Genomic DNA, 71,422 nt, shown 5'->3' with positions numbered 1-71,422 from the left:
CTGATGATTAAATTTACAGGTGTCAATGCAAACATTGGAGCAACTGAAGTTGAGCAACTTTGCCCTGGGTTGTCTTGTTGGGATACAGGTGGGCAAGGAAAAAACAGGTTCATAAGGCTTGGATGCGATATGTTTCCAACCCCGCTAGTAACAGTGGCAAGACAAAAATGGCCATCCTTTTCACAAACTCTTGCCAGCCTCAACAATAGTGACCTGGAATTCTTAGCGCTTTGTGTATTGGAAGTCTGATCTTTTGCTACCCTGTACAGATCTAGCCTCAAAACTCCATTGTAACATTGCTGGTTACACTGAGACCACTGTCCCAGGTAGTTACAGACACAAGTTAAACCTTTGTATTGTATGAATGCCTCCTGTACTAGGTCCTGGGCCAGATGTGTATAGGGTAGTTATACTGCTATGTACAAAGGGAACAGTTAACTTGAGTACAGGGTCATATCAGCAACAGGTAGACATCCTCACAGGATTATTGGAGACAGGCTTCCCAATGACAATGTTGTGAAGAGAAGGCTTATTCCAGTTTCATGAGGCTAGCATGAGGTGTATAGATTTGCTCAGGCAAATTTATACTGGTGAAAAACTCATGCAGCAAATGCTGCGCATCTGTCAATAGTCCATTTAGAAGCATTTACGATGGACAATGGATGGGCCAGACTCGTCATACTCCTGCTTGCTGATCCACATCTGCTGGAAAGTAGACAGGGATGCAAGGATGGATCCACCAATCCAGACAGAGTATTTGCGCTCAGGGGGAGCAATGATCTGGAAGAAAACATATTAAAGTTAGAAAATATATGACTATACATGCATTCAACTTTTTACTTTCTTGATATCAGCCCTGTTTTAAAAAGAAAAGATTTATGGATCAGCTATCTTCCTAAGAGTCAACTCCTTTATTACACTACCAAGTTGTGATGTAAGCCATCCTTACCTTGATCTTCATTGTGCTGGGCGCCAATGCTGTGATCTCCTTCTGCATTCTGTCTGCAATTCCAGGATACATTGTGGTACCACCAGACAATACTGTGTTGGCATACAGGTCCTTTCGGATATCAACATCACACTTCATGATAGAGTTGAAAGTGGTCTCATGGATGCCGCATGACTCCATACCTTAAAATAAAAAAATCCTTAAGTATGCTAACATCCAAATAATACAGATTTACTTCCTAGGATTTAGAGCATGCTACATGTAATTTGACTTGCTACCATTGCCACTAAATGCTTACCAAGGAAAGATGGTTGGAAGAGGGCCTCTGGACACCTGAACCTCTCATTTCCAATGGTGATCACTTGACCATCAGGCAATTCATAGCTCTTCTCCAGAGAGGAAGAGGAAGCAGCTGTGGCCATCTCCTGCTCGAAGTCCAAGGCAACATAGCATAACTTCTCCTTTATGTCACGCACAATTTCCCTTTCAGCTGTGGTGGTGAAGCTGTAGCCTCTCTCTGTCAGAATCTTCATGAGGTAGTCTGTGAGGTCACGGCCAGCCAAATCAAGTCGCAGGATGGCATGAGGAAGGGCATAGCCCTCATAGATGGGCACAGTGTGTGTGACACCATCTCCAGAGTCCATTACAATACCAGTGGTACGACCAGAGGCATACAGGGACAGCACAGCCTGGATAGCCACATACATGGCAGGAGTGTTGAAGGTCTCAAACATGATCTAAATAAAGAGAAAAGAATGTTGTCTTAATAAGGGACCACTTTCATAGTTAACACACACACATGCTGACATGCAAGGTATTGGATGTAGGGGAGAAAAACCAAAAGAAAGTCAGGTAGAAATACAACAGAAACCTGAGAGACTTCAAGGAAGGAAATGCCAGGAGAGTACAGAACCCTGAAAATAATGAGAGAAGAGAAATTGTAACTTAGAGAAAAGGGGTGGTGAAATGGGAAAAAGTGACAAGATGTAAAAGCTGCACCAATGCTGTACCTGTGTCATCTTCTCTCTGTTGGCCTTGGGGTTCAAAGGAGCTTCTGTAAGCAAAACAGGGTGTTCCTCTGGGGCAACACGAAGCTCATTATAGAAAGTGTGATGCCATATTTTCTCCATATCATCCCAGTTGGTAACAATGCCATGTTCAATAGGGTACTTCAGAGTCAAGATACCTCTCTTGCTTTGAGCTTCATCACCTACATAGCTATCTTTTTGGCCCATACCAACCATGACACCCTATTAAGAGAAATAAACAGTCATGAGCAAATACAAAAATAAGCCATCTCATGTTAAACACAAAACAAATAGATCTCCTGCTTTGATGTTTACCTGGTGGCGTGGGCGCCCAACAATTGAGGGGAACACAGCACGAGGAGCATCATCTCCAGCAAAGCCTGCTTTGCACATACCGGAACCATTGTCAATGACAAGCGCTGCAATTTCTTCTTCCATTTTGTAGATCTGCTTTTCACAAAAAGAAAGCATTTATTAAGGAACATTGTAAAATACAGTGCTGCATTTTAGCATCATCAATGGACACCCTTCAAACACTACATACTTTGGCCACTAGAGGCTGCTCTGCCAACCTACCATCCAGACAAGAAACCCCACCCTCTTGTCTATATTTTAACCATGGTCCAGAGCTTTTTACTTAATTTTCCTTACTCTGTAGACCAGCTAAATGCGTGTTTGTATGTGACACCCACACCCACCCATCCACCCATCCCATAGCCGTAACAATCTAACATTAACACCACCATCTTACACTTTTCTACTCAAAAGTAAAGCTTACGGAATTGAACAGGGCATATTTTCTAGTCTACTACATACATGTACAATGCCCCAGAATTCTTCCTCTCATGCCCCCTAGACCTATGCTCACTTTCTGATGCAGTACTACTATGAATAGTCTTCCCTGAAACCACTGTAAAGTTTGGCTTTTAACACCTTAGCTCATTTCAATACGAAATATACAAAGTCAGAAACAGAAGGAAAGGCGTTTGAGCAGGGTGTATGCACATTAACCCCATCACCTTCAGGGATGCACCACTGGCACCAGCCCATTTTCTAAAAAGAATAACTCATCTTAGTCAACTACACTACTCGCATGAAGACTCCGTTGAACATTTAACGGGAGCCGAGCCAAACCAGGCCACAAAATTGCTCTTGCACCTCTGCGCATCTACTCAGAAGCAAATTCCAGTGTTGCAGTCACGGGCAGGAAGCCATATCCCTGCAGCCCACTCTATTCCGAGGCAAACCGAGCCACCCCAAAGACACGACGCACCGGGCTCCACCCTTCACGACGTCCTGCGCAGCCCTAACCCCGCCCTCTTCGAGAACCCACCCTCCTTTCACAGCCGGAGTGAGGGTGCCTTTGGCAGGAACCAGCCCCCACCCCAACCAACGCCCCACCCCCCCGCCATCAACCCCGGCGAAGTTAAAAAAAAAGCCCCTTTTCAGACGCTCCCGTCTTTCCCCTTCCAGCTTCAACCACCTTCCCCCACCTCCCCACGCCCAGAGTAAATTTTCTATGCGGAAAAAATGGGGGGAGGGAGGGCACCGCGCGCAGCAAGAAACCCAAGGTTCTCGTTTCCCGCTCCATTACGTCAAAGTTTCAGGCCGACCAATCACGCCCTCGGTGCCCTTCCCGAGCCAACAGCCCCTCCTCCCCCTTTCAAAAAGCCGTTACGGGCACGAGAAGGTCGCGCGCGCCAACCAAGACCGTTGCAAAGGAACCGACGCAAGATAAGCGGGGGGGGGGGGGAGTTGGTCGAGCCTTAAGGCACGACCGGACCAAAGAGGGATTGGGGGTGGGGAAGGAACCGAGAGAACCCCTTAACCGCCGCCAACTGAAGGAATTCCAAGGCGCTTTTTACTCCTAAGGGAAATTAAATATAGCAACCTCTACACCTTTCTCTCACCTAAGCGCGAAGAGAGAATACAAAGGAAAGTTTAGGGTGGGTGGGGGTTGGAAGAGAAGCACCCCTCCGTCAGAATAAACGGCTGCTGAAACCTACCTGAAAGGAGGCGGGAGCTTTCAAGAGAACGGGAAGAAAAGAGCTGCTACTGCCAGATCCGCTGCCGCCGGCTGAGTGAGACCGTCCCAACGCCAGCCCCGCCCCTTTTATACCCAGGGGGTGCCGGCCCCCGCCTCGCCGGCCGAGAACATCGCCATATATGGAGATCTTTCAGAAACAGGCGCTGCCATTGGCTGGCGCGGGCCGGGCCACGTGGGGCGGACGAGAGCAGCCTGGCGCCGCCTCCTCCTCCTCGCTCAACCCCGGAATCAGCATGAGCAACGAGGCCGGGGGCTGGCGGGGGGGGGGGAAGGGTCCGCAGCTTTTGCACCTTGGCCTCTCTCGTCCCGGTCCCATGTTATGTTCGCCCCCCAGGACTAAGGAGAAGGCACCGGCGTGGGATGCTCACGCCAACCAAAGCACACATCCTAGCTAGATTGCAGCTGATGGACAGCAAGGGGAATCGAGGGTTGCCACCATTGTCACAAGTCGTGCAATGGGTGGGACATGCGGGCGTCGAGGTCTGTTGCCCTACCTGCCCCATGGGCACTGGACTGCAGTCGAGGCCCTCAATCCATCTCGAGGCCTAGACTCTCGGGCTTCTGACTTGGCCACATAAGCCATGGTAGTGTTGCAGTGGCAAGCAGTCCCGGGGATTGGCACCCACACCAGGGTTGCAATTCCTAGTCCAGGATGGCCACAAGGTTACCTGAGCTGCGACTGCAGTGCCTTTGAACAAAGCGTGATAACTGTTCGGCTTCCATGGGGCCATTTACTCGGTGCATTGGCAAGGTGTCTGTGCAACGCCGTGTTTCTTTATGGCTTTTGTTCAGCTGATGCTGTAAGCCTGCCATGCTGCTGCCTCTGCTTGGAAGCGGCCACTGACTAGGCATCAATGGAAGCATCAACGGAATGACGGTGCATTGCAAGGGTATCCCCAGGGATTACCAGGTGCAAAGATGCCCACTTCCATTCCACTGACAACAGGCCCGGGACCATTGCCCCATTCCAGACATGATGTCACCTCGTCCTGGGAGCATCCTGTCCTAGTTTCCACATTAAAACAGCTATTGTTCAAGGCTCCCTTTGGGGGCAACATCAACACACTTTAACTATGCCACCATATCTGTGCCACTATATCCACAGTAGTGAGTGCCACACCTTAAGTAGCTGACCTGTTTATGTGAAGGCATTGGGATTATTATGTTGCTATAGTCACTAGTGCTTTCAATACTGAATGACACGAACTTGGCACACTTGGGTACAGGAAACTAGCTGAAAGCCGCACAAAATATTGTGACATTGTTTTCCAGGAGAAAGCAAATTCCAAAGAACTGCTTGTCAAAAGCAAGAAATGTTGGAAAAGTGAAGTAGGGATTTTTATGGGAAGTACAATTCTCAAACCATGTTTTGTGGAGCAGGTGGAATTAAGGAAAGTGGACTTTTCGTGTAGGTTAGAGGGAATGCTTTTTGCCTATAGAGATTAAGAGGCCAATGCTTTTTAGACTATATGCAAAACAAGGGGGCCAGTGTCACAGTAAATGTTGGCTCACAGTAAATGTTGAGACACAGCACATGTTCATCACTCAAACCTGAAGGATTTACATCCTCTAGGACCAGGCATGGCCAAACTTGGCCCGCCAGATGCTTTGGGACTACCAACTCCCATCATCCCTAGCTAACAGGATCAGTGGTCAGGAATGATGGGCATTATAGTCCCAAAACATCTGGAAGGCCAGGTTTGGCCATGCCTGCTCTAGGACTGAATCTGCATCTCTTGAGTCCAGGGAACTGAAATAGTCCAGGCTGTAGAGGTGACCACTAAGTCTGCAATCCTAACCATAGCTCAGACAGCAGCTCAGGGAAGGGCCATTGCTCAGCTGTAGAACATCTGCTTCACACGCAGGAGGTCCCAGGTTCAATCTCCTGGCATCTCCATGTAGGTCTGGGAAAGAGCTGCCAGTCAGTGTTGACCATACAGAGCGAAATAGACCAATGATCTGACTTGGTTGAACGTCCTACACTCTTGTTCACCTGAGAAGGAAATGCCACTGAATTCAATGGAGCTTACTTCAGTGTAAAACTATTGCAGTATGGACTCTAAAACACCCCATACCTCTTCACCTTTTTTGCATCTAAAGAGAAGTTGAGTCTAATGAATGGTGGCAGAACAGATCCAGGGTGAGCCCAGAAGACACAACAACAACATTATTTGTACCCCACACATCTGACTGGGTTGCTCCAGCCACTCTGGGCTGCTTCCACCAGAATATAACAGAAAACACAATACATTGGACATTAAAAGCTCCTTCTGAAACAAAAGAGAGGCTGTTGTGGTCCATAAGGCCCCAGTGTGGAAGCCTAGCTGATAATCTCCCAAATTTATGAAAAGTCTAGCCGTGCCCTTCCCTGTAAAGTCCCTTTTAAGTTCTACAGACTATCAGCAAACCTCACTGTACAGTATATGAATGGCTTCCTTGCTGAGTTCCATCTAACAATAGAATCATAGACCACAACGGTCATCTAGTCCAACCCCCTGCAATGGAGATATATTTTTGCCCAATGTGGGACTTGAACCCGCAACCCTGGGATCAATAGTCTCATGCTCTACTGACTGAGTTATCCCAGTGTATAAGCACTGAAGCATACTCTGCCACCATTACGTCTGGCCTGTGCTGTTGGGGATGGGCTCATCCTGTAGTTAAAGAGAAAACATCACCATTATTCATTTTTCTAACCAGAGGGTTTGGTCACTGATTCAAATCAGCTGAAAGAGGCTTGTCGAGAAAAGTGAAACTGTTCTTACAAATCCAAGCCCGCACAGAACTGTAAATGTTGCCTGGAAAAGTAACTTAACACTCTGCCACTAAACACAGGTGAAACAGCTGGTCTCTGCCCAACCCTGTTCCCTGCACACACCTAGAAAAATAACCAGACCTCGCCTATAAGCAGGTGACTAAGCTCTTCCTTTCCCACAGAAGCATAACCTACTTTGTCTTCCTAAACTGGAAAGCTTTGTCTGCCAACTCAACTGACAGCTAGGCTACCAATAGCAGAAGGCTTATGATATGAGTAACAGGCACTGAATCAATGGAAATCGGACACCTCATCAAATCGTAAGAAAGGGATAAGAAATTCTTTGAACTCCATCGCTCCATCAGGTTGCACAATTTTTATTCTATATTATTTATTGTTGGAAAATTATCACTTCCTGTTTTGCATTTGCAGTAATGGATGCTGATTAAATTAGAATCTCAGTTCCATACATTAGGACTCCCTGAAAAAGTGTGTGCATTGGTTCCAAAGGATGCTTGGTTCCAAAGACATTGATGTTTTCCAGTCTGATCATCTTATATTAAGTCTTCCACCAATACAGGAAGTTCCAGTAACCATATGAGTAACTCCTTCAACAGTCCCAGAGAAGGCAGAATAGTAGAAGCAGAGGCCTTCACACGCTGATTTATTTAAGCATCCCTATCCACTGCTTTTTGCTGACTTACTAATGCTTGAGTATATTTAAGCCTGGGGGATTCCCCTCTGAAACATTTGGAGAAGAGAAACGTTTAGAGCCTTTAAAGGAAATGAGAAATGGTGCCACACGTTTTTTAAACATGGCTGATCCAATCCCCACCATCTCTTTTAATTGGAGTTCCCAACATTTTTTTGCTGTAAATTTCCCATCCAAGTTACTTGCCAATAGGAAAACGCGTTCAGTGGTAAGGAATTTAGCAGTACTCCAGATTTAAAAAGGAGGAACTCGGAGGATGCAACATGCTGGACAATCATAGAAAACGGAGTGGCAAACTCAGTTACCATGTGGGTGCATTTATTGATTTCTAACATATACCCGTTACTGGCTCATAAAGTGAAGCAACTATTGCAGGAATGTGGAAGCCTGCAATCTTCCAGAGATTGCTGGCAATAAAGACATTCTGAAGTAAAATGGGTTCCAGTTCCCAGCTGGGTTCGAGATATGGCTGCTTTACCAAAGCTCTCACCATCCCCCAAAATCCACTTTCAAAGTCCCTTGCTTGTTTTCATTCTGGTTCATTTGCAACAGCTGATGCCACAGCTAGTGGTGACTTGAGGGACAAGTATATCAAGGCCAAGAGGCCTGCAATACGAGTACACAGGAAGACTGCTTCGTATGACACTTTTTAATTGTTTCTTACATTTGTCCTGGGCGGGGGAGGAAGGGAAAGAGTCCCGCAAAGTCAGGACCTCTGTCCTCCAAGCTCTTCCAGTTAGTCAGCAAGGCACCAGTAAGGGGACGAGAGAGGAACCAGGAGGCAGGAGCTGGGAAGGCTCCCTCGCTTCCTGCTGCAGGCCTGACTGAGGACAGCGCGGGGCTCTGTCTCCTTTCCAGGCATTTGCATGCCTTTCAGATTCTTTTGTGCTGAAGGGGAGGGCGTGTTCCCTTCGGCGGAGCCAAGGCTGCACACATGAGGCAGCCTTCTGCCGCTGCAGAGCCTCCCGAAAGGAGCAAACGAGAGCAGCTGCATGCGTGCAAACAGCAGCGACAGTCCCGAGCGCCTGTTCTCGTTCAACGCGGGCCTGGTGCAGAGATGCCCCACCCAAGGCAGACGGGGCGGGCATCGCAGATCGCCTGCGCAGCCCAATCCAAGGCGGCGGTGGCAAGCGTGCAGCACTACCAGGGTCTGCAGACAATGGCTTTGCAAGCTCGGAAGCGTGGAGGGCCGCAACCCGGAACTGTATGCGACATAACCTCCGGCGGCAGCAGCAGTTACCTGCTGAATTGCCCGCTTGCTGATGCTGCAGCCGGGCTGACATTTACCGGCGCGCGGAAGCCGCCAGGCCTTGCATGGGGGCGGCGCGAGGCCAAGTCTGAGCGCGGAGAGCAGCGAAAGCCTGGAAGCTCCGTCTGCCCATTGTCAGCACGCTTAAAAATTGGCATGTGCACCTGGGTCACGTCATTAAATGGCTGCAGCAGCAGCAGCAGGGAGGGGGCTGGTGCTCAGTGCATTTGAAGGCAAAACGGAGCAAGGCAACACCGCCTCCCAAAGTGCGATCATCAGGCACCCTGGCGCTAACAGAGCGGCTTGTCCGGGTTTGGCGCAGTTTGCCTGGAGAGAGCGAGTTTGCAGGCAGGCGTGCACGGGAGAGGCGCCTTTCTTTCAAGGAAGTTGCCTGTAACAGGCCGTCCCTCCGCTACAGAACGCGCCATCGAAACTTGCCGGGTTCCCCTTTATTTCGAAACCCCTGACGTATGTTCTCCAGCGGTGTTTCCCCCCCGCCCCGCCCCCTTCTTTTCGGTTTGGACATTTTGCTCTTAGCATCTCCAGGAAACGTGGGGCGTAAAGAGCCGAACTCTTAAGCCATCCCAAAAACACACACACACCGATCTGTGTTAAGATCGAAAAGCCCTCTGCACATGCCCAAGAGCACACTTCTTTCTTTATTGCATATGAGTCGCCTAGCACCGAGCTCCGGAAGCAAGTGCCGGCTGAAAAATCAAGCCACGCCGGGCACACATCTCCCTTCAATTAAATGAATGAAATCCCAACCCGACCCTCTCCTCCCCCCTCGACGCACATCCGCCCCAGCCCCACCCCCTTTGCACAAGGGCACAGAAGCAAGTCATCTCCCTCTCTCCCTGCTGGTGAATTTCCTTCTCGGCAACAGCGCCTTGCCCCTCCTCCCGCGTGTCATTCGTTACAGACGCAGCATGACGGGGAGGGAGCGGCGAACCGAAACCTCGTGGGTGTCTGCCGGAGCAAGGTGGTGCTGCTCGGTAGCCCAGGTGACACGGCCGACGGGGAGGGGAAAACAAAAGGCCTTTCTCCGCATGCCTATATTTGGAGATTTCTGGCCAGTGGCTCAAAGATCCGCCCTGACCCGGCATGCTCGATAAGGCTCGCGCACCTAGGACCTTTTTTAGCAAGCGGGAGGGGCGAGATCCTTCTTGCCGGTGGACCTTTAAGTCGCAGATCAGCGAGAGAGAATGCAGGGATGCCAACTTGAATAAAATATTGGGGGGGGGGTAGGTGAGCCCAGCCCCGCACAATTGATCATAAGACACAGTGCGTGCACACTATTTGAATGGCAATGCCCATCAACATTTGGGGAGGGGGGGCTGGGACCTCGGGCCCCTAGAAGTTGGCTCCTATAGCCAGCTCCATATTTTCACCCTCTAGGCATTATTCACAGTATGTACTATTGCAGAGGGACGTGGGTGGCACTGTGGTATAAACCACTGAGCCTCTTGGGCTTGCCAATCAGAAGGTCAGCGGTTCGAATCCCCGCAACGGCGTGAGCTCCCGTTGCTCAGTCCCTGCTCCTGCCAACCTAGCAGTTCGAAAGCACGTCAAAGTGCAAGTACATAAATAGGTACTGCTCCGGTGGGAAGGTAAATGGTGTTTCTGTGCGCAGCTCTGGTTCGCCAGAAGTGCTTTAGTCATGCTGGCACACATGACCCGGAAGCTGTACGCCGGCTCCCTCGGCCACTAAAACGACATGAGCGCCGCAACCCCAGAGTCATCCGCGACTGGACCTAACGGTCAGGGGTCCCTTTACCTTTACTATTGCAGAATCAGGTTCCAATCCTAGGCACACTTGCTTGGAACCTAAGCCATCGAGCACCTTCTGGATAAGCTTGCATTGTATTGGGCAGCTTTCATAATAATCAGAGGGTCTTTTCAAATGTTCTTATTTATGGGAAGGAATTAGCAGGCAATCTGCATGTAGGCCACATCCGTGTGTTCATTTGTGGAGTATGCACTTAACTTGAAAGTACTTTGTAAAGTCAGAAGGAACCTTCAACCATCAGTGATTCGCCCCGCTCTTTCGGATTAGGCCGGAAACTGCATAGCCTAGGATTCTGAATCGGAATCATGCACACTTTACTTGGACCCTGAACTCACACCAAACTCAGCAGGGCCTAGTTTAGAGTGGATTGCACTGTGAAATAATAATTTTCGATGGGCAGGAGCACTAGCCAGGTAGAGGAACCAGGTATATGGCAATGGCATGTTCTCCGCCCCAGTTTGCAAGGTCATGTGGCCCTTTCTGTTGTCCTTCCCTTAGATTGCATCTCCATAGGTTATGATACTCCAAACACACCTGTTTACTTTAACCCAGCCTGCTGAAACCAAGCAGAAGGAAGATAAAGGCAGCAACGATTTTAAGCACATCTGATTTTTGGGAAATGGACCTCGAATTTTCAGACGTATGGCAACCCTACCCAGAAGTGAAAAACATCCCACAAAGCAACTGGGCAGGGCGAAAAAGGGTGTTTGCAAGCCTTTTCAATGGGTGTTCCGATAATACACAATTTCACACAAGCACACAATAACCCGGAACATGACTCCCCCATGAAAACAGGGAGCTGCCTGTACATGGAGTAATATTTTGGGACTTTGCAGAATCAAATATATGATTAACAGATAGAAAGATGGTGTTGAGTCTTTGGGGAAAAGATGTGAGGACTTGGATGGCCCCATAAATTGGGTATCCTGGCCCTTCCATGCAGCAATGCACATACATGCACACACACACATCCTTTGTGCAAATATAACATTTGTAGTGCCAGATCATGACCCCTTGGCAATAGACAAGTGTCTTGCTGTGTGTTAGTACATAAACCTGCTGCACACAGTATGTGTGGTCTCCCAATTTTAATCAAGTGTTCTGAGATCCTCAGTACTGAACTGAAGAGAATGAGTCTACAGCCCACGTTAAAATGAAAGAAAACAATGGGAAGAGCCTGTTGAATGCTTGGGTAAGTCATGATCTTACTGATACTCATCAATGTGCTTTTAATTTTAAAAGGGCTGCATAATCAGTCTGCCAACCGAGGGTTACAGCAGAGGCGCATGCAACTCCTAATAAAAATAATTAAAATGGTAATGCAGAGAGAATGAGCTGGGATGTTCTCACAATCTAAATAACAGGCCCAAGTATAATAGATTGCAATGCGGAGGCAGGGAATGAATCAGGTATTACCAGAAGCTCAATATTGTGGCGTGATGGATGGTAATGTAGAGTTTCTGCACATGCACTATATACAGAGATGTCATCTGGACCCTGTGCATTATTTAGCAAACACAGGTCCTGTGCATTTAAAAAAAAATAGTTTGTAAGGTTTTTGAACCATAGAGGTTATGGTAATATGAAGATCTGTGGGATTACATGCTCTGAAGGAGCTGGTGAAATACAACGTTTGGGTTGGTGCTGCACCTTTAACAGAGATTTGCTGCTTCCAGTGGGCTTAGGTCCTGCAATAAGCAAACAAAAGTTCGTCTGAAAGGAAGGACACATTAAACAAACACTGTTGTGTGCCTGCCTGTGGTGCAGCCAGTGAACAACACAGTGTGATTAAATCCTGAGCAAACTCAGTCTCACACCCTCGGTCACCCAATCAGCATCTTATCCTGCCAGTTTGCTGATTCTGCACTTCAGATCATCCCTTCGATACCTCCATATAGGGTCAATTTGGGACTGGTTTTTATGCCTCAGGGTAAAGATTGTTTGTGCTTGGCTCCTCCTGTCTTTCCAGGGTTAAGCACGGTATTGTTTAACATTCTATATGCTAAAGGAGGCAGGAAGAGGAGGCAGATGGAAGGATTTCCTTGGGTGTACCGTACTTCTCATAGGCTTATGTAGGATTCCACAATCAGCTTCCTGACAGATTCAGGCCAATTTCTTTCCTTTCCAAGCCAGCTCCACTGCAGGGCATGCTATTGCATGACCCCTAAAGTGTTTCCGTAGCTGGAATTTCTTGCATGCTACATGCAGTTCAGTTTGAATCATTTTCTCAGAAATAAGTCTCACTGAGTTCAGTGTAACTTGTTACCTGGTAAGTTTAAGTGTGTGTGTGTGTGTTTAGAATTGTGGCCTTAAATTGATCCAGATAAACCAGATTCCCGCTGCTTCTCTTCACAGAACAGTTAGCTAAGTCTGCAGTCCTGACCAGGTCTACTTAGAAGTTAAGCCCTGTAGACTTTAATGAGGATTACTTCCAGTGGGTTAGGATTGGAGATGAGTGAATTGTCACAATTAATGGTTTAGGGTTAGGTAATTATTGTAACTAGAGCAGTGAACAGATAAATAATTTTAATTGCTCATGAATAAGCCTTTAAATAGACTCATTAATAAATTGGCAGTTTCCCCAAAAAGTCCACATAGGAGCTTTTTTGAAGGAAGTGCAAGCTAACTAATAATGGAACAAACAAAACTATTCAACATTTAGATTTTGTTTTTTTATATTGGTGTATTTCAGCATGTCTTTGTCATGGCCTTAGGCTACTACTACAAAAAAGCTGATGCAATTTAATAGGCAAAAGGTGCAACTCAATGTTATAAGAAAATGCAATTTAATCCCCCCCCATAGCCCACTACAGTAGCATGCCTGAACCAAGATGGTCTCAAAAATTAATATGCCTTTAATTCTCAATGCCACTGATTAAAATTTACCTGCACCAATAGTACCTGACCCCTTCCAATTAATCAAAGAAAGCTTTGGCTGATCAGTTGCGTGATTAAACTGATTTACAGCAAGCAGCCCTAATTCCTAACACATCCCATTTTCTTTTGGGGCCTTTGCCATTGGTATAAAGGGGATTCCCAACTGTAAAATCCCCCTTTTCGAGGCTGTAGAACGCCACAAACAGGAGCAGGAAACTGAATTATAAATCAAGCACCAAGATGCAGAGATTTATTTATTTCTTCATAACAGCTTTCCTGGGCAGACACTTAGCCACTGTTTTCTTTTCATTGCAGAGAAAGAGGCTGAAATTTATGAATAACATGGACTCTCAAAACCAGCCCCTGAATTGTGGTTCTCTATCCTGTATCTTGATGCCGCTGATAACTTGCATCCTAGCCGGACTGCAGGAAACCCTCCCATTAGCCAAGCAGAGGTCAGCTGGTTGCATAACTATTCTCGCCCTTGCATGTAAAATGCAGATATGCGTGCTTTAGCGCTTGCTCTGCCAGCTGTGCCAGTTCTCCTGAGGACACAGCCATTCTCCCAACAATTCTTTCTGTGGTTATCTCCCAACACCCACTCCCTTTGGGCGCATGCTCCAGCTAACTAACAAACACATAACTGCCTCTGTGCTTCGTAGCACAAACTAGGAAGTCAGGAAGAGATGAACGGGAGAAGCTGTGGTCGAGATGAAATCGGTCGACATACTGAAGAAATAAGCCGGTTTGGGTCTACGGGTGGGTGGGTGTATATTTGAACGCAGCCAAAGTGAATACAGCAAGCTTCCACACATTCAAAAGTTTCTAAGGACCGAGAGCAAGAATCAACAACAATAAAACCTTCAACTAAGTAATAATCAAGGAAGCAATCTGGAGTCTGTGCTTCCTAATATGTCTTCCTGCCCCAATTAGATGCAGATGGGTTTGTGGGACGTTGTCGTCATATATATTACAGACTCAGGTGGGTGGGTGGGTATGAAACTTATTTTGCAAGCCTGGGCAGGACCTAGACTTGAAAACAATATTTTAAGAGATTTGTCAATGTCTGCATGGAAGTAGTCAATCTTGAGCCCCAGCTTCATTTCTGTGCTTTTGTTTTGTTTTTACATCCTGATCTATTGGGCTATAATTATTAGTTGACACTGAAGACATTAGTCAACGTATATTTATAGTTGAACATGCACAGATTCCAAGTGAACAGGATGCTTTGCAGAACAGGTTAGCCTCAGTAGCCTGGACAGACAGTCCTGACGTGGCCTGGCTATGCTATTTGCAGTTAACCAAAACAAGTGAGTTAAGGGGCAGGGCACTAACCTTCTGCAGATAGGAGTATTTCCATTTTAGGCAGTAGCGTGCAGTTGTAAGCATTGTGCTTGTGAGCAAAGGTTGCAAAATAGTTGCTCCTCCGCAAAACGGGCAAGGTAAATGCACCCTGATTAAAAAACTATTACAGACTGTTGTCAAATTGGATGTGTGTGCATTTAGGCAGCGGCGTAGCGTGGGGGGTGCAGGGGGGGCCAGCCGCACCGGGCGCAACATCTGGGGGTTAGGGGGCGCAAATCCACGGGTTAGGGGGCGCAAATCCATGGGTTAGGGGGCACAAATTACTTGCCTTGCCCTGGGTGCTGACAACCCACGCTACGCCACTGCATTTAGGGACTCCACTATTATAAACCTAGAAAATTTGCTTTCATAATGATGTATAGGCATGATGGCAGAGATCATCTAGATCATCTTCAGAGGCATGTTTAGGTCACACCTTATGAAAACTAGGGTATGGTTCCTGGATGAAATGGTGAGGTCCCTCCCATTGCTCTCCTAACCTGTTGCTGTATCTTCTTTCCTGAATGGTGGGGTTTTTTTGGGTAGTTTCCTTGCTGGGACAGCATGGCATGAATTTTAGCTTATTTTTATAATTTGATTGTTTATCTTTTAATAATGTTTTATGGTATTTTGTGTAAAGGCATGGACCTCACAAATTTAATAAACTTGTTGTTGTAGGTCACACCTTACATTCTCTGCAAGGGCAGCACCTGATTCTTCTCCATCGCTAGAATCACGTTTCCCCTCCGATTCTTGCGTTTCATGTGCACGGTTTAAAAACACCAGAAAATGACTTCTCTCCGAAAGGAGCAGCTTGAACCATGGGGGATGGGAGAACGGATGATTGAGGATGAATATCTCCAGCTGTAAGAAAATCGAACACCTACCAATTCCCCATTGCAAACAGAGTCCCTCGGGTAGGACTAGAAGCAGTACTCTTCCTGCATTTTACTTCAGCAATCATCTCCCTGGACAGATTGCATTTCTCTTCCTAAAAGGAGGAAGCTTGCTGTCTGAAGTTCTTTTTTTCTTTTTTTGCCCTCTGCAGTTCCACACCCCCATCTGTTTCCTGTGGCTTCTTGCTGCAAATACAGATCTTCCTTTTTTATTCTGTTTCCCCATTCAATTCATCTGAAAATGGGAGGGTTCTCTGAAATCCAGTTGTCTGGAATCTCTGGAATATATGAGTTAGTGAATGATGGCAGTGGCTGGAAACATCTGGGGTGGGGGGTTGTGTGTGGTTCACCAGCAAGATAGCAAATTGTCATAAGAATATGGGGGGCTGCTTTATTTATCCATGTGTACTCTGATAGGCCCTGGAAAAGACCCTGATGCTGGGAAAGATTGAGGGCACAAGGAGAAGGGGACGACAGAGGACGAGATGGTTGGACAGTGTTCTCGAAGCTACCAGCATGAGTTTGACCAAACTGCAGGAGGCAGTGGAAGACAGGCGTGCCTGGCGTGCTCTGGTCCATGGGGTCACGAAGAGTCGGACACGACTAAACGACTAAACGGCAACAACTCTGATAGGTCGTGCCTCTCTCCACCTTCTCAGGCAGAGAGGTACAGTGGTACCTCGGGTTACATACACTTCAGGTTACATACGCTTCAGGTTACAGACTTCGCTAACCCAGAAATAGTACCTCGGGTTAAGAACTTTGCTTCAGGATGAAAACAGAAATCGTGCTCCAACAACCTCTGGATGGCCACAAGCTCCTCATCCCTGTTTTAGCTAGAGAGGCCAATGATTAAACCTAAACCACACAAAGCATGTGTTAAGAGCCCTACCCTGAGGCATGAATAATTCCCGTGGAGCAAGAATGGTAGGTATACCTCTCTGCTCCCCCTTGGCAATGGGAAACTCCTTTCTCTTAGGCAGCCATGCTTACCTTTTCTTACTTATCCATCCCGATGAGGCAAAGGCTCCTACCTAGACTGTACAGTTCCTCGCCTTTGGGCAAGGCAGGTGCAAGGAATCATCTGGCAAGAAATCAAAGTGGCAGCTTCAATTTTCTTTTCCCTGGTGAGGCAAACAGTAGGCTAAAAGAAGGACCATGGGGATTTCTGCATGTCCCTCTCTGTCAACAGAGAGCAATTTACCCGCGTTCATCATCATAAACACTCGCTGTAAATTGTTCAGCCGGAACTGTGATGCAGCAAAAAGGTGACTTGACACAGTACCAAGAACGTGCAGTTATTTTGCTTCAGAGTAGTTCTGCTGAACTGGTCTGCAAAACTGTTTCAGAGTAATTCTGGTAGTCACATCTGTAAGCAGTGGAGGACTCATGCGTTTTAAAGGGTGCAGGAGCTCATCCTGTCCCTCCCAGCTCCCAGAGAGAACCCAGTGCCTTGCCCCTAAGGAAGAGTCCAAAAATACAAGCAGTGCATTGATCACTCCTCTCTCCTTCTCTCGCTCATTATATTTATTTTAAAACATTTTATTTTATTTTTAAAAAATTAATATTTATTAAAAAATCATTTATTAAAAACCATTATGGTTACCCCACCTTTTTCTCCCCCCAAAATGCCCTGGGCAGCAAACAACGAGATAAAACAATAAAAAAAATGACAATGGAGATGCAGACTGGGAAAGATCTCAGCTTAAAAGGTTTGTTTCAAGAGGAAGGTTTGAGATGGAATGTTTTGTTTGCAAACTTGCAAACAAGTGTTGCTATTGAAACTGTTGGCACGAAGCAGGAACTCCATCAAAGTGGAGTCATCTGCTTACACCTAGTGCACCACCCAAAGTTAAGCTCTAGTTTTGCTCTTTTTAAGTGCTACCGTATTTTGTGTCTTTCACCTCCCAAGAGGCTTATAGGTGGAACTCAATGACTACTGGTTTTTTACAGCTTCAAAATGAGAGCAAACATGTGGGGCTATGTGGGGCTACCTTTAAAGGTGACCCAGAAACTACAACTAATCCAGAATGCGGCAGCTAGACTGGTGACTGGGAGCGGCCGCCAAGGCCACATAACACCGGTCTTGAAAGACCTACATTGGCTCCCAGTATGTTTCCAAGCACAATTCAAAGTGTTGGTCCTGACCTTTAAAGCCCTAAATGGCCTCAGTCCAGTATACCTGAAGGAGCATCTCCACCCCCATCGTTCTACCTGGACACTGAGGTCCAGCGCTGAGGGCCTTCTGGCGATCCCCTCACTGTGAGAAGCCAAGTTACAGGGAACCAGGCAGAGGGCCTTCTTGGTAGTTGCACCCGTCCTGTGGAACGCCCTCCCACCAGATGTCAAAGAGAACAACTACCAGACTTTGAGAAGACATCTGAAGGCAGCCCTGTTTAGGGATGTATTACTGTATTTTAATATTTTGTTGGAAGCCACCCAGAGTGGCTGGGGAAGCCCAGCCAGATGGGCAGGGTATAAATAATAAATTATTATTATTGTTATTGTTATTATTACTACTACTACTCCTCCTCTGTCCTGGCAGCGTTTGGTGCAACTAGAGATCTTTTTGCACCAAGCACTGCCTAATTTCATTCTTTGGTACACCTCTTTCCTTCCATTTGAAGACTCCCAGTCTGCAGACATGGGTTTGTATTTGCTTTTTAAACATCTTGTTCAGTGTCTATAACATTCCCTCCTACCTTCTCTTCTTTTTTGGGGTTTTCTTTATGTTTGACAGACAACCAGGTAAAAAGTCTTGATGTACTCAGAAGATTGCTTACTTCTTCAGGACCTTTGAATTAATGGAGGTATCAGCCTATTATTACTTTTTCATTTTTTTCCTAATGGGAAACCAGGATTGTTACCTGCAGTCCCCACCTGCCTGGTCTTTGGCAGCCTATTCCCAATTCGGTTAGGTGCAAGATGCAAATGAGCAAGGCTGGATTTAGGTTTGATGACGCCCTAAGCTACTGAGGGTAATGGGACCCTTTATACCGTATGTCCAGCTGTCCTTTGTCAACAACAAATTGTCACTGCTTTTTGTGTTGAATAGATGCTATACTGTAATTTATGGACCTAATAGGTATCTAAAGTCATTTGCACATGTTGCCATGCAACCAGTCCATGCAGAATGTAGGCACCCTAAATATATAGAAATGAGCAAACCAGTGATATTTTAGGGAGCAGGCTAGCAGGTGGGGCCCATTACTTACATCACAGGAGCCTACACAACACAAAACACTGTTGCTGTATGTAGGTGTTATTTTATTTGTTTTTTATCTTATATTTTGGAAATGTACATCCAGTTTTTTCCCCTTTAAATTTTTTTGGGGCCCCCAAGAGAGTGGGGCCCTAAGGTATAGCTTGTTTAGCTTATACATAAATCCGGCACTGCAAATGAGTTCAGGACTTTCTCATCTTGAGAAGTTCTGTAGAAGAGGGAATTTCAGCATACAAAGAGCTTTGCTGGACTGAGCCAAAGGTCCATTTAGTTCAGCATCCTGTTCTTACAGGGCCCAAGAAAGATATTGCTGGGAAACCTGGAAACAGGAGCTGAGAGCAACAGCTCTGTTCCCGTTTGTGGGTCTTAGTAACTGGCTCCAGCAGTGGAGGAAGTACATAGTCATCAAGGTTCTGTGAATTTGTCTTATCCTCTTTTAAAACCAAGTTCCATAGCTTCAGTGTGTGCTGTGCAAAGAAATGCTAAATTCGAGCCCAACCTTCATCAAATTAATAATCCCGGGGCGAGTTCACAATAAAAATACAGCCAACAACAAAACCATACAGCACATTAAATAAACATTTTAATACCGTAATGGAAACAACACAAATTTAATAGCAGGGCAGGTAGATTGATTAGTTTGGAGCTGGCCTCGTAAGCCAAGGTGAGGCCCAGAGACCTTTTGCAGAAAATCTAGAATCAAAACAGTTTGGGGTAGAGCAGGATGGGGAGCCTGCATTTTTCTTGCAACATGTGGGCAAGATGGTTATTGCTCTGGAAATAAAGACAGAAAGGGCAGTTGTGCATTAGCTAACAGCAGACAGTGAAGAACTGCTAGATTTACCTTTCTGGAAGGTGCCTGCCAAGTTGCTTTCATAGGCATACCTATGAATAATCTGGTTGGTGACTCAGAATAAGATGCTGGATTTGATGGGCCATTGGCCTCATCCGGCAAGCTCTTTTTACATTTGTGTAGGGCAGTTCGAAAGCATGTCTAAGTGCAAGTAGATAAATAGGTACCGCTCTGGCGGGAAGGTAAACGGCGTTTCCGTGCGCTGCTCTGGTTCGCCAGAAGCGGCTTAGTCATGCTGGCCACATGACCCGGAAGCTGTACGCTGGCTCCCTCGGCCAGTAAAGCGAGATGAGCATCGCAACCCCAGAGTCGGTCACGACTGGACCTAATGGACAGGGGTCCCTTTATCTTTACCTTAGGGCAGTTGTACATCAAGGCTTGAATTGAAGTTTGCCAAGTTCTGCACAGGCAGGGGCTATGATTTCAGGTGCAATCGCAGCTATGTTCTCCAAGAGCAGTAAATCGCTTCACTTTTGTGCTGTCTGCACTGCGGACTCTGGGGAGGGTACTGAAGTACAGCTGTTTTAAGAGCACAAGTGCAAAAAAGCAAGCCCTAAAAAGTGTGTTTCTGGCGGGTGGGGAGCGAGGAAATGACACCGCGAGCCTTGCAGTGACCGATAGTGTCCATACAGAAATGCATCATCTGAGTGGCAAGCTTACTGTGAAATTGCACTTGCCTTGCTTTACTCAAGTGTTTTCTCCGCTCCCAGATGGAATTCAGGAGGAACGGGTTCTGCGTGCTTGCAGCAGAAACCAGGTGTTCACACAACTCCGATTAGCTGGAAACAGTGACGTCACAAAAGCACCCACTCCTTTCGGGAGCACTTTTCCAACTATTTAAAAATGTAACATACTTTTTAAAAAGAAAAGTTTTAACAAATGTATAATAATAATAATAATAATAATAATAATAATAATAATAGCAGCAGCAGCAAAAGACAGCCTGCCTGGAGCATGGGGAGAGGGGCAAGACAATTGATTCAGTGCTCAGTGTGCAGATTAACAATCTGCGCTTTTCATTCCAATCTTGACAGCAAGCTGTCTTTGGCCTTAGGGGAGGGAAATGTGCTGCAAGTCTTGGGCTATGTCTCTATGCGCCCTTATATGGAGTCGCATGGTTCTGAAAGAAGGGGTATCGATTATGCTCTACGAAATATTGTGAATGAAGGGACACTTCAATAGTGTCTGGCAGCTTTACTGAGTATTCTAACCATTGCACGCTCTCTCTCCCCACCCCCACCCCCTCACCAGATCTGTTTTGGGCTGCCATCATAAGAACAGTAGTATGTTCAGGTCTACATCACCCCTGACAAATTCACCCAGCTTTCTGCAGACTTTCCTTGGTGCAGATGGACATGAATATTGTATTAGCAGCCTTCATTCTGTACCTATTTAAAGATAAGAAAATGTCCTCGCTGCGACGCATTGTGCTACAAGGAAGTTCTGGGATGGAACACTTTCATGTCACAAATCATGGCTGTGTCCTGTGGGTGGTGATGACTGTGTCCTTGTTCTCTTCCTGGAGTCTAATTGTCCTTGTTGTTGGTGTGTGTGTGTGTGTGTGTGTGCGCGCGCTTTAAATGCTTGTCCTTTGTACAGTTGCATTGTTCTGATACGACATCATTTTGCAAAGATTTTAAAAATGAAGCAAATTTAGGAGGGTGGCAGACAAGCAAGACCTTCCCAGTCCTCCCCAGGGAGAGGCACTTTGAGGAATGTCAAATGTGACACGCACGCCCACGCTTGTGTTTTTAATGACACGCAGAGGCCTGGCTTAGAGGCAGAAAAGTGACATTGCACATCACTTCATGGTAGGGCCAGCCACGACAGGGCCAGTTTGAGGTCACTGAAGTCAGGCTGGCCTTTTGACTCAAATTTGGCTTGAGTCTCTACTCCCTTGCTCTTCATCCCATCAGACCCTCCATCAGAAGCTCCATAGGCAGTGAGACCATCACCACCTACCTCCCCTAACAAATAGCTACCCCTCTCCCCTCCTCGCTGGGTTTCTTTGATGCTTGGTTGCCATATATCAAGATGCAAAGATCAGGACACAAAAGTTGTTGGGGCAATATTACCCAATTAATCTCCAAGTTGTTGAGCTTTCTTGGGAATTTGCCCCCAAAAGAAAGAGTGGTACTCAAGCACACACTTCCTGGTTCTGTTGCGAAAACCAAGAGATATTTTTGATTTTCCATTATTCCCCCGGACGCTAATTTTGCCCGTTGAATTGGGAAATTCTGGACATATGGTAATCTTACAATGTGCTTCTTCCATTGAGTAGATAAAGAAGAGAATGAGGTTTCGTTTCTCATGATCAGGTGCTATTAAGTTTGGGCCTCCCAAGGTCTCCTAGTCAAGGACCTACACTTGCTTTAATCCAGGCCTGCATGTAGGACATGTGGGAACATTCCTTCCTGTTTGGTGGTACCTTTCCCCCTTTCCTTTTTCAACTGAGGAGTTTTAATAGGCAAGCAGAGGCTTTCCCCATGATCTTCCCTTGATCGATGGGGCCGCGACCGGGGACAGCTTTACGATCCGCATCAATCACCTACAGCGGTTTATAACGGGTCCGGCACACTTCTTCACAGCTGCGCCACTGTTGCTCCCTTCAGGTCACGGCTTAGCAGAGTTGAACACAGCGTGTAAAGCAGTCTTGCTTCTTGTAAGCACACATAGACAGCTCCGTCTATTTACAGCTCTTTATTCAAACATTACAGCATTAAAGTCCATCACTCTTGGCCGCCATTACTCTCTCTCAGATACACAGAGAGTACGTCTTTCTCCCCTCAGGATCACAGGGGAACTGAACAATACAGGGATTGTCCCGCCCAGCTTCTGTCTCCGCCCAGCTGTAAGCTGACGTTAGCAGGTGACACACACCAGGGGAATTTAACCAGATAAATTCTGAACCATCACACCCCCCCTTGTGTCCCTGCGTGATACCTGTGCAACATCTTCAGTAACACCTTGTGAGATCGATCCCTTCCCCAATGCCTTGTGCCCTCCCTTGGCAAACCTGTTTGGCATTTGTGGAACCACCTCACAGCTCTCAGAATCGCACTGTGCGAAACTTACCCACGCACCTGTGGCCTGATACCTCTCTGGTGGGATACCTTTCGTTGTGCGACTGGACCTCCTAGGCACAAACTCAGGTGTTCCCCCTGACTCACTTTGATCAGCAGGTGTATCCTCTGCATCATGGGATTCACTCTCTGACTTAAAGCGTCTTCGAATCCTCTCCATTACACTCACAGGAGAACTAGGCTGACTCTTGGGCTGTCTCTTAACAGCTTGTGGAGATGCCCTATCCTGCTCCTGACCCTGGTCAGTGACCTGGTCGTCATCAGCAGCCTCAGCCTCTTCTTCCTCTGCCTCATCAGAACTGTCTTCTGGGTCAGAGAGACAATCTGAGAGAACATCATGCCTGACAGGAGTCTTTGACTTTACCTCCTCCTCTAAGAACTCAGCGTGTTTACTGATCAGCACCTTACTCTGATCACCTGACGGGTAGGCAAACCGCCATGCACGGGCTTCTGGCTCATACCCACAGAAGATCATTTTCTGGACTTTGGCTCCATCTGGCCCTTGCAAAGCCTTAGGCAAAGCGACAAGCGCAGGAGTCCCAAAAGTCCGCAGAAAGTGAACCTGGGGTTTGCGGCCATTTAACAAAGAGAACGGTGTGTCACCTACCAGTGAGTTGTAGACACGATTCCAGGTAAATGACACAGCCCTAGTAGCCTCCACCCAAAACTCAGGAGGCAACCTGGCTTCTTTCAGCATCACCTGTGCAGCCTTAACCAGAGCTCCACTCCTCAGCTCTGCCCCCCCCCTTGCTGGGGTGAATTAACTGTGTGGCGTATCCCTCTCTTCTGCAAGAACTTCTGCAACGCAGAACCAGTGTACTCAGCATTTCTGTCACTGATGATCTCTTGAACCCTGGTGGAGAACCTCTGTTCCACCCCCTCAATCCAGCTCTTGATCAGCTGTGCTGCATCCTCCCTGGATTTGAGACCATGAGCCCAGGAAGGAACTCTGCGAGAAATTATCCAAAAAAGTTAGGAGAAACCTGGCCCCCCCTAGACTTGGTTCCTTGACAGGACCGGCCAAATCTATGTGTACCAACTCAAAAGGTTTAGTGGCCACACGTTCCACCTTTGGGTAACTGCACCCTCTCACCTTTGCCTGCTTGCAAGTGTCACAATCAATGACACTTCCACAATTTTGAATCCTACACCCCGTGGCAACCTCGGGCAGAGTCTGCAAGTCCTCTACCGACCCATGAATTGTTCTCTGATGCCATACGCATGCACATGTAACATTATGAGCGGGAATTGTAGCACATTGGTTGGAAACTGTAGCACGCAACGCTTGTGCTTTCTCAACCTTCCCCTCACCTCCAAGAGACGTTTTAAGAATGAAAAGATCATTCTGTCCCTTCTGCACTTTGGCTAGTAACCTCCCCCCTCTGGAGATTGTGCAGACATCATTTTCAAAACAAACTTTGAACCCCTTATTCAACAAATAAGGCACAGATAGCAAACAGTGATGAATCTCTGGAACAATACAAAAATCCACCGTCTCCTGTAAAATAGAAAGATAGACATTAGTGCATTTGCGAACTCTAGTTTTCTGTCCATTCGCGAACTTAATAGTTTGTCCCTTCGGAACTGCTGTGCAATTCCACCTCTCGACTGCAGGGGTCTCTGGAACCATGTTGCGGTTAGCTGCAGAGTCTATTACAAGGCTGAGCTGGAAATTTTCCACTCGGCCGTCTTCAAACACTGCCATATTCGCAGAAACCTGATAAGACTCTTCCTGTTGTTTACCACGACCACCTGGCTCAGTTCCACGCCTGCCTGTCTTCCCAGGCCTGTTGCCATGGAAACCTGCCTGATTCCCATGGGAAAAGTCCTTCACAACATCCTGCCTCGGCTCTCTGCTCCGGTGGGGGCAACTGCCACGCCGACGTTGAACTCCAGTGGAAAAACACTGCCCGGGGCTCCTCCCAGCTGGCCTGGCCTTCCTCCTTCTGGAACCGTGCCTTCCACCAGCTTGGCCCCCCCTGAAGCTCCTTTCTGCTTCAGCACAAAGGGAAAGTTGTTTAAACTCGCCTTTGGAACTCTTCGCCCCCCCGATCTGCTCACTAGCGCTCCTAGAGGCTAAGACATCGGGAACAGGGCCTGCCAGTCCAGCCTCTCCAGGACTCAGTCCATCACACAGACGTGTAGAAGCATTGCAACAGCTCCCCAACACTGTCCCAGCCCCCATTGGGCTTTCTGGGCATCCTTCTGCCTCTCCAGGGCTTCCTCCAGGACTCTGGCCTTTCGCTGACGCCTCACACAAGCCCTTCAGCAAATTCCAGGCAGCCCACGCTGTCATTACGCCCTCCAAATGAGGCCTCAGTGATGCATCAACGCATGCTCTGAGCATCTCTAGCTCTTGCAGCCTCTGGCTATCTTCAGCCAACACAGCCCCACAGCTTGCAACGCCTGCTCCAGCTGCTGGCCGGCTAAGGGGTGATTTTGGCTCCCATTGGGTGGCTTTCCAGAGCCCTTCAACCAAGAACCATCCCCTTATCTGTCTGGACCACGTTGCCCAACTCCTTAGAGTGAGCTTTTCCAGCGGTATATTCTGGCTTTCAGCCATCTTCTCCCGTTCTCCCAAGGTGCCCCAAGCTGTACTTACTCCGTACCAGCTTCCTCCGGCCTTCCCTTCCGTGGAGAAACGATATTTCAGCTGCGTCTCAGCTCCCAGCTTTTAGCTGCTTGTGTATCAGAAGCTCTCACTGTCTCTCGGAAGCAGGCAATCAATCATTCTTGCTCTCCGGCACCCAGTCAGCTCCCGTTGCGCTCCTCAGCCACAGACCGCTGACTTCAAAGCATTCCTGAGGCTCACACCGACTGCTTTACGAGCGTTTTCTGACCCCATAACCTGTGGAGAGATATCGATCTTCCCTTGATCGATGGGGCCGCGACCGGGGACAGCTTTACGATCCGCATCAATCACCTACAGCGGTTTATAACGGGTCCGGCACACTTCTTCACAGCTGCGCCACTGTTGCTCCCTTCAGGTCACGGCTTAGCAGAGTTGAACACAGCGTGTAAAGCAGTCTTGCTTCTTGTAAGCACACATAGACAGCTCCGTCTATTTACAGCTCTTTATTCAAACATTACAGCATTAAAGTCCATCACTCTTGGCCGCCATTACTCTCTCTCAGATACACAGAGAGTACGTCTTTCTCCCCTCAGGATCACAGGGGAACTGAACAATACAGGGATTGTCCCGCCCAGCTTCTGTCTCCGCCCAGCTGTAAGCTGACGTTAGCAGGTGACACACACCAGGGGAATTTAACCAGATAAATTCTGAACCATCACACTGTACACCAAGGATGCAGAGTCTGTAGCCCTATAGATGTTATTGGACTAGAACACCCATTGTTATGTACTGAGTTGAATAGGATCCAAAAGGCAGCAGTCTGATTGGTCTTAGAACAATAGGATTCAGAATGCAGCAGTCTGATTGGTTCACAGGAGCCACCCAATCCAGCTCCAGGTGGAAGTGAATCTCCAACCTGATTGGCCTACAGGTGAATCTTGGAATTAGCCAATCACGTGGGGCCCATTGTGTAAATAATGTATATAAAGCAGACATTCTGGGGGAACTTCCATTCCTCCTTGCCATTATGACCTGAATAAAGAGCATGAAATCCACTCCCGACTCTGAGTATATTTCACCCATCATTCCTGACCATTGACCATGCTGGCAGGGGCTGATGGGAGTTGGAGTCCAACAATCTCTTTGAGGCTATATTTCCACCACCCCTGGTCTATATTGTACACCTCTTTTGCAACAAATGTGTAGGTCAAAGGTTTATAATTGTTTTGAGTCCACGGCTCTCTTGACCAACTACATTCTTTCTGTGGCACCCCTGTGGGACTCAGGAGCCCAGTTGTGTCACCCCTTGCCTGCAGAGCTGGCAGCCTCTCACCCTTTTCCAAACATCCTCCCTTCTGGAGTGTTCCCTCAGCCTCCTCTCTTCTCCCCTCTCCTTGGGAGTCCTCTGGGCAGCTGCCGCTGCTGCTCCTGGTCTCTGAGCTGCCCCAAAGAGAGGTGCCTCCTCACACTGCCCCACAGGAGCCTGGGAAGCACCCCCTGGCCAGCCCCAGAGGCACCATTTGCCTGAGGAGCTTGTAGCCAGGGCTGCTGCAACAAACAGCTTTGCAAGCCCTTGGCAAGCAGAGACGTGAAAGGGCATCAGAGGAGGGAATGAAGGAAGGAAAGAGGGACAGAGGCTGGTGTTGCCTGCAGCACCCCTGACCATCATTCAAGGCACCCCAGGGTGCCACAGCACACTGGTTGAAAACCACTGGTGTAGGTGATGGAAAACCACCTACACCGGTGGTTTTCGTGATGGAGGTATTCAAGTTGAAGATTGCATGGTGGAGGCATCAAAGGGAAATTGGTGGACGAATGTTTTATTTGTTGTTGTTTAGACGTTTAGTCGTGTCCGACTCTTCGTGACCCCATGGACCAGAGCACATCAGGCCCTCCTGTCTTTCACTGCCTCCCGCAGTTTGGTCAAAGAATGTTTTATAGATTTATTTTATTTAGACTTGCCTGGAGTCTTTCACTTTTTTTTTTTCTTAACTCTTGGGGAGCTCCCCCTACTGGATTGTGGAATATTTAGTCTCTGGGAACTGCAGGTTGTTTTTGTAAAGCTTCTACCTGGATGTTTTCCTTTCGGATTGTCTTTCCCATGGGATTTACAATTTGACCTTGCCACATGGACAGCTGTGGAATGAGTGGTGCCGCAAAAACAAGAGCTGCCAAAAAAGCAAAACAATCTGAGCTAGTACAAACAACTTTGCCGGTGCAGCCTCGCAGATCATCAGTTCCAATAGTTACAGGTCTGCAAGAAGGAGAAACTAAACAGCCAGCTTTTCGGGACATGGCTGCAGGAGGACTAGATCCTGTATCTAAGGAAATTTTGGAACAGCTGGCAGCGTTAAATAAAAAGGCAGATGAGCAGGCCTCTAAGTTTGATCAGGTGACAGCCACAATTAACAAACTGACTGACCAAGTTTCTAAAAATTTAGAGGCCATTGGAAATTTGCAATCAACAACAGCAGAAAATCGTAAATTAGCTGAAGAAGCAAATTTAAAGGCAGACCAAAACAAAAAGAGGATAGAGGAAGTAAGAGGAGAAGTAAGACCACTGAGCAGACAGCTTAATGAACAGCAAGCCTACCTGTCCATGGCAGAACTGAAAAATCGGGAAAGCAACCTTAGGATCAGGAATATACCAGAACTTGAGAAAGAAGATTTGATCAGCTACTTGACGGCAGAAATATCAAAGTTCTGGGGTATTGCAGAAGACAAGGACTTTAAAATTGTCACCGCTTTCAGGCTGGGAAGAGTAGCAAAGAAGGACAAACCAAGAGATTGCTTGGTCATTTTGAGATCTAAGCAAGAAAAAGATAATATACTCGGCCTTCATTTTAAAAACACATTGGTGATTCAGGGAAGGACTGCAGAAATCTTCAGAGACATACCGAAACAGCTGTTGGATTTAAGAATTGTATATAAAGACCTCGCAAGCCTACTGAGAAACAACACAATCCCTTATAGGTGGGAATTCCCTCAAGGACTATCTTTCAGCATCAAAGGGAAAAAAGTGAGAATTAGATCAGCAGAAGACCAAGAAAAATTTTTGAACGACTACGGGGAGGACCTTCGGAAAGGAGTAGCAGGTGCTTGGCCACCACCTCCGCCTGGTGCAATACCTCCAGATCTTGACGGCAAGAAAGACACTCCTACTGGCTAACAATTTGATTCAAGATGTCTCTGCAGCTATTTAGCTGGAACATTCATGGTGCAAATTCCCCTGAGAAAAGGAAAAAGATTTTTCACATATTGAGAAAGGAACAATTGGACATCATATGCCTACAAGAAACACATGTGACTAGGCTCCATAGGAGAGTTTTAATTAACAAAAGATTAGGCCAAGAATTTGTTTCCTCAGACAAAGTTAAGAAAAGAGGAGTAGTGATTTATGCAAAAGAGAACCTAGCACCAAAGTTGATATTCAAAGATGAACAAGGAAGAATTTTGGCGATTGAAATCCAAACACAAGGAGAAAAATTTCTGATAGTAGGAGTATATGCACCAAATGAGGGGAAATCGGAATTTTATAAAAAGCTGCATGAGATAATGTTGGATCATATAGACTACACCAACATCATTTTGATGGGAGATATGAATGGAGTCGTCTCTACACATATGGACAAGTCACAAAACCAAAATCTGACTAAAGATGGCAGACTACCTAAATCTTTTTTTGAACTGACAGACAATATGGACTTGATCGACATTTGGAGGACCAAAAACCCACTAGGTAAAGAAGGGACTTTCTTTTCTGAGGCTCACCTATCATGGACAAGAATTGACCAAATTTGGATAACTAGAGGGCTGGCCCCTAAGACAAAAAAAATAGAGATCTGCCCTAAAACTTGCTCCGACCATAACGCATTGAAAATGGATCTGAGACTTGTGCCAGCTGGATCCTTCAGATGGAGAATGAATGACACTTTGTTTAGAGATCAGGAGATTGTGAAGAAGGCCCAAAAAACGTTGAAGGATTATTTTGAAATCAATATGAATACCCCGGTGGACAAGAGAACAATCTGGGACGCAAGCAAAGCTGTAATGAGGGGGTTTCTGATTCAACAAAATTCTATTAAGAAAAAACTCTGGAATGGGAAAAGAGATAAGATTTTAGAGAAGATACGAGAGGGTGAAAAAAGACTTAGACTTAACCCAAAGTCAAAAGAAGTGTTAAGAGAAATTAAGTTCCATCAAGCACAATACGCCAAATTGATAAATCAAGAAGTAGAATGGAAAATTAAACAAATGAAACAAAGATCTTTTGAATCAGCAAACAAATGTGGAAAACTATTAGCATGGCAGCTGAAAAAGAGACACAAATTGAATTCTATTACCAACTTGGAGGTTGATGGAGAAAGTATTCAGAAACCAGAAGAAATTAGAAAGTGTTTCCAGAGATATTTCAAAAAACTGTTTACTCAAGGTCCACAGGCGGAGGAGGAGATTATTCAATTTTTAAAAAGTAATGGATTGAAAAAATTATCCCAAGACAAACAAACAACCCTGAATTACAGAATAACACAGCAGGAAATAGAAAGTGCCATTCAGAACATGCAATTGGGGAAATCCCCAGGCCCAGATGGACTCACCTCCAAATATTATAAGGTTTTAAAAGATTATTTGATTCAACCATTAGTGGAGGTGTGTAACCAAATTATGGAGGGGAAGGGGGCTCCGGAATCGTGGAAAGAAGCATTCATCACTTTGATACCAAAATTGGAATCTGAAAAGACTCAACTCAAGAATTATCGTCCTATTTCACTCCTGAATGTGGATTACAAAATTTTTGCTGACATTCTGGCAAGTAGATTTAAAAAAGTTCTGAATGAAGTAATTCATAAAGACCAAGCAGGCTTTCTCCCTGGTAGACATTTGTCTGACAACACTAGGAACATTATAGATGTTTTGGAGCTATTGCAGACAAATATGAACACAAGAGCTGTATTAATTTTTATAGATGCAGAGAAGGCCTTTGACAATATATCTTGGAAATTTATGAAGAGAAATTTGGAAGGGATGGGAGTGGGAGGGGCGTTTCAAAATGGTATAGAAGCAATCTATTCAGAGCAAAAAGCTAAATTGATAGTGAATAATGTGGTGACAGAAGAGTTCAGAATTGAAAAAGGAACACGACAGGGGTGCCCCCTATCACCCCTGCTATTTATTTCGGTCCTGGAGGTACTGCTGAACTTGATTAGGAAGGATCGGGAGGTACAAGGAATACAGGTCGGAGGTAAACAATACAAGTTGAAGGCCTTTGCAGATGATTTGGTTTTAACACTACAGGAGCCAGAATCTAGTACTAAAAGAGCTTTAGAATTAATTTATGAGTTTGGTCAGGTGGCAGGATTCAAGTTGAACAAACAAAAAACAAAGGTTTTGGCGAAAAATCTGACTTCTTTAGAAATAGATGAGTTTCAGAAAGAAACGGAGTTAACGGTGGCTAAAAAAGTGAAATACCTGGGGGTGAACTTGACGGGGAAAAATTTGAACTTATTTAAAGATAATTATGAAAAATGCTGGATTGAAATTAAAAAGGATTTAGAAATCTGGTCAAGATTAAAACTTACCTTGTTGGGAAGAATTGCAGCTGTAAAGATGAATGTATTGCCAAAGATGTTATTCTTGTTCCAAACCCTGCAGATCGTGGATAGAGTGGAGTGTTTTGGAAAGTGGCAGAAGGACATTACAAAATTTGTCTGGCAGGGCAAAAGGCCCCGGATAAAACTTAAAATACTAACAGATGCTAAAGAAAGAGGGGGGTTTGCCCTGCCGGACTTAAGGTTATACTATGAGGCAGCATCCTTCTGCTGGCTGAAGGATTGGTTTCTACTAGAAAACACTGATGTCCTAGATCTGGAAGGGTTTAACAATGCTTTTGGATGGCATGCATATTTGTGGTACGACAAGGTAAAGGTACATAAATTATTCAAGAGCCATATTGTCAGGAAAGCTTTGTTTAATGTCTGGACTAAATACAAGGACTTACTTGAAAATAAGACGCCGAGGTGGTTGTCACCAACGGAGGCGAAGACCACCAAAGGACTTAACACGGAGAGTGGTTGGGCTAAATATTGTGAGATAATAGAAAAAGTTGGAGATAATTGGAAGCTGCAGAGTTTAGAAAAAATAAAGGACAAGGTGCGAGACTGGTTTCTCTATGCCCAAATTCAAGAGATGTTTAAAAAAGATAAAAAGATTGGTTTCCAGGTGGAAAAATCAAAATTAGAGACAGAACTACTTGAACCTAAGACGAAAGTGCTCTCAAGAATGTATAACTTGCTGCTTAAATGGAACACACAAGATGAGTTAGTTAAATCAGCTATGATTAAATGGGCTCAAGACATTGGTTACAACATCATGTTTGAAGACTGGGAAAGGTTATGGAACACAGATATGAAATTCACGGCATGTAGTGCCTTGAAAGAAAACATTATGAAAATGATATATAGGTGGTACATGACCCCAGTCAAACTAGCAAAGATTTATCATTTGTCTGATAAAAGGTGTTGGAAGTGTAAGGAAGCTGAAGGAACGTTCTTTCACCTCTGGTGGACATGCCCGAAGGTGAAGGCATTCTGGGAAATGGTTTATAACGAGTTGAAAAAGGTATTTAAGTATACCTTTACTAAGAAACCAGAGGCCTTCCTCCTGGGCATTGTGGGCCAGAGAGTGACAAAGAAGGATAGAACCTTCTTTTTATATGCAACTACAGCAGCAAGAATTCTTTTAGCTAAATATTGGAAGGTACAGGAGCTACCCACGCTGGAAGAGTGGCATACGCAGCTGATGGACTATATGGAACTGGCCGAAATGACTGGCAGAATCCGAGACCTGGGAGAAGAGGCAGTGGAAGAGGACTGGAAAAAATTTAAGGACTATTTACAAAAACATTATAAGTTATGTGAATGTTGAGAATTTGTTAAGTTTTTAGACAACAAGCCTCAGATTCCAAATTTTTGATATTGCTGGAATTTAAGTTCTGATTGTGAAATGACTAAAGTCTAGGGTAAAGTTTCTATATTGAGGACTGTTGGAATTGTGAACTAATAATATTTCCCCTAAACCTAATATACAATTGAGGAAAGTACAAAAACACAGGAAACAAGGTATTAATTTGCTGTAACTTTATTTTATTGAAAAAGATGCAGGGGATGGAAGATGTGGGGAAGTCCAGTAGATCATGAAAAATTGTTTTGCAAAGTACGATTTCTTTTTTGCTTATAACCTTTTTTCTTTTCTTTCTGTAAAACTGCCTTTGTTGAATAACTGACGATGTATTTGACCTTGGAAAAAAGCAAATAAAAACATTATTATAAAAAAAAAAAATAGACTTGCCTGGAGTCTTGATGGGTGGGACAAAGCTTCCCCACCACAACCGATAGACTTGGCTCCCACTGTCTCTCTTCCTGCTTCGCCATATATATTTTTCTGGTGCCACCACCAAGTTGACCCAAACTCGAGGGGTGTTTGCAGTGTCGAGGGCTGCAATAGCTATTAGTGCAAGCCATACAGGATTAAGGAAAAGTACTTTGCACACACAACCAAACAGCACTGGTGTTATCTCATCTCTCCTATTAATTACTCTAAAAGGAGAGTGGCCATAATAATCTGTGTCTGTGATTACCAGTAGTGATAAACTTACTTCATTGAGGCAGGTGGAGTTAACCCTTTCTGCATTCACTTCTTTAGGAGTTTTGACACTGCCACTGCCCCATGGCAGCTTTGGTTATCTAACAAGGCTCTGATTCATGGTTTGTTTTGTTTTTCTGTTAGAGCCAGAAGCAGAGCCTCTACATCAGCTTCCACCAACCTGGTTGCCCTCCAACTGTTGTGGACCACAGCTCCCAGCAGGTGGCTGGCTGGGGCTGATGGGAATTGTAGTCCGCAACAGCTGGATGGCATCTGGTTGGTGCAAGTTGGTTTGCATAGATGGCCCTCCAGGACCATAGAATGATCTCCTCCTAAACGTGTATAGCAGCTTATCCTCCTTGCTGACCTTTTGAAACATAACCAAGGCACAACTTTTTCACAGGAGAGCCAGTGTGGTGTAGTGGTTAAGAGCGGTAGACTCGTATCTGGGGAACCACGTTCGCGTCTCCGCTCCTCCACATGCAGCTGCTGGGTGACCTTGGGCTAGTCACACTTCTTTGAAGTCTCTCAGCCCCATTCACCTCACAGAGTGTTTGTTGTGGGGAAGAAAGTGAAGGGAGAATGTTAGCCGCTTTGAGACTCCTTCGGGTAGTGATAAAGCAGGATATCAAATCCAAACTCTTCTTCTTCTACTTGGCCTTGGTTTGGTCAGCTAGTTTGGAACTAGCTGTAGAAAGGAGCTGCAAAATGCTTCAAAATAAATAACAAAACCCAGCGCTGCATGTGTGGCCTGTGTCCTCAGATTCCAACACGAGAACTAGTAAAAAATATTTTTAAAAGGACAACACTCTCTGTTAAGGTTGCAAACTGTTCAGCCCTAGATTGGAGCTGTGCCTTTTAGAACAGCTTGATCTGCAGGCGTTGGCGTCTTACAATTTTGTCTCCATGCTGCGAAAGTCGTCAGTTGTTAATGTTCTGCAGATCAAGCCACTCCTCAGTGCACGAGAGTTCCCACACCCCCTCTGCTGTATCCTGGTCGATTTTCAAGTCTGCTCTTTGTATTCCAGGGATATTTTTAAAAAATAAAAACCAGTTCTTTGAAAAAGAAAATCATTTGTTCTGGAACTGATTTGTTCTGGGAGAAGTGAGAATGAAGTTATAAAAATAAATAATATGTTTAACACCCACATACCCCAAGGAAAATTATTTTTAAAAACCACATAGCCATGTCATCATCATCATAAAATAATTTTATTTATACCCCGCCCTCCCCAGCCAAGACCGGGCTCAGGGCGGCTAACACCAGATATAGAATGATTGAAATACAACTTAAAAAACAAGATTAAAATACAACATTAAAATGCAGCCTCATTTCAGCAGAAACTCAAAAACATTTGGGGGGATGAAAGCATCAAGTCTTCGCCAAGGCTAACTATCCAGACTGGTCCTACATGGGCCAGAAAAAAGCCAGGGAAGTCCCCAAGTCAGGAGGGAACTTCCACTCTATGCACAGATGCACGTTAGAACAATGGATCCTGTTTTTGAAAGTTGGCTCTCTTGTGACTGGGGAAGCTAATGAGAGGAGATGGGGAGAAAGGGGGCATTTATTAACCCCCTGTTTGCTATTTCCCTACGTCAAATCAAACCACCTTAAGCAGCCCACTCCCCCACAGCATTTCAAACATGTTGTCATGGCTGCAAGGGGTTTATTTTTCTTTTTTTAAAGAACCTCTTGACTTGTGGTACCTTGAGTTTAAACTATTTTTTTTCTGGCAACCTCTGTCCTGGATTACAGGACTCACACGCTGATTTCATACCCACTGTTGGCCAGATTCCCTCCAGGCTTGCTTCCTTCTGATGGTCTCTGTCCCTTTCCTGGAAAATGGAACACATTTTAACAGTGTGTGTTGTCCTCTCAAGCTATTAGCCACACACACACTCTGAGCTGTACATCTGCAAGTCCTAGGGGTCAACGCTGATTCTCTCCTTGTGAGCAAAGCTTCCAGGAACGCTGTAAACAAGCCTGCTTCTGAGAATATTGATGCAGTTCCTCAGATGGTAAATCCCCTTTTTTATTATGTGCATTTCTGTTAAATTAATAGCCATGGCTGGAGTGAAGCAGCAGCATGGATTGCTCCTATCGCCAACATAATGCTGGCAGTACATTTGAATCCTGTTCTCTTCCCCTGCCCCTCCAGAAATATCCAACCCCCGGTCAGATCTGACAGTGCTTCTCAATCCTAGTCCATGTACAGTGGTACCTCGGGTTACATATGCTTCTTGTTACATACGCTTCAGGTTGCAGACTCTGCTAACCCAGAAATAGTACCTCGGGTTAAGAACTTTGCTTCAGGATGAGAACAGTAATCGGGCTCCGGCAGCGCGGCGGCAGCGGGAGGCCCCATTAGCTAAAGTGGTGCTTCAGGTTAAGAACAGTTTCAGGTTAAGAATGGGCCTCCGGCTGAAGGAAGTTCAAAACAGACATAATTTGTTGTATTCGGATTAAAATGTATAACTGGTTGAAAATTAATAAAAAAATATTTTTTTAAAAAAAGAATGGGCCTCCGGAACGAATTAAGTACTTAACCCGAGGTACCACTGTATTTGCAAAATGTTAGAACAACCCCCCACCCTGCCCCATGCCTAGATGCTATGCCTTTCTTCCCACAGACAACTGAAACAGCCCTTCGCAGTACAGTGGTACCTCGGGTTAAGTACTTAATTCGTTCCAGAGGTCTGTTCTTAACCTGAGGTACCACTGTACTACTATGGAATGATTCAGAAGAACCACAGAAAAAGATTGGGCTGCACAGCAAACCTGGCTGTATTCTGCAGTGTTCTTCCTGCACATTTTTATTCAATCCTAAATAAGCAAGTCCCTTTGAAATCACTGGGGTATACTGTCAAATATGACCCCGCCGAAAAACAACACCACCACTCTCTGAGGGTATCCTTTCAGAAAGCAAAAACACGTTTCAGTTACATTGCATGACACAATATAATCATTTTCTGCCTTATACGAAGGCTGTGGTTATTCTGGCCTGCCCGGTGTATTTTTATTGAAGCTCTGTAGGGAAGTAGGTGTGGAAAAAGAGCTTCATGGGGGATCCTTGTCTTACAGCCTAGCAACACATTTCATCTTCAGCAACGAGTTTTGCCTCCCTGTACCTAGCATAAAGGGAATTCTAAGTGGCAGGATCAGACACATACTTAGTGTCTGGAATCCCCGGGTTCATAGCCCTCGTTCGCACTGGATGGCAAGGGGCAAAGCCCACATCTTCAGCCTCATCTGTATAATGGGAATAAATACTTACGTTGCAGAGTTATTGTGAAATGAAACAAGGGCACAGAACCATTTGCACGTGAAAGTTGCAATGTATGTGATTAGCTAATGATGATAAGGGTTTCCTCTTTTTCCAGGACACGCCCATCTGTTTCGGGGGTAAAATTTCTGACTGGGAGGATTTTATTCTTAATTTGCCAAAATGTCTCTGACTATACTTTCTGGATGAGACATAGACATAACTGGCGGTTGACCTGAACTTCCTTTCCTCTTCTCTTCCCCTGCCCCACCTCAGCAATATACAGTCATACCTCGGGTTACTGATGCATCAGGTTGCGTTTTTTCGGGTTACGGACACACCGAAACCTGGAAGTACCAGAATGGGTTACTTCCAGGTTTCAGTGGTCACGCATGTGCAGAAGTGCTGAATCGCAACCCGTGCATGCACAGACATGGCGCTGCGGGTAGCGAACACTCTGGGTTGCGAACGTGCCTCCCGCACGGATCACGTTCGCAACCCAAGCGTCCACTGTAATCACAGCTTCTATAGCCTACATATAGTAGGAGTATATAAAACGAGAGTTGCCATAGTGTTCTCCCTTTTGCTCTTCAAAATATGGCAACCATCATCATCGTCGTCGTCAAAATAATAATAATAATATCTGCTGCTGTTCTTTGTCTCAGCTTGGGAATCCCTATGCAGATTTGACAGCAACCTCCTGCTTGCTTGGCGATCAGGTGGTGCAATTTCTTATCCAATCCACCAGGTGGGTCCATGGGCTGACACAGCTCAGAATCTGCCCCCACGGCAGGGTGGCAGCCTGACTTGACCTTCTTACCACAAGGCTAAGAGGGGAGAAGAAATGCAGGTTTGCTTTCCGCCTCTGCAAAGGAAACCTCTATGACCCTGGACTGGAAGGGAGAAGGGGAAGAAAACGGGACAAAAAGGCAAAGACATGTGGAGCAGAGCGGGAAAAAAGACAACGCTGTGCAACCACTTTTTTGTTGTTGTTGCAAAGAGTGTTCTTGAGCTATGCTGTGAACAAGCTGGGGAAGGAACAATGGATTTTCAGCTCAGTCCTGCACATGCTGACTGAGAAGTAAGGCCCATGGAAGTCAGTGGGACTTATTCCTGAATAGGCATGTATAGGATTGCACTGTAAATGTATGGAGAAGCTAAATTGACATCTGAGCCCTCTCTCTCTCTCTCTGAAGCTGCTCCATACACTCCAGAAACACAGCCACTTCAGGGTGAAAACCACCAGCCTGCCAGTAACATCGCGAAGGACCAAAGCTGATATCTTTGCTATAGCACAGGGAGCTGGCAAAAGATGTGAGGCCCTAACCTCACCCCTGCCAGAAACTCATTAGGCAAGCTATTGTTTTCTCCAGGCTTCCCATCAGCAACATGGGCAGGTAAGTAAAGAAAAGGCAAGGTATAAACCAGAGAGACAGAGATGGAAGTGTAGGATAGTAATCGGAGGCAGTAATGCTTCTGCATGCCAGTTACTGGAAACCGCAAGAGAGGAGATTGCTCTTGGGTTCAGAACCTGTGTGAGGGTTTCCCATTGGGGCATCTGGTGAGAACAGGGTTGGGCCATTGGTCCAAACCAGCAGGCTCTTCTTAGTTTTTATAGGACAGTACCAGCCTGCCTTGCAGTGCTATTGTAGATAGAGAATCATAGATTCGTAGAGTTGGAAAAGACCCTAAGGACCATCTAGTCCAGGGGTCAGCAACCTTTTTCAGCCGTGGGCCGGTCCACCGTCCTTCAGACCTTGGGGGAGGGGCGGACTATACAGACATACCTCATGTTACGGATGCTTCAGGTCACATGTTTTTGGGTTGCAGACCACGGGAAACCCGAAAGAGCCAGAACGGGTTGCTTCCGGGTTTCGCCGCTCGCGCATGCGCAGAAGTGCCAAATTGTGCTTTGCACATGCGCAGAAGCGCCAAATCATTCCAACACCTGCGCGGACGCGGCACTTCAGGATGTGAATGCTGCGGGTTGCGGACGTGCCTCCGTCAGAGATTACGTCCGCATCCCGAAGTTCCACTGTATTTTGAAAAAAAAAAAAATGAACGAATTCCTGTGCCCCACAAATAACCCAGAGATGCATTTTAAATAAAAGCACACATTCCACTCATGTAAAAATACTAGGCAGGCTCACAAATAACCCAGAGTTGCATTTTAAATAAAAGGACACATTCTACTCATGTAAAAACAGCTGATTCCCGGACCATCCGCGAGCTGGATTGAGAAAGCGATTGGGCCGCATCCAGCCCCTGGGCCTTAGGTTGCCTACCCCTGATCTAGTCTAACCGCCTGCAAAGTGGGAATGAAAATGCAGCTGTCTCATATGGGGATTGAACCTGCAATCTTGGCCTTATCAACACCATGCTCTAACCAGATCTGTTAGGCTACTAACAGATCACACATATATATATATATATGTACAGGCAGTTCTTTGAACATTTGAAATATGTTATATAAGTTGTAAGCATTCATATTATTTTAAAAGGTTTTTTTTTAAAAAAAATGCAAGAACGTACTGTCATATTTTCTTCCAATGATACATACATGCAGAGGTATTTTAATTCAACCATGGACCTAGGGGATAGCAAAAAAGAAAAGAGTCAATTGCCCAGGGTGAATCGTGTGTGTGTGTGTGTGTGTGTGTGTGTGTCTCAGAGCTGAACTGCCTCCATGTACCCATTACTAAATGAACAGGGCCTTTTATGGTGGGTTGTGCTGTGAAGTTACACATTTTAAAATTAAATGGGGGCTTTGAGGAGAAAGGAAAGAGATAGGTGACTGTGTACTGGACCTTTCTTCTTCCGCTTTTATTCATTCTCATGACTTGCAAACGCTTTAACACGCTGCTGTTTGGAGGAAGAGAGAGAGAGAGAGAGAGAGCGTCATGCCCAAGGGTAAAGCAACAGTTCAGTGGCACACAGACACAGGAGCTCAGTTCCTTTATTTCCCCAGCTCTTTAATCTCCAGGACCACACGGCCGCTGCAAAATGGGGATTCAAAAGTGACACCAAACCCAGTCCTTCCTTTCTGCGTCCCTGGAAAAACAATCCTCCAGCTGTGTATCTGTTACAGTGCTCACTTAGCTGCATTAAGTGTTACAAGAGGCTGTTACACAAAACCATCGCTGTGGTGCCCAGGTAACCTACACCTGCCTAGAGGGAGGAGATCAGCCAGTCTCAGGCGACTGTAAGTGGAGCCTGTGGAGAAAGAGAACGCTCTCAAGCATGAAAAAATTATTAGGCAACCAATCCTCTGGCCCTATTTTCAGCAACAATGCCTGCCACTTGGTGCCAATGAAACCTGAGCCACCCCATCAGGGAGAAATCAGAGCCTCGGCCTCTCCAAATGCCCACCTCAGGAGACGGCCTCCACAGGAAGCAGCGGGCCGTAAGCCCCACCATGTCATCGTTTATTAGACTCTGGGGAGTGAAAGCCTTTGCATTCAGGGCCTGCTCTTCGTTTTTTTTTTTTTTGGGCACTGGCAAAATTGCCTCACAAATTGGTGAAAAACCAAAAGTATGCACAAGCTACATCACCAGGAGAAGCCTCAATGTCTTGGCTGCGTTTTCCACAGCACACAAACAAACAGAACACATTTTGCTAGTTTAGCGTGTTGTAGGGGGACATCGCACGGCTCATATTTGAAAACCTCCCATAGAAATAGAACTGCAGAAAATCATAACACACCACACTGGATTTCCCCACTTTCTTTCACAGGAAGCTGCTTCGTACCAGATCAGACCATTTGTCCATTTGGCACAATATTGTTGGCACTGACCGGCAACAGCTATCTAGGGTTTTAGACGGGAGTTTTCTGCAGCCCTGCCTGGAAATGCTTCAGTATGAATCTGGGAACTTTTGGGTTGCTGTTTTTTAAAATTATTATTAGATACTTATTCAAAGATGTACAAAAATACATACACATTACAAAGTACCTTTTTATAATATACTGAGATAAAACAGCTACAGTAGAACCTCGGTTTTTGAGCGTCTGGGAAGCCAAACATTTCGGTTTTCGTATGCCGAAAACCTGGAAGAAATGGCTTGATTTCGAACGTGCCTCGGAAGTCGAACGGCTTCCAAGGAGTGTTTCTCTGTTTTCTCAATGGAATTTGCCAGCCGTCCATTGAGCCTCGGTTGTCAAACGTTTCAGAAGTCAAACGGTCTTCCGGAATGCAAGGTTCCACTGTACGTAAGTCTAACAGAAACAAAGTAAGAACATGGGAACTTTTGCACGTGCTCTACCCCTGCATTACAGCCTCTTACATATTGCGTTTAGATATACAATACAACTTTAAATTTACAATATGAAACTGAATACACAACATGTAAATCACCCTTCATCTCCAGATACTGTCAGGAACTGAATGGATGAAGAGGAGTGGTTAGAGATACCAGCCAGGGAACCCCAAGGCAGTGCCATAGCTACAGGGGGAGCGCTAGGCGGTTTTTTTTGGAGATGAAGCCTCCCGAGGGGTGCCATTGAGGCTCCCAGCCCGTTTGTTTGTGTATGCAAATGTGCATGGGGGTGTCTTTGACCCAGGTGAAAAAAAGCCTAGTTTTGCCCCGGCCCAAGCGTAACCCTAGAGGAGGAAGGCTCAAAGCAAGGGGATTGGTGGTGGAGCACTAAGGAGAGGTCAGAGGGAGAAGAGGGGGGGGGGAGGAGGTGCTGGATGCTCGAGGGGCAGCAGGGTTTAGTGAGCAGGAAGAGCATGTGACAGGGAGCAGTTCAGACTCCGAGGCTGAAGCAGAGGAGGGGTTCAAGGGACTGCTGTCTCCCTCTCCTGCTGTGACAAGCTCCACAGCCCATCTCCAGGAACAGAATAATGAGGAGAGTAGAACAGAGGCTAGAGGTGTGCAGACATTGTTTGAAACTGCTTGGGAAACATCCAGGAGAGGAGGAGCCTTAGAGAAGGCAGAAGGGAGGGACCTTCAGTTCCGGCAACTGCTCCATAGGGGCAAGACCTACTGGGAAGTGTTGCTGAGACCACTAGGCCGAGCTATTCATTTGTTTCCTTGAATAAAGAGTTAACTTCACTGACTACTGAGATCTGCTTCCTTTGCTGACCTGCGTCTGACTCCAGCCCCGACAAATGCCAGGAATAAAAAGTATGATATAAACTAACTATGCGCCCGAATACAATAAAACAATATCATCCTAAACAAACAAATGGAGGAAATGAAAACAACCAGAGCAGAATACACAATAAAGGCATGTGCACACTGCATGATACATACCCTCCAAGTGTCCCTATTTCCAGGGACAGTCCCGGAATTACAGAAGCTGTCCCGGTTTCTGATTTGATCCCGGAATGTCCCGGTTTTCCTTCTTCCTCCCTTTCACGTCTTGGAGAACAATTTAAAGTGTGTGTGTGTGTGTGTGTGTGTGTACTGGTGCAAAAATGGAGTCCCATTTATCCTGAAAATGCTTACACCAAATAAAGGAAATGGTGAATCTGGCATACAAAGCCCTTCCTATAATTTTGAAGGTGTGCCTCCTTTAGGAAAGTGTTCCACAAATGTTGAGTCCCCACAGAAAAGATCTGTTCTCATGTCCCGCCCCCCTCCACACCTCCCTCAGAGGTAGAAGGGTCAGAGATGACTAATGCAGGGTCTGGGTTGGTTCACATGGAGAGAATTTTTGTGTTTGTGGGAGGGGGTTTATTGGCTTGTTTCTGTTGTGCGTTTTGTGTTCTAATTTTGTATTTTCTATGTTGCAAACTGCCCTTCAATCTTCGGATGCAGGGCAGTATACGAATTTGATAAATAATAATAAAGAGAGGCAGTTGTCAATCTGGACTGAAGCAGAGGGAAGTTCTGAGGCCCAGAGTGCCTTACTAAGTATGAAACATTATAAATACAAGAGTTCAGAGGAGGAAAGATGCTCTTTCTTGAATCAAAGGCTGTTCAGATTCCTTTGACCTTGCACTCATTAGCTTAAAGGAAAGGGCTGTTAGCACATAGGCCTGGGGGGTGGGGTGAAATCATTCTCATTTTTCTTTTTTTTTCTTTTTGAACCACTATTAAAACAAAACAAAACAGAGAGACATAACAGAACATGTGGCAGCTTTTTACATATTTTGACTTCGCTGGATGGGAGAGAAAGATATCCTATTAAGAGACGGAAACAGGCTGTGCTGGCGGAAATATCTGTGGTTTCCTTCAAGCAGAAGTGAAGGAACTCTCCACTCATCGAAAACAAAGGGCTTCCCAGCTACAGCTGGGAGGTTGATTCTGTGGACACCAGGTTCACACGTGCAGGGCAAGTTTCCTGTTTGTTCCAGCACAAAAGGGAGAAATCAATACCCTCGCAGGCTACTGCAGACAATAACTGACTTCCTCCATCCAGCAGCCAGGAGGTGGAATGAAGACTCAGATTGTAAGACACTTCAAAGCTAGGATGGGTAGAGAGGAATAAGGCAAACTTGATGGAGGAGATGAGCAAATTAACAGGAAGGTATTGGGCCTTATGGGAATGAAGGAGGTCTCTCCATGCCATCTCTAGCATTGATGTATCAGGTAGGGTTGAGCCAAAATTGGGAGTCCCCTTTTAACAAATGTTTGTTAAACCCATTCTGGTGAATTTTGGGGGGCAATTGACCAATGGCAAAAATGTTTACCTCATGAGCTGCATTATATCTGCAGTCCCCAATAGTATGGTGAGTGCAGTCTGTTCTCCTAGGTTTCATGTGGGCAGGGCCATCTTACCCATAGGGGCTAGGGGTGTGGGCTCTCAGGGGCACCAGGCCAAGAGTCCGGGGCCCAAGAGTTGAATCTGGGGAAGAGCCCGCCCGTTGGTTGGAGCACCGCAGTGGGCTCTTCTGCTCTGCAGCACGAGTTCGGGGGCGACCGAGCCAGTGAGACGCTGAGGCTACGCCCTCCTGCACACCTGGGACTGGGCAACCGGGGGGCCACCGGGCAGATCTTTGCACCCTGGTGTTGCATATGCTTAAGACAGCCCAGCATGTGGGTGTTTTTTCCTGACCTGCTTCCTCCCACCTTCACAAAGCCTCTGTAGCGAATTTCCCCCTTTCACCTTCTCTCTTCCCCATGGCTAAGGAAAGTTGTCTTGGGCCTTACCCTGCGTCACATATGTACCTGATCAAACATTTCTTCAGCACATAATTTTTAACTAGGGATAGGGAACCTGTATTGGACGTTAACCGCTGACTATGCTGGCTGGTGTTGATGGCAGCTGGAGTAACAACAATTCGCCTCCACTGAATTCTGCCCTATAGAAAAGGTTGTCTACATCTGAACAAAATGCTGTAAAAGTGCAGACTTCCGCAGCAGGCTGACAACTAAAAATATGTAACTTGTGGCTGCCATTTTAACAGTGACAACACCATCCCAGTGATACTGGCTGTATGATCCTCCCCACTGTTTTCCATGCATCGCTGCTGATTTCCTTTCTTACGGTTGCTGTGGCAGCTTCTTTCGGAGGCAAACCACAGTGCTGTGAAGAGGCTGGCAGGATCCACTAAAATGTTACATTTTGCTGTGAAAAACTAAGTTGCTGCAAATTTGACTCGGGATGAAGATATGGGAAGAGGATGGCTTTCAACCAGACCAGATCCTTGTAATTAGAAAGGGAATGTTGATTATATTCAGAGCATATATTGCAACTTTGTAGGGCGACCGGATGCAATGAATGAAAAGGTTCCTATTGCTTTAATACTTGCATCAGGCATGTTTCCTGAGAGATGGGGTATCGTAGAACAACGTCAAAAGCTCTCCATTATTTAATTTATTTGAGAAAGTTGTAGCCTGCTATTTAATAGAAAAGATTTTCACAATGGAGTTGGTTGAAGAGAGCCCCCCACATACCACTCATGTTCCCCTAATCCCATTGTTTGGGACCTGAGCATCTTCTTTTTTGGTGGACTAGAGACATATTGGGCAGGATATATTTGCAAAGCATGAGCTGCGCACTCAAACAGCTAGTGGAAGAGCCCCCATGCCAGGATGCAGTTCTTAGACTTCTCATTCAAACAAGGAACCTGTTAGGCTTCCCTTGGGCAAATCTCTCTTGCCTCCATGCAATGATGGAGGTGATGTCTGCAGCCTCCTTCATCTGCAGCACCCCCATACTATATCCCACAACATTCTCAATAAGGGTAGCTGAATGCAAAAGCAGGCAGGACTTCTGCACCTTTAATAGCTGTGTAATGCAAGCTGCCCCTGCTAAAATCCCCTCTTCAACACAACTATTAAAATTGCAGGCGCCCTGGCCACGTTTGCATCCAGACACCATGCCCCTCAGTGTCACTTAAAATCCCAGAGGCAGATTTTCAAGGGACTGCAGAGCGAAGATGGAGTCGGGAAAGCCATTGACAGAAGGAAAGTCAGCGGATCCAAACAAGTTGTTCCCTTGCACAGCGTGACTTGCATGTTTACTCAGACATATGTGTTAAATGGGGCTCAGTGAACATAGGACAGCAGCCTTAGTCGGGGACACAGAGAGCAGTGGTGCATTTTGTGGGTCAGATCTATTCTGATCATTTGGGATCTCGCTGCTGCCTGTTTCATAAGAACCACTGGGCCTTCGCCATCTGCCGACATGTTTTCCCCAACCCTATTTTTGCTAACTGTCAACTGTGGTATTGTCAACCCAACCCTCCCATATGTTAGCAACTCTCTCTCTCTCTCTGGCTAAATGGAAGGATCTTAAAAATTATCTGTTCTGAAGTCATGGCAGCGGCGGGTGGAGGAGGAGAGCAGAGCAGGCCTTGCTGTTGTCTACAGAGGCAGCTAGGACAGCCAAGCTATTCTGGGTGGCTTTCACCTCTGTCATTCAACAACTTCTGCTTCAGCAGATTCCAACTTGCTGGGTCTAAATCCATCCCCATTCTTTCAAGTTGCATTTATCTGAGCTGCAGTGCAGCCCCGGACGGCCCAGCCTCCCTTCTTCCCACCCTGGTTCGATTCTGAGCTAGGCCGCCCCATCGGTTTCCTAGGGGGGCCAGGCCACTATTATCCTTTTGACAGAGCTGTGGATTTGGGGTTACAGAACAGATGGAGGCAAAGGGGCCAAAGGAGGATGAAAGGTTTACACTAATAGAAATGCCCAGCTAATTGTTAAGGAGATTAGAGGCTGGGCCAGGCAGGCACTCTCGGCTTGGAGGTGACCTGCCGCATGGAATCAGAGAGCCCACGGTAACGTTAACCAAAGCGGTGCTAAGAAAAATAAATCCTCCACCAGGGAGAGGCGGCAGATTGAGTTGCCGCTTGAGCATTTTGGCCTTAGCGGTGGGATAGAAAGGCGTTTGGGGTGGATCAAGCCTTAGAAGAAGGGAGACGACGCAAACAAGAGACACAGATACAGTGCAGAGCACTACAAGCGCAGAGAGCAGGCCGGAGCGGAAGAATAGGTCTCATCAAAAGGCCATTGTGTAGCCTGTCAAAGCCCCCCTCCCTTCTTTGTGGCTTCTGTAGAAGCCCCACTATTGGTTACAGGAGGCCGGCAGCTCATTGAAATCTTTGTAATCCTAGCTGCGCTAATTAAGCAAGGCTGCGGGTGCTTAAGCATGTACATTTTTTTTCTGAGCATTCTCTCCTCTCCATCCGCACCCCACCCCCTCGCCACGCTGGAGAAGATGAGGAGGAGGAAGAGGTCAGTGTGAGCCACGCAGGAGGCAGCAGCACTGCCAGCAGGGGGGACGAGGCAGCCAAACGAGATTGGCTTTACGGGCAGAAGATTAAATGTAGGAAGAGCTGGTGCACACACATACAGAGAGAAAGAGACTGGGAACTGGGGCAGGTGCACGTCATTGGGTCTTTGACTGAGGTGTAAGGTTCATTTGCACTAATCCAGATCGCTCGGCTCGCTCGGCTGTGCCTATGTGAGCGTGTACGTTTCCGTACCCCCGAGGAAGGACTGGGAAGACCTTAGGCGCCCACCCCAGTCCTTGGGACTATATCCGCTATCCGGACAGAAGATGCCAACGAATGGGATCCACCAGCTTCTGAAGATCCAGTTTGGCTTGATTAACTCTGACAACAGGTACCTGACGGCAGAGAGCTTTGGCTACAAGGTCAACGCCTCAGCGCCCAGCCTGAAAAGGAAGCAGATATGGACCCTGGAGCAGGACGGAGACAGCTCCGTGGTCTTCCTGAAGAGCCACCTAGGTAGGTACTTATCTGCCGACAAGGACGGCAAAGTCTCATGTGAAGCCGAGAAGCCGGGAGGTGATGGGCGTTTTGTCATTGTCACCCAGTCGGATGGGCGCTGGGCGCTCCAGTCGGAACCCTACAAGCGTTTCTTTGGCGGTTCCGAAGACAGGTTGTCCTGCTTTGCCCAGACCATCACAGAAACAGAGCTCTGGGCTGTGCACTTGGCTATCCACCCCCAGGCCAACCTCTTGAGCGTGAGCAGGAGAAGGTATGCGCACCTCAGCGCTCAGGAGGACGAGATCTCCACCGACAGCAACATCCCTTGGGGTGTGGACTCGCTCATCACCCTCACCTTCCAGAACAAGAAGTACTGCCTGAGAACCTGCGACAACCGCTACCTGCGCAACGATGGCACTCTGGTCAAGGAGCCTGACCCCCGTGCAGGGTACACCCTGGAATTCAAGGCAGGCAAGCTGGCCTTCAAGGATTGCGATGGGAAATACCTGGCGCCCATGGGACCTACCGGCACTCTAAAATCTGGCAGGAGCTCCAAGCCGGGCAAAGATGAACTCTTTGATCTGGAAGAGAGCCACCCGCAAGTCGTTTTCGTGGCCTCCAATGGCAGATATGTCTCCATCCGGCAAGGTAAATCCATTGCCTTTCTGCTCTGTGGGACTAGACTACGCATAGCCAGGGAATACTCCTCTCCCCTCCTAGCTCCATAGCCATAATATGGGTGACTTGTTTTTTCGTCCACTTTGTACAATGGTAATATGCTTGTTCTTATCCACAGGTGACTCACTATTCGAATGCATATAGTGGGGGGTGTTGATGATGGTAGTTGCCACCATCAGTTTCCTGATGCTTCTTTGCTTCAGGAGCTGCCTTCCTAATCCTCATGCTTGGATAGGGAAGGAAAGATGTGTCTCATGGCGTCTATTATGGTTCCTTGCTGGTCTCCATCAAGTCAATATCCGTTTCTAGTACAGGGCAGGTGCGTTGTGCTCATTTGCACAGATGAGGATCTAGGAAGATGTTGTGGGGAAGAGATGAGTGCAGGGTCTGAAAGCCAAGGACAAGTGCAGTGGCGCCGGTGGAGAAGAGGAAAGTCTGCTTTGCTCTGTATGTTTTGCTCCTGCTTCTATGGCAGCGTGTCAGATTGGAAGTACTTCTAGTCCACACGATAATCAGTATGTCAGGAGGCATCCCTGCTGCTTAAGAAACAAGAACAGTTCAGGCTCTGTCTTATATTCAAAGGATGGGGCACAGGGACAGATGCAGAACCCACTCTCCTGTGATTTTGCTAATACTGGCATGGTGGCTCCATAGATAAGCCAGTGGGTCTGGCGGCTGTTTAGCAAGAATGACACTCATGTGAATTTACAGGCCTCTGATCCTGTGCATGCACACCAGAGAGTGGCCCTGCTGGAATGGATTGAGATTTTTACAAGCTCTCTCCAGCAACAACTATTAATCTGAGTGGCGTGTGGACAGATGATGTGCTCGTTACATTTAACTCCCTTCAACACAATTAGGCAATGGCACTTGGATTCCATCATCTACTGCTGTCCTTGGTATTAAAAAAATATAATCAATTTTATAACCTTCTTCCTATCAGTCGGTGCAGCCAGCTCTCCTTCATTCTTCCTAGGTTGCTTTCAGTGCCGTCCATCAAACATCTGCCCAGTGTCCCTGAAGGGGCTGTTCACATGCACAGCTGTAGTTGCCCATTCCTATGATTCCCATGTCCTACCCCAGCATTTCTAGGAAATGCTCTTCAGTGGACCATTCTAGGCGACTTCCCCCTGCCCGGAGATCAATGGCATTCCGAAAGGCCTTATGGGTAAAGAATGAAAGGCAACTCCAACCTTACATCTTTCCCATATGGCTCCAGAACTGGCCCTTAAGGACCACATTTCAATCAGCTCCCAAACAAAAGAGCAGCAGCAATCCCCAGCAAAGCTATGTCCCAAATGTCTGAAGCTGCTACAGAGTGATGGTTTCATGTTGAGAAAATAGTCCTTTCCCCAAGGTTTGTTTGTCCCCCTCTGTTGTTAAATTCTTTCCAGAGGGAGAAGGCTATTCCCCCATAACTACTTCTTCCCATGCATCTAAGAGAAAACTAACTGTAGTCTCCTGTTTATTTTCATTTATTTATTGCAATTATATACCACCTTGACCTTCCAAGGATATTGAGGTGGTGTTCATGGTTCTCTTCCTCCATCATTTCATCCTCTGTGAGGTAGGTTAGGTTAAGAGATGGCGGCTGGCCCAAGGTGACCCTATGAGTTTCATGGCTGAGTGGGGATTTCAACCCAGGTCTTCCAGGTCCTAGTCCACCACTCTAACCATTACGCCATGCTTTTTTCTTGACCTGTGGCACCTTTGGGTGATTATAGTGGCCACGGACTATAGCTTTTAACACAGGGGGGCAACCTTTCCGGGGTTGAGGGCCTTGTTCAATTGGGGCTGGAGTATGCCTATTGCAGGTGGCAGGTGAGGCCAATGTAAAAATTGGGTGGGACAGCCCTTCTCTCTCCCTCCCTCCCTCTCCCTCTCCTTTATTCATCCACCATCCTTTCATTTTCTCTCTTTCCCCCTCTACCACAGGTGTACACAAGCACCCACATCTCTTCCCTTTATCCATCCATTCTCTTCCTTCATTTCCTCTCTCCTTCTTCAAGCGCCACCACAGGATTTGGAAGGCCACATGCAAACCTTGACACTACACCTAATGATAACCAAAGAATCACCCTCCCAACCCATCTGCCTAATTGCAACACCAACTGTCTGTTGAAAACAGAAAAGGCTGTGCTAACCCAGCTCCCCTGCCTCCAACAGGGTTCTCACACAAACTTAAGCAAGTCAAGCTTTCCTCATCACTATCTTCACGACAGGGAAAGTTTTACTGGCTTCGTGTACCAGGCTGTGAGCCAGTAAGAAGAGGGATAAAAAGATGGAAGACAAATGAATCAGGTGAAGCAAATCAATTTGGAGTAATCACACTCTGCTTCTGTACTCTGAAACTAGGGTTGTGTTCTTTTGAAGAAAAGCTGGCCCTGATCCTGTGCCTTCAAAGCAGCCTGGCAGGAAGAAATTAAATACCTGAAACTTTTTTGTGACATGAAGACAAACTGATGGGCAGGTCTCCATCGGCTTCATTTCCGAAGCACCAACGTTGTTTAGAATTCGCAGCCCACATGTTCATTTATTTTCATTTAAAGGGTTTTAGGCTGCCTTGCAGGGCTATGTCCTCTCCAGGTGGCATGCAAATATATACCAGATAAAAAGGCAATTCCAATAAAATAACATATATAACACAAATTTTGACCAGCACAATAGCAGACAACTAGCATTCAGTTACTATAAATTAATCTTTAAAATAATACACGGCCCAACATAGAAAGAGTTAAAATCTCCAATAACTAACAGCCTAAAACCAACACTCTGAGAGAGCAGCTACCTTAATAAAATAATCTTAATTAAAAGCCAATCAGAACAGATGGTTCTTCAAAGGTTTTTTCAAGGTTGGCCCTGACAGGGCCAGTTACAAATCCCTTGGAAGATAGTTCCGGTAAGCCACCACTGAAAAGGCCCTATATCTGGTGCACCCCTGCTTATATACCATTCATTTAAAACACCCCCCCCCCAAGTATCCTGGGAACTGTAGTTTGTTAAGCGTGCTGGGAATTGTAGCTCAGCATAGGGCAAACTGTATTTCCCATTATTCTTTTTGTGTGTGTGCATATGCTTTAAATGTATGGTGTGTACACAACCTATCTGATCTTTATTTGTGTAAAATATTTATATACTTCCTTATGGGGCCATCTCCAGGCAGTGTTGGCAGTGCCCAGACTGTTACATGGTCCTTCACATAACTGGGTCCTGGGCTATTTAAGACATAGTTTGCCAACATTTGGGGGCCCTTTGGGCACATACATAGGCAAACGAGAGAAACCTGTTGTGGGCCTCACATACACACTGCAACTAAGCACATATTGCAGCCTAGCTTATGGGCTACAATATCCTGCTTCTTCCAAGTCTAATTTCAGCAGAGGGAGGGGAAACACCATGGAAGGTGTTTGTGAGTTCCATGTTTCCTTGTGGGCACCACGTTAGTGACCCCACCTGGTTTGCGGCTCTAGAACTCGAAGCTAACATTTTGAATCTGGCCTGGAAATGCTCCGGCAAGCTGGCACAGTATTGGTCTAAATGTCTACCCTCAGAAGACACCCTGAATACCAGCAGAGGTTTCTGGGTTGTCTTCCAGGGCAGCACCCCATAGAACACACTGCAGTAGTCCAGTCTGGATGTTTGATGGAGACAAGGTCTGCTTTCTCTAAATAAGAGTGCATTAGGTAAAAACCAACCACAGTCATTTGTGCTTCCATAGACAGCACCAAGCACAGGCTGCACACTTGGTCTTTACAGGGGACTGCACAACACCCACCCCACCCCAATCACTTGTAGCCCCATGTCCAAATCAGCTTTCCTATCTACACAACAGCTTGTCTGGATTACCTATGCATTAAAAGAGTGGGGAAGCTGCACCTTTGGCCATTGTTTAATATACCCCCTTTGTCCTGTTTTACAAAAGTGTGTCTAAACTGTGTTAGGTGGGCAGCTAATCCACTGTATTCCTGCCCTTAGTTGCTTATCTGGCCTTCATTACTGTAATGCAGTATGGGCCTCTTCTCTCACAGTGATTAGCGTAATTATTTTCTTAGCTTCCCCGCGGAGTTACCAGATGTTTGCATGTTAATTCATTTAAATAAATGCAAATTTAAAATTCACATTGCCTGGCATTGATAATTAGCCTTTTAAAAAATAATAATAATAATCAAAAATCCCCAACCAGAGGAAAAAAGACTAATTTAAGCATACTCATCCAGAAGCCACTCCTCTTGCCCCAGAGAAAAGTGATCAGATATGGACCCTTCTTCTTTTCAATGCTGTTTTTAAGAGTCCAAGCTCTTGGATGATTCTAGTCCATCACTCTTCTGAGATTCTGGCGGCTATTAAATGCCCCAATTCAGAAGCAGGTTAAGGCTGTCAACTTTTGAATTGGCTCCTGTAGGGGCCCCTTTAACAATAGTGATTGTCAGCTCTGACAATGGAGTGCAATTTGATTTTATATCTATATAAAGTACCTTTGCATTTTCTTCCGGTTACCTTTTTTGAATTTGGAACGTGAGCGGGAAAATGTGGAGGGGATTAAGCACAGTGTAAATTTATTCATATCTACTCAGAGATATGGATTCTGTGGAACTTACTCACATGTAAGTGCTTATGGGATTTCAAATATGGACCTAAATATGGAAAAACAAGGAATAGGGGGCCTCTAGGGTGTACAGATGCAAAAGAGAACAGTGCTTCTGTACCCTTTATTAACAGCTTAGTAGAAGAAGGAATTTCGCCTGGTCATCCTAGGGCTGTGAAATGTATGTCCTGAAATTTTTCATTTTCATCTGTCCTGATATGATCTCCAAAACTATGACAAATACCATCCTCATTTTACATTTTTCTCTGTGTGGAATCATGAGGGTCATGAGGACGGAACCTTAATTTAAAATCAAATAGAAACCCATATTCTGAAAAGGGAACTGTACTAGAAATTTAAAATTTGCATTGTGTGGTAAGACTCTAGATACCTTGTTCTGTAGCTCAAAGGTGGCTGTTTCTGGAAAAACAACAACATGTTGAGCTCTTCCTTTTCTTTCTTTGGGCATTGTGGAGGCAAATATTCAGGAGATTGCTTTGTTTCTGAGGTGAAGGAGGGGATTTGGTGTGTATTGCATGTTTTTCCTCAACTTTAAAATTTGGTTAAATACGTTTTGCCAGCAAAAAGTTTGCAGTTGTGTGTGTTTCAATCCTTAATGAATTAAATGATCTGAAGAAGACACCAGTGGTCAGTGGTCATCAACTGGAGAAAAATTGCTTTATTTAAAGCTTAAGAAGGAAGATCTTCAGCTTCTACAACAGCCAACGAGCGCTTTTGAAATGAACTGTACATGTATTTGCATGTTGTATGAAAATCAGATGATGCAGTCTGATTTCCTCAAGATGACCCACTTCATTGTATTCTTCCTCAGCTAGCTTAGGAGTCATGCGATGGGCAAACAAACCCTAGCGGTACATAAACCAACCAGATGGGAGCTGAGTGAGTAACAGGTGGCAACAGGAAATGCCACGCTGCCAAATGGCTTGTGTCCGTTACTATAGCAACCTGGCCTATGCCAATTTCTGGGGGAAAGGGGAGCTACCCAGTCTCCCATGAACTAAAAGTCCCAAAGATCACTGTATAACTTGATCTTCCGGTCAAGCTTGAAAGGCCATTCCGTCCGTAACCCAACGAAAGAAGGGGGAAGGGGGAAATCAAAGTCCTGTGAGGGAAGGGAACTTTTTTACTTTGTGGCCCAAAGTGTCATACATCAAACTGCAAAAATAGGGCTTATCGCTCCGCAGAAATTAATAAGGTTCTTTCCCACCTGTTATCTTGAGGGAGGGGGAAATTTCACTGTAAGCTGTTAGTCAGGAAGTTGTCATTTCCAACCTCTCCACACTAATGAATTTACCACTAGGCTCTATGTTTTTTGGTAAGCCGCTCTTTCTAAGCCTCAGCTACTCATCTGCAATATGGACATAACACCCCTGCGGACACGCCTTAGCTTTGAAGGGTAGCTGTGAAGTGTTGAGAAGGATCTGAGATAACGTGTGTGGAGAAGCTGAAACAAGTGTATGCCCCCAATCAGTCAATCAATCAATCCCACCATGATCATCAAAATAAACTTTATTATTTCCCCTCCTCCCTAGGTCATTTAACAGGCTGTTTACAGTACAGTATAGCCATGCTTTCTTGAACCAACCATCCTTTCCACTTTAGCCTAAAAATGTCTTCTAGTTCATGGGTGTGTGTGAACACAGGTGTAGCTGACCCTACGTAGAAGTTGCTGTGGTGTGTATTCCTCTTAAAACTGAACGTGCACACAGTTGTATATAAAGCAATGGGCCTCACCAGAACATCTGCTTATGGCGAAACAAAAGTAGAGCATACTTGTTATTCATTCATAGCATGGAACCCAAGTGGCTTTTGCTTTTCTTCAGCTCCTAAAATGCAGCTTTTTGTCTCTGGGAAAGCAGTCGTCTTCCTATGGCCAACATGCCCACTTCTAATCTTGCATGCTTTCCGCGGTGTGTCTTCTTGCGTGTCCTAGGCCACATTCGCTGCCACACTATGTGTCAACGAGCACTAGTTTAGACAGCTTTGCAAAGAGGATTAGGCAAATGCATGGAAGGCAGTTCTAAAAATAGCAGAGAGTATTGTGGCACTTTAAAAAAACGGAACACATTTCAGGAGCCACAGACCATTTCATCAGATGCATGAAGTATCACCCTGCATTGGTAAACATGGTAGGGGTGATGGGGAATGTAGAGTTGTGAGGTCAGAGGGAGATGAGAGACAAAAGGAACAGAAAGTGACCTGAAAGAAAATTGATATTGTAAGCTGCAGCAGTGTCTGTGTCAATTCTGCCCCGCCAAAGTGGCTGCCACAGATACTAGTTGGTCTGAACTGTCTGGGGAGTGAGAAACAAGTGGCAGAGGATGTTTTCTTCATAGTCTGCTTGTGGACTTCCTAGAAGCATCTGACTGGCTACTGTGGACAATGAAAGGTCGGACCAGATAGTCTCTTGCATTGATCAAGCAGGTATCCTCTTGCAGATACCTTCTGAATAGGGACCGTGACGTTGCTGGTGATGAGTGAGGCCAATTATTCTCTGCTGTTTTGTGCTTTTTTTTTAATTCACTGGCAACTCCCCTAGTAGGCTGCTGCAGCATTCAACTCTTCAGCATATTGGTGTTTCGTTTTTAGTCCATTGTCACCGTCAGTGACCTCTTATTTCAGAAACTCTAATATGTTCAATTAAAAACAAAACAAAACTCCTGTACTTGCAAAACCAACATATGGGTCCTTGTTGTAGTGGCTAACCTCCATAGATTATATGGAGGGGGTTGGGTTTATTGTTGTGTTGTGTCCCCATTTCAGAAGCTTTGTCGCTCATATGAGTAGGCCAATTACAAGAGCAGCTACTTACGGGGATTAATCAACTGCACTTTGGTCTGCACTGGCTCTTCAACTTGAATGATTTGAAGCTACCCACAGGATGTGCTTGTGAATTCCTAAATGGTTCCCTCTGTATCTCCTTAATCCCAGCCTCCGATCCCCTTTGCCCCAGTCTCCCCCCGCCAGCTGTTCCAACCAGCCACTTCATCTCTTTGAATAGGATTATCCCACATTTAAGTTCAGTCATAACCTGTCTTATGCGGATGAAACGCAGCCATGTTTATCACTGCCCTCCTGCGGGAAGAGCTTGGATGTGGCTGACAGGCCTAGAAGCTAGTCTCTTCTGCTAGGGTTAATATTATATTGTCAAACTATTACAATCTCATCCCGCTTGGCCCTATAGATACTAGCCACAGCCTTCCCTCTGCATTTTTGCCAGGTCTGGTCATACCCATTGGGATGGTGGGATGCCAGAGATATCAGTATGTTGGCAAGAGACTTGCTTTGTTGGCAATGAGCAACAGCCAACACAGAGGCTCACAGACCTCCTTTGCCTCTTCCAAGCCACTTAGGAGCTGGTGACATTGGCTGGCAAGTTATTAATAGGGGGCTTGTGTGTCAGCCAGATGGAAACAACAGCAATCAGATTAATGAGGATAATTAAAGTGATTGTTGGAGGATTTGCTAGCAACGCAGGAGTGTGAGAAGGGGGTGCCTATGGCTCAGTGAGGTGGGCATCATTTTAGCAGGGATCGTTAATGCCCCTTCAGCTTGGAGGGTTAGCCAACTTCCTTGTCAATTGTAACCTGTTTGACAAGAGTTTGTGTGGAGATTCTGATGAATACCTTCCCTCCAGGTATATGGTTCCTTGCACTAAGGAATCTAATCAAAAGCAGTTTGCCTGGAGGGGTCCACCACACCAGCCTTCCCCAATCTGGAACCCTCCCAGATGTTGTTGGACTACAACTCCCATCATCCCTGACCACTGGCCGCACTGGCTGGTGATTATGGAAGATGTACTCCCAAGCATTTGGAGAGCATCAGGATGGAGAAAGCTATACAGTGGACTTGACCATGGCTGGTGCTTATGGGATGCATCGAGGAAATGTAGCTTGCCCACTAAGGATGGCTGTGGAGTCTGTTGGTAAATGAAACCCTGCAGACAAAGGCAGTAACAATGCGAAGCAGCAAAACTGACTCAGGCAGAGGATTCCAAGGAAGATGTTATGATCAGCCCAGTATGTTTTTCTGCCTGCGGCGAAGGATGAGACAGTGCTACCCTCTTCTGTGTACGAAAGCTGGTTGTGTGTCAAAGCTGAATAGACGGGCATTTGAATCCTGCTTCAACTCAGGGGCAGAGGCCTCTACTGCACTTGAAAGCAGCAAGCTAGTCTAGGCGATACTCACTGGGTATGCCACATGGCACACAGTTTTGCTCCCTCAGCATTTGATGTCTGAGGCGGCCACCTCAGAGTGCCTTATGGTGAGGCTGGCCCTGGGAAGTCCCATCTTCCTGTCTCTATGTGAGTGACATTCGTTTTAAAAACTGATAAGATTGTGGATCCCACAGTCACCACATACGTACAAGTTACCTTTGACTCTCTGTGTGTCATATCAGTAGACACACACACACAATGAGTAATCATGACCTTTCCCTTCCCCAAGGCAACATTCCCAAGGCAATCAGGAGAAAATATAATTATCAAACTGCGAGGTTTTCAAACTGTGATCCATGGACCACTGGTGGTCTGCAAGCTCCATTTAGGTGGTCCACGGAAAAGGGTTTACAGACTCTCCAAGTGTCCCTATTTTCCAAGGACATTCCCAATTTAGAGAAGCAGTCCCAGTTTCTGATTTGATCCCAGAATGTCCCACTTTTCCTTAGGATGCCCCTATTTTCATTGGAGAAATGTTGGAGAGCATGGAGTTATCCAACCCTCATGCCATCTGAAGGCAATCCTGTATAGGGAAGTTTTTTATGTTTAATGTTTTATTATGTTTCTATATATGTTGGTAGCTGCCCAGAGTGGCTGGGGCAACCCAGTAGGATGTATGGGGTATAAATAGTAAAATTATCATTATGGAATGAGACATCCCTATTTTCATCAGAGAAATGTTGGAGGGTATAGGTTTATGCATGGTCCTGCACATGATTTAGTTATTTTTACTAATGACAGAGTTTTTTCACCAGGGTCAGATTGTCAAGCAGGTAAACAAGGCTTTTGCTGAGGGCCCATAGTTTTCAAAATAGGGACTAACACAGTCTATTTCTTTTTTCTAGAAATGAACAAATTAAAAGAGTTATTCCTCAGTGGCCTAACTTGCAGCCTGAGATTTTCATAATAAGGTGCTGGTTTTGATTATGATACTGGTGCTGAATGAAAAAAGTTATTAAAATACGAGTTATGTGCTTTGATCTGCAGGGGAAAAAATATTTAGTAGCCCATCAAAATTCCTAGGAGCCAGTTATGGTGGATCATACAATCCACTTGAGAAGACCTGTGTTGCAGAGGTAAGAGCTGATTAAACGCCAGGCAAGGGAGAAGACTTACCCGTGTGGCTTCTCATTTAAACCAGGTTGGCCTTACCTGTATTGTATACTTTTACCATGCCAGGAGGATCCCTAACCCTGGTGAGTGCTGAGCCGCCATGCTAACGTTGCAAGTGTGGTGGCTGAAGGGGCTGGTGGGAAGAAAACCAGGGTTGAATGAACCATTAGGTTCATAACACTTTTGGCCCTCATATATTTATTTATTTTAGGCTGCTATTTCCCCAGCTCTGCATGGAACTCACTGGGTGACCTTGGACCAGTATCTGTATCTTAGAAGAATAGTGTCTGGTGGGGTGAAGCCACAACAGTAGCATCAGCTCTGCATACTGAGAAGGTGAGGTCAGGAACCAGGCAAGGCTTGGACTGTGTGGCTGCATCGGCAGACCCAATCCAGCACTGTTGCTGGTGCATATGCATAGCCCTGGCCTTAGTTCGCCCGCTGTTAACATTATCTTCCTTACAGTGTCATTGCTGTGAGGAAATCAATGTATGTATGCCATCTTTGGAGGAATGACATCATCTATCCTTTTGCTACAGACAAAGCCAGGGTGTGTGGAAATGTTTGATTTATCGTTGATAAATCAATTTGATTTGGATAAATTTGTTAAGTTTAGTTCATTGGTTTGTCAGCTTTATGGCAATTTATTTACTTCGGAGATTGTGGTACGTGCTGCTTAGTTCTTTCCCTCTGATTTCCTTAGGCTCCTCATACGTTTAAAACAATAGGCACAGGGGATACTAAAGAGATAAGTTCCTCTTACTTGCCTCTTGTTGGAATCATAAATTACGTCACAAATCTGGTAGGAGGACAAAACCAGTCCAGGGTGAACCAGCTGACAGCAAAGCATAGCGCTCGCATTAGGCCATTATTATTATTTTTGACAAAGATCACAGATCTGCAAAATCTCTGGTCCCAGGATGAAATTGCCTCCTGGAAATAATCTGGGCAGGTTGAGGAATGGCCCAACATCCCAGCCAGCCTGACTGTGGCACTATAGCCAGATGAACAAGGACTTAAAAAAAAGAAAGAAAGAACAGGTCAAGAATAGGCTTGCAGAGTAAGTGAATGTACATTGCATGCATAGGAAAGCTGAAACCGATTCAGGAGTCTCTTGATGTTTCGGCTTTTACTTTGAAGCAGCTATGGAAGCTATGGTTTTGATCAGAGCATTGGGGAATTTTCCCACTACAGTACTGCTGTTCTGGGGGAAAAAAATATAACTGGAGCTTCCCAACTGGAGCTTTAAAACAATTGCAGATCACATTTAGTTTCAGAGAGGGGGAGGGGGAAGAGTAATTCATGAGGTGGGGGCGGGGAGGAAGGTTGCAAGAGAGAGATTGAGAGATCTTAATCAATCGCCTGCAGTCACTCTTTGGTGATCTGACTGCCAGCACTGAGCTTCATGGGGAATTGACTAAGCAAGTTCTGTGAATCACACACCTATGGCTAATAAATAAATAAAAATAGGCACTTTGTAGGGAGGCTGCATTTGAGGTGGTGTAGACAGGGCTCAGGCCCGAGCTGGCTAGAGCTGACCAGAGAACAGTGGAGCGTTTTCTTGGGTGGTTTCCTGCCCATGCTTGCCAACAGAATGTTAAGAACTAGATAATGACATGTCCAATTGGTTTCTAGCCAATCAGGAGACAAGTCCAAGTGCCAACTATGACAATCAAATCAGTGAGAGGCACTTGAAAACTACACACCTGTCTTCTATTTGGCATTGTCCAGTAGACAGAACCAGGGACCTGCAACAAAGTACGGCGGCATGGAGTGCGCCTGTTCAGTGTTCCAGCCAGCCATACCCTTTCTCAGGATATTCTGTTCCATCCTCTCCCAGTTTTCAGTTTCCCCACCCCTAAACAAATACTCAGCATTCTATGGCAACTGAGCATGCTCAGCCCTGATTAGATTCTTCGAGGTTCTTTCCCTCCCCTCCTTAATTTGTATTTCTGCAAATTTCGGGATTCCTCAAGTCTATTACCGATTCCTTCCTCTTATGAATTTTGGCTGCATAAGCATCGTCACTTGGAGAATGAATTTGCTATTAGCATATAGGATGTTGGACCTGGATTAAAGTTTAGCTTTTGTTGTGGACTTAACCCAGTGGCTTAGAGAAAATAATTATATCTCTACTGCAGATCCCCATCACAATGGAATGAAAGTGAGTCACACACATCTCAGGGCTTTTGTCGGGGTGAATGAGATAAAGCCCTGCTATCTGTGTAGTGCCCTAAGCCTTATGGAATGCTAGCAAGGATGTGATGCAGTGGCGTAGCGTGGGTTGTCAGCACCCGGGGCAAGGCAAGAAATTTGCGCCCCCTAACCCGTGGATTTGCGCCCCCTAACCCCCAGATGTTGCGCCTGGTGCGGCCGCCCCCCTGCACCCCCCACGCTACGCCACTGATGTGATGACCAACAGCAGCCCTCCAAGGCACAGAGGATGGAGAGGCAGAGGCAAGTTAGTGGGGGCCCCAATCTAAACATTCAAGCAACAATTGTGTGAACTTCTCCCCCCACCTCTGCATAAGTAGTAGGTATAGGTGCAGGGGTGCCAACTTGAATAAAATATTGGGGGGTGGGCCCAGGTAAGTCCAGCCCCACATAATCAATTACATGATGCGGTGCACACATACCATTTGAATGGCAATGCCCATCAACTTTTTTTGGGGGGGGCTGGCCTCCTCAAGTATTTTATTGGGGGGGGCAAAGCCTCCTTGGTCCCTAGGAGATGGCTCCTATGTATAAGGCCCTCAAATGTGACTCTGGTGGGAGGGATAGGGATTTAACCTATTGCCCATTGCTGTGGTCTTGATCTGGATCAACCACCCACACCTATTTACTTGGGTTTTTGTTTTTAATTCATGTAATTGCTATTATTGTGAACAGAGTCACATTTAGCGTGATCCTTAAGGCGAGAATATAGGAAGAGTGTTGTTGTTTTTCTGTTGTTCATATTCTCAGAATTTACTGTTGGCTGTTACTCACATTTTATGGGGCTGTCCGTAATTAATGAACCATATGTTTACTTTTTCTTTCCTCCCCCCACCCCCGATAATTAGTTACACCTTCTCTATCTCTCTTTTGTGAGTCTGAAGCCTGAACACCTTCAACTAGATATATGTGTATCTGAAGAAGTGTGCATGCACACGAAAGCTCATACCAAGAACTAACTTAGTTGGTCTTTAAGGTGCTACTGGAAGGAATTTTTTTTGTTTCAACTAGATAGTTCAGTTTGGTTAGAGTGTGGTGTTGATAACACCAAGATTGCAGGTTCGATCCCCACATGGGACAGCTGCATATTGCAGGGGGTTGGACTGTGTGATCCTCAGGGTCCCTTCCAACTCTACAATTCTATGATTCTAAGATGGACCTCTCCTTGAACCCTTCTCACAGGTTTTCATATCTGGTCTCATGCCTGACAGTGGAGCACGATGGATCTAAACAATATGAAACGGTGTCCTTTCTTCCTACTAGGTGTCAACGTCTCGGCCAATCAGGATGAAGAGACACACCACGAAACCTTCCAGATACAGATTGATAAAGAAACCAAGAAGTGCATCTTCCATTCCAACACGGGCAACTACTGGACCTTGGTGTCGCATGGGGGAATTCAGGCCACGGCCACAGAAGTGTGAGTTAGGTTATGTCCTCATGTCACTAATGGGGCCCTAGAGCATTTGGGGCCTTGGAAGTCTGATGGCAGTTTTGGCTAGACATAGCAGAAGGAGAGCCAGGGCATGGAGAGAACGGATGCAAGACTTAGAACAGGGCTTCTGGGAAGGAGTGATGGGTGCATAAGCACATAGAAGACCTCTACTGAGTCAGATCAGTGGGCTATCTGTTCCTGCAGCCCATTTTTCACAGCAGCAAGCCAGTGACTCTGGTTTGCCCCCAAGCAGGACTTGAGGCAAATACAGTTGCCTAAACGAATGTCCATCAACGCTTCCTTTTGTGTGTCTGGAAAGGAAAGGCATGGTTTGGGCACAGCATTGCAGACATACAAGAATTTGCACATATGTTTGAGAATCAGGGACCTGGAAGTGAACAGCGAAGCCATTCAGAGAAGGCAGGATAATTCAGGATAATGTCCAGTATGGCACCAACATTGATACCAACTGGGAAGGCAGCAGAGCAGCATCTCCCAAGGGTAGCTAGCGAGTCTCAGGCAACAGTGTGCATACAAAACCGGGCTAAATTAGGATGTTTGCAAGCTTTTTCCAGACCTGGGACCCACTGTCAGCTCGAGCACGGAGTTTGGGACTCACTGCTGAATTTTTTGAAACATACTTATAAGAAACAAATAATACTGCAAAATAGGACATATAGCTTACTACTAAATTTTTGATAGTACATCTGTACAGCGGTTGCGACCCATCTTAGGTTGGCTGCGCAAGCCACTAGTCAGTGGGACCCAACTCACCAGTTGAAGACTAGATGGTCACAGACAAGGCAGGCATCCTCAGCCCTGGTGCACTTGCCCAGGGTACGGTAATTTGCTGTGTGTCCTCTATTCCTATAGCAGCACCTTTAGCGACAGAAGTGGAATGTAAGAGAGAGAGGGAGAGAGGACTGCCATTGTCAGTAACTTCAAGCAATTAGGGGAACCTAGGAAGCTGCTTTGCACTGAGCTAGACTATTGGTCCATCTAGCTCAGAATTATCTGCAGATTCTAAACTTCGGGCGGACAGACTTGTGGGATCTGTTTTGGTCTTTATTAGAGCCCTGAGATTCACCAGGCAGTCACACACTGCGAATGATGGAGCAGGGTGCCTCTCAGCGTATTCTTAGCTTAGGAATTACCAGAACCAGGCTTACAAATTCTTCCAGTCAAGGAACCACTCCCCATTTCCCCCCAGGTATTCCTTCCGGCCCCACGCCCCCGCCAGCAACCTAATGGGGGAGAGTGGCAATTTGTTGCACCTGCTATACAATGTGGTGTCCTGTGCACAAAACCCTGTTGATTTCAGCAAGACCTACGCCCATGCAAGTGTGTGTAGGGCTGCACTCTCTGTATGTTAAATACACAATAGGGAAGAAAGAGCAAAATGATCATTCATTATCTGACCAGTGCTCCCCCCCCTTGCTTTGTTCCCGCAGATCTGCTAGCACCATGTTTGATATGGAGTGGCGTGGACGCCGGGTAGCCCTCAAAGCTCGCAATGGCAAATATATCTGCACCAAGAAGAATGGACAACTGGCAGCTGTCAGTGATGCAGTGGGTAAGTCTTACAATGGGATGCCAATGCCTCAATTACGGGGGCCTAAACCTGATAAAGGGACGCGGGTGGCGCTGTCGTGTAAACCACTGAGCCTTGGGCTTGCCGATCGGAAGGTTGGCTTTTCGAATTCCCACGACAGGGTGAGCTCCCATTGTTCGGTCCCTGCTCCTGCCAACCTAGCAGTTCGAAAGCATGTCAAAGTGCAAGTAGATAAATAGGTACCATTCTGGCAGGAAGGTAAATGGTGTTTCTGTGTGCTGCTCTGGTTTCACCAGAAGCGGCTTAGTCATGACCCAGAAAAACTGTCTGCAGACAAACATCAGCTTCCTCGGCCAGTAAAGCAAGATGAGCGCCACAACCCCAGAGTCGTTCGCAACTGGACTTAACTGTCAGAGGTCCTTTAACCTTTAAACCTGATAAACTAAGGACCACAGTCTGTGTGTTGTCAATAAAGCTGCTCATCTTCCGCTGTTTGCTGCAGCTTCCTTATTGCGAATGGTGGCTGGAAGAGGTAGGCGAGCCAAAACCATGCTCAATGGGCATCAGGAGAGTATCTAAATCTGTGTTAAATGGAAACTGGAACATTGTGGGGCAAGATCACAATGAATGAGCCAATGGAATATATTACAAGTATAGCTGAGGCTTTGTGGCTGGGACAGTCAGAAGCTGAGAGCAGAGGAAAGGCTGCGCAGATATTGAGCAGTTCCAGAGGAGGCTATATTGAGAACAAACAAAACGAAGAATTTGCAGGGCAGTTGGGAAGAAGTCCCTTTTGCTAGAGCACAGGCCAACCAAGATTGAAACTGGAAGTTACTTGACTGGAAGTGGGGAGGGAGCAGCAGTAGGCCAACTAAGATGGTCCTATCCTAAGCAACTGTAAGGTCCTCAGGCACACCTTGCAAGTCAGGTGGGTATAGCTAGGTGTCAAAAAAGACCACCAAAGTCCTACTGAAAGTGACACAGCTGTTCAGTGCAGCTTAAAGCTGAATGGCTTCCAGGTGCACCTGAGATGAGCCCAATAGTAGGAAGGCCACTCCGGTCGGACTCTGGCTTCAGCTGCAGATGCCAATTCAGTATGCCAAAGCAGGAGGAGAGCACTAAGGTGATGCCAGAGCAGTTTCAAAATAACGCGTAATCAATGACATAGTTTGTCCAGGATTCTTCCGCATTTGCAACTCTTAGGATCAATAATGGCAAGGAGCTCACAGAAGTAGGATGAAGCCCAGTTGTAACCTCAGAGACTTAACTGGAAGGGGGAATTGAAAGCGGACTGATCCTGCTTACAGAACTCCCACTGAAAAGCAAAAATCTTAGCTGGAGATCTGCAAATTCAGGCTACTGAAAGCACATATGTGGCTGGGAGAGCAATCCTGGACTCACTCGGGCTGAAGTCTGATGCAAATGTATTCACAAATGCACGTTTTGGATCCCTAGCTCATCACAGTCACATTAGCTTCCGAACTCACTGACCTACAGTTATCTGACTACAGGGGAGGATGAGGAATTTGTTCTCAAGCTGATCAACCGGCCCATCCTGGTCCTTCGCGGGGCTCATGGCTTCGTGTGCTACCACCGCAACTCCAACTTGCTAGACGCCAACCGTTCCGTCTATGATGTCTTCCAGATCATCTTCAACGACGGCGCTTACCAGATCAAAGGTAACTAACTAACTGGCTGCAAACTGGGAGCTGGGGAGGGAGCCCATCACACAGTGAAATAATTTTGGACCATATGTCGGAGGGATGCTATGAGAACATTTGTTTCCCAGCTGTGAATGCAGCCCCTCCAACTTCCACCTAAAATCCTGGAGAGCTTCTGCTGGCTAATGTAGACAATAATGAGGTAGGTGGACCCAACGGCCTATCTCTGTATAAGGCAAGTTCCTATGTTCCAACTGACTGCAAAGTCAGATTCCCCCCCCCCCCCATGCACTACCACAGTAGGCTATTTGTGCAAAGCAGTTCCTACCATTTGGAGAACTTTAACCTCACCATTAGAACCCATTGCCATTGCCATCCTATAACAAACTCTGAGTGTGAGGCCAGAAAAGTATCATCAGGCGGGGTGGGGATTGGACAGTGGTGCTGTTTAAGCAATAGACTGCTAGGCAAAAATCTGGGGATTTTGCAGCCCTCTCATCCCTCAATGATAGCTGGTCATTGATGACAAGCAGCCACACTCTAGAAAGTGTTATGGCTAGTATCTGAAGCTGCAGCTGTGGTGTTTCCTTAACAGTAAAATTCCCCTGAGTGCAAGAAGAGTGGCAGCAAGCCCAGCCACTCAGATGCCATCACTGGGGAGGGCCCACCAGAACAGCAAATGGGTGGGCCCTCAGAATTTACGTTTTCCCCTAAAGTGCCTAGAACAGTCTCAAAATTAATAAAAGCGCTTATGGCCTTTTATCATGCTGTGATTCGGGATTGTAGACACATGGGGAGCCTCACAAGTAGTTGGCAATGTGGGACTGCCTCCATGTGGACCTGGGGAGTGGCCATGTTTGCAACTGGAAGAGCCCCACTGTTACAGATCCAAGGGCCAATGACCCTGCTTTTTCGCTGTATGTGCTTGGACTTCCCCTGCAGCCCAGCTTGGCTTGTTTTGCTCTGCACCAGGTAGCATGATATGGTTCCGCCAGTTCTTTGCTGTGGTCTCAGTCGTGTGTGTGTGTGTGTGTGTTTGTGTGGATGACTGGACCAGTTATGGCTCAGCAGCTCTTTTAAGGAACCTGTGGCCAAGGGATGATGGGCATTGGGAGCCCAGATACATCAGCAAGGCCACATGTTCCACATCCCTGTTCTATCCTTCCTTTCCTAGAACTTCAGATTTGTCCCCCAAACGGATCACTACCTGCCACAAACTTCAATCCCATGCACCTTTAAGAGAGGGAGGGAGGTGGTGGTGCCTCTATGTGCTCAATTACATGCAAGCTTTTAACCTTTAAAGCCCTATACGGCCTAGGACCCTTGTACCTACGGGACCACCTCTCCTGGTATGTCCCACAGAGGACCTTACGGTCTTCAATCAAAAACATATTGGAGGTCCCGGGCCACAGAGAGGTTAGGCTGGCCTCAACCAGAGCCGGGGCTTTTTCAGCTGTGGCCCCGATCTAGTGGAATGCTCTGTCACAAGAGACTAGGGCCCTGCGGGACTGGACATCTTTCTGCAGGGCCCGCAAGACAGAGCTGTTCCACCAGGCCTTTGGCCAGGGCACAGCCTGACCCCCTCCTCTGGCAATCTTCACAGAACTCTAGCTCAATGGTTGCCATTAATCTGATTTGAACTGATTTTATAATGAAATGATTTTAGAATGTTGTATCATTTTACTGTTGTTAGCTGCTCTGAGCCCAGCATCGGCTGGGAAGGGCGGGATATAAAATTTTTATTATTATTATTATTATTATTATTATTATTATTATTATTATCATCTCCCACTGACACCTGCTCCTTCGATGCTCCTAGGCCTCAGTGGCAAGTTCTGGTATGTGGCCACCAATGGCACCGTCTGCAGCGACGGCGAGATGTCGGAGGATTTCTACTTTGAGTTCCGCGAGTGCAGTCGGGTGGCCATCAAAGGGAAGAACGGCAAATACCTCCGCGGCGACCAAGCCGGGACCCTGCGCGCCGATGCCGACACCCTGCACCGGGCCACCCTCTGGGAGTACTGACGCCGTGCCACTTGCTGAGTAGCACCGTAGATGCTCTAGCTTCTGCCACGGTAGCCGAGCCAGCTCAGAGCGGACACAGAGGTGGGGTATTTGGCGGGGAGGGGAAAGTTGAGTGTTCCCACCTGGACTCCAGAGGCACGGTAATATACCCCCATCTTCCTCCGTGGAAAAGGACCTTGCTGGGAAGGAGGGGTGGGGACCTCTTGCCCTATTTCCCATAGTCTTAATCTGTCTAACCTTAGAAGCAGCACCCTAATGCACAGCTCCCGGGAGGGTGCGACACTGATGTACCCAGGATTAAAGCGATAGAGGCTACGTTTCAGAACCAGCGCAAAATTGCCTGTGGCTGTCTTCCCTTTCCCATGCTCCGCACCTGAAACAGAAGACGACAAGTTGCAGGTTTCAGGGGGCCTTGTGAAATGTGGGAAGCTCCAACTATGTGTGCTCTGCTCGCTGTAGCTTAGCGTGAAGGATTCACGGGCAAAAGGGGCAAAAGGAAAGGGTTAGTTGGAGATGCTCACAGGGCACAATCCCCATCTTTGGTGAAGTAATGGAAGTTGGACGCCCTTTTCTCCCCACTCCCTCTAAATTAGGAGAGCAGTAGAAGATAGAAAGCAGCGGCCTTCGTACTCAGCCAGAATCATTGGTACATCTAGTTCAATACTGTCCACACTGACTGGTAGAATGCTGCAAGGTTTCAGGCAGTGGAAATTCCCAGCGTTACACGCCGAGGACTGAACCTGTGCCCTTCTACATACCAAGCAGGTGCCCTTCAAGAAGGAGGAAACCTTCTCCCCTAATCCTTTCTCTGCTCTGTCCAATGGATGACCGGCAGCTCCTCAGATCCCCCTCTCCCCAATTTTCTCTTCCCTTTTTAGCAAGAGCTCTAGTTCTAATACTCTCTTCACCTACAACTCTGGAACAAAAACAGTATCCTGAGGGGGGGGGTTTGGGGGGGAGCAGTGGCTGTGGGCCCCAGCGGCTGCATGTGCGGAGATGGAAGCTGAGTGCCGTTTAGAAGTCAAGGCAGTCAGGAGGGTCTTGGCAGGGCTGGAACATCTTCCATGGGGTGGTCTAGCCACAGACAATGGGCCGTTTTGGGTAACATTCCAAGAGGAGGGGGAAGACAGAGCTGGTCTCCAAAGGATGCAAAGATCTGGAGGAAGAGGAACCGTAGTTAGACTAGCAGAGATCTTCGTATGACAGCTGAGAATCCCAGGCCCGGGAACACGAGACCCTTAATCTCAGGGTTGTGGGTTCAAACCCCATGTTGGGCAAAAGATTCCCGAATTGCATTGTGTTGGACTAGATGACAATTGTGGTCCCTTCCAATTCTGTGATATGATAAAGTCTACGGTATGACCACCCCTCTAAGTCATTTGCGCAAGTCCTAAGCTACGCATGGTCTCCAAAAACGCCTCTGTTGTCCTGCTGCTCTGTTCAAGGGCCTCCCCCTCTTGCACATGCTGCACACCTTCCACAAATAACCTAAAGAGGAAGGAAGCTGCCTCTATATAGAGCTTCCTGTTCCGACAGCTGCATATGGCGGCTGGCTAGGAGCTCCTTTCCATAGACCACTTCCCTCATCGCCACCTGATACACAGCGAAATGCCAGGAAAGGAGGCCCTGCTTGAGGAGGACAATTGGGTCGAACAAGTAAAAGGCCTGTGAAAATCTTGCTGTAAAGGATTTTCTTTAAAAGTTCACTCAACCCCCCTCCCACTTCTGCCCATTTTCAAAATCTACATCCCTTGTGGATTTCCCTCCTCTTAGTATTAAGAAGGGGCTAGCCCTGACCTGAGCATGGCCAGGATTTATTTTAGGGGGGCAGGCTTTATGTGTGTAGGGGACAGGACCAAGTTATGTGTGACACAATTGGTCAGTTAGTTCTATTTATTTCTTTACTTGATTTGGGGGGCAGCTGCCACCCCCCGGCCACACCTATGAGCCCCCATCTAGTTCCATTGGGAGGCAGGAAGTTTTCATAAGAAGGATGGCATTCCCACCATATTATATTTAAAAATAAAATTCAAAGAGATATATAGATGTTTCCATCCTGGAGGAAGAGTAGAAGTCATAGCTTCCCAAGCCACAGGTGATTTACCAGGGGTGCCAACTTAAAATATTGCGGGGTAAGCCCAGGTAAGCCCCGCCCCACATAATCAATCACATGACACAGTGCACCTCAAATAGGTTATTGGGCCCCTAAGAGTTGGCTCCTGTGTGACTTATGGACAGTCGTACCTTGGATACTGAACGCCCTGGAACTCAGATGTTTTGGCTCCTAAGCACCGCTAACCCAGAAGTGATTGTTCCAGTTTGCAAAGGCTCTTTTGGAACCCGGATGTCTGATGGGGCTTCTTCCTGCAGCCAATCAGAAGCTGCAATTTGGTTTTTGAACGTCTTGGAAGTCGAACGGACTTCTGGAATGGTTTCCGTTTGACTTCCAAGGTACGACTGTATTTGGCATCCTGTTCTAAGCCTGCTCTCTTCAGAAGCATTGCTGCGTCTAGGTGGTGCTGGAGTGGTATTAACTTTGCTTCCCCAAAAGCGCGTGGCAGTATCCTGCGGAAAGGCCTTCGCACCTGGTTCACAGCTGCACCGGTCACCCAAGCACGGCAGCTGAATGTCTAAAAGGCATAGCAGCATCTATTCCTAGCAGCAGCTAGTGAGCACCCTAGGCAGAGGGGTGGCTTTGCTGCTTTGTTTTCTAGCATCCATCCGTCCCATGATGGGATGAGGAACCACAGGTACTTAACCTTTCGCCAATTAGAAGAAACAGCCCATGCAGCCTGAGCCTCCCCCTCAGGAACGAAAAGCCTCAGGGAGCTAGGGGACCTCTGGCTCCCTCCCTGCTCCCAAACACTAAATCATGGGTAGGCAAACTAAGGTCCGTGGGCCAGATCAGGCCCAATTGCCTTTTGGATCTGGCCCGTGGACTGTCCAGGAATTGTCGCATGGATCGCCAGTGCGTGTGTTCTTTCCCTCTCCCTCCCACGGCGCCACCGCCTCCTCCCTCCCTCCTCCTGGCTTCTCCCTGCCCTGCCTAGAGGAGGAAGGGGGCTGGGCTTTGTTGGTGCCAGCAGCAGCAGCAGCAGCGCTCAAGCGGCCGCCATTTAAAGCAGCCCCTCTTTGGAGTCCTTTCGCTCGCCGCTCATCGTCCCACCGCCAGCCCTGGCCGCTCGCAAGACACAAGTAAGCAGCCACTGGGGCTCATGGTGCTCTTGCATCATTCCACCTCCCCAAATATAGCCCGGCCCCCCACAAGGTCTGAGGGACAGTGGACCAGCCCCCTGCTGAAAAAGTTTGCTGACCGTTGCACTAAATGATGGGGCCTGTCACTCCATAGCCATTCCATGTGAATCCCACTGCCGCCACTTCTCTCCCAGGTGCCCCCCCATGTTTGCAGGCCTTTGGGGTGGGGAAAGGGGCATGCCTGATAAGCTACCTGAGGCGTGCATCAACATTACAGAGTAATACAACTGGGCAGATAACCTGTGCCTCACTAAATGCACTGTTTTCACACACTTTGGGGAGCACGACTCTGCTACCGCTCTTCCCTGTTGTGTATTAGTGAACCTCCCCCGGGAGATGGTTTCATCTAAACAGGGAAAGGGGCATTCTGTGGCCCTCCAGATGTGGCCACTGGCTAGGGCAGGCACCCCCAAACTTGGCCCTCCAGCTGTTTGGGGACTACAACTCCCATCATCCCTGACCACTGCTCTTGTTAGCTAGGGATGATGGGAGTTGTAGTCCCAAAACATCTGGCGGGCCGAATTTGGGGATGCCTGGGCTAGGGCATGGACGTAGCCAGGATTTATGTTGGGGGGGGGCAGGACATCCAACTGTCATCATCCTCTGTCTGGCTCTGCCTATGACTCAGTTGGGCTGCCAGTTGTGTTGCTAGACACACTGAAGTGACCTCCAGTTCAAATATTCTGATTATTTCTGCTTTTAGTTAAGTATTTTTATTTATTTACTTGATTAGGAGGGACAGCTGCCCCCCTGGCTATGCCCATGGGCTAGGACTCCAACTCTCTTCAACCAGACAGTATGATAAATGGTTAGGGACAAGGAGAGTTGCAATATCTGCAGCCCCGCGGCCCCCACAGCCTCCCGATTTCCAGGATCCTATACTCAGAAGGGGAAATCCTTGCACAGCAGACAGAAGGGCTCTCCTCATTGGCCCAGCTGGCCACAGCCCATATAAAGGCAACTCCAGGGCGATCTCTGTAGGAAAGGGAAATGGAACCAGCTCGGACAGCGCCATATAAGGAGAAAATAGTGACAATACCAACGAGGGCGTTTAGTCACCGTGAGCGGCGAATCAAACCACCCCTTGCGCTTCCTGTTCAGAAAAATAATAGCATGTGCAAATCTGAAACAGACCCGGCGAAGCCTGACGAGGCACAAGGCCTGTACTTATATGGAAGTGAATCCCCGTTGCACTCAGCGGCAATTACTGCCGACGCATGAGTAGGATCGGGCTGCACGCTTTAAAAAACGAATAATAATAATAATAATAATAATAATAATAATAATAATAATAATAATTGCATTTTATTAACTGGGCTGTCCCCGCCTCTTTTAAGGGCACTTGCAGGGATTGTGGCGGCATGAAACCAGTCATCTGCAGCAAAGCGGGGCGCAGCTGGTGCAACGTGTGGGAGGGGGGCGCCATATGGAGGATCGCGGGCAAACTTGCAGCCGTGTCCCCTGCCGGTTTCAGGTCTCTTTTTAGCACTGCCTGGGTGCGCGGCGCGTGGAAGGAGGAGCGACTTGGCTCCTGGTCTGCGGAGACAGGATCGCCGGAACATTGCTCCCCCCTTCCCCCCACCCGGTCTGCTAAAATGTTGAATGCGGATCCCGGAAGCAAACTGGAGTTACGGCGATTGACGGGTTAACTGGTTCAGCTGCAGCGGAGCTGCAAAAAGAAGCGGCGACTCCCCCTAGGGGCAGCAGGTGCGCGTTGCAGGCCACTCGGAAAAGCCTGTCGCTCAGCCAGTGGGGTTGAAGAACCGCCCCCACCCCCAGCAATGCCCTTTATCCACAATAGCAGTTTCCACCGTGGCTGCTGCATCTCCAGTAATCCGGAGAGGGTCTCCGTGCCCTTTTCACTTGATGGCATTTCCATGAGTTGAAAGATGGGTTTTACTCCTTGGTCTCCTGCTGGGCAAGATACCAAGGGAGTCTAACATAAGTACTGTACTCTGATTTTTAAATTTTGTTGCGAGGGAGACATCAGATCATAGCTGTCAACTAGCAGCCTTGAAAATAAGGGACCAGCAGCCAAAATAAGGGACCTGCAGCCTCACCTGTTCCAGGCACTCCAGTCTTCCTGTTCTCCTGCAGTCTGGTTAAACTCATGCTGGTAGTAATAATAATAATAATAATAATTTATTATTTGTACCCCGCCCATCTGGCTGGGTTTCCCCAGCCACTTTGGGCGGCTTCCAACAGAAATGAAAAATACACTAAAATGTCACATATTAAAAACTTCCCTGAACAGGGCTG

General features: G+C 46.7%; 2 protein-coding genes across 2 annotated transcripts in view; one reads left to right on the top strand and one right to left on the bottom strand.

The window, feature by feature from the left end:
* The window catches only part of ACTG1 (actin gamma 1), a 4,281-nt gene extending 151 nt beyond the window's left edge, over positions 1-4,130 (bottom strand). The window contains exons 1-6 of the mRNA XM_081899841.1: positions 3,984-4,130; positions 2,293-2,424; positions 1,960-2,199; positions 1,248-1,686; positions 950-1,131; positions 1-780 (exon numbers count right to left, since the gene is read on the bottom strand). The exon at positions 1-780 is cut by the window's left edge and continues 151 nt beyond it. Coding sequence (XP_081755967.1) covers positions 637-780; positions 950-1,131; positions 1,248-1,686; positions 1,960-2,199; positions 2,293-2,415 — 1,128 coding nt within the window. The 5' untranslated portion in view covers positions 2,416-2,424; positions 3,984-4,130 and the 3' untranslated portion in view covers positions 1-636. The remainder of the gene's footprint in view (positions 781-949; positions 1,132-1,247; positions 1,687-1,959; positions 2,200-2,292; positions 2,425-3,983) is intronic.
* Positions 4,131-44,403: 40,273 nt separating this feature from the next.
* FSCN2 (fascin actin-bundling protein 2, retinal) lies at positions 44,404-67,419 on the top strand. The gene is made up of 5 exons (XM_081899764.1): positions 44,404-47,055; positions 60,499-60,655; positions 62,122-62,243; positions 63,734-63,901; positions 65,703-67,419. The coding sequence occupies exons 1-5, from the start codon at positions 46,236-46,238 to the stop codon at positions 65,906-65,908; spliced, it is 1,473 nt and encodes a 490-aa protein (XP_081755890.1). The 5' UTR covers positions 44,404-46,235; the 3' UTR covers positions 65,909-67,419.
* Positions 67,420-71,422: the final 4,003 nt, after the last annotated feature.

The sequence above is a fragment of the Podarcis melisellensis genome (genome assembly GCF_964234715.1).
Source record: "Podarcis melisellensis genome assembly, chromosome: 2".
Lineage (NCBI taxonomy): Eukaryota > Metazoa > Chordata > Lepidosauria > Squamata > Lacertidae > Podarcis > Podarcis melisellensis.
The sequence above is the reverse complement of the archived record's forward strand: the minus strand, read 5'-3'. Positions and strand labels throughout refer to the sequence as shown.

Excerpts from the sequence above, each read along its gene's own strand:
- FSCN2 (XM_081899764.1), top strand. The coding sequence starts at position 46,236 with ATGCCAACGAATGGGATCCACCAGCTTCTGAAGATCCAGTTTGGCTTG. Across the intron at positions 47,056-60,498 it reads ATATGTCTCCATCCGGCAAG|GTGTCAACGTCTCGGCCAAT; the intron begins GTAAATCCATTG and ends TCTTCCTACTAG. Across the intron at positions 63,902-65,702 it reads CGGCGCTTACCAGATCAAAG|GCCTCAGTGGCAAGTTCTGG; the intron begins GTAACTAACTAA and ends CGATGCTCCTAG.